We start from the raw sequence: 72,089 nt of genomic DNA, 5'->3' as shown, positions 1-72,089 counted from the left end.
AGGGGGGAGGCGCAGCCTTGCCCCCTACTCCAAGAAAAGGGGTGCGGCTAAGGAGGGGGGGAGGAGTCCATCCTCCCCAAGGCACCTCGGAGGTGCCTTCCCCCTTGAGGACTCTTCCCTCTCCAAGTTTCCTTGCGCATGGGCCTCTTGGGGCTGGTGCCCTTGGCCCATGAAGGCCAAGGCGCACCCCCTACAGCCCATGTGGCCCCCCGGGGCAGGTGGCCCCACCCGGTGGGCCCCCGGGACCCTTCCGGTGGTCCCGGTACAATACCGATGACCCCGAAACTTGTCCCGATGGCCGAAACAGGACTTCCTATATATAAATCTTTACCTCCGGACCATTCCGGAGCTCCTCGTGACGTCCGGGATCTCATCCGGGACTCCGAACAACATTCGGTAACCACATACAAGCTTCCTTTATAACCCTAGCGTCATCGAACCTTAAGTGTGTAGACCCTACGGGTTCGGGAGACATGCAGACATGACCGAGACGTTCTCCGGTCAATAACCAACAGCGGGATCTGGATACCCATGTTGGCTCCCACATGTTCCACGATGATCTCATCGGATGAACCACGATGTCAAGGACTTAATCAATCCCGTATACAATTCCCTTTGTCTAGCGGTATTTTACTTGCCCGAGATTCGATCGTCGGTATCCAATACCTTGTTAGATCTCGTTACCGGCAAGTCACTTTACTCGTTCCGTAACACATCATCCCGTGATCAACTCCTTGGTCACATTGCGCATATGATGATGTCCTACCGAGTGGGCCCAGAGATACCTCTCCGTTTACACGGAGTGACAAATCCCAGTCTCGATCCGTGCCAACCCAACAGACACTTTCGGAGATACCTGTAATGCACCTTTATAGCCACCCAGTTACGTTGTGACGTTTGGTACACCCAAAGCACTTCTACGGTATCCGGGAGTTGCACAATCTCATGGTCTAAGGAAAAGATACTTGACATTGGCAAAGCTCTAGCAAATGAACTACACGATCTTTTGTGCTAGTCTTAGGATTGGGTCTTGTCCATCACATCATTCTCCTAATGATGTGATCCCGTTATCAACGACATCCAATGTCCATAGCCAGGAAACCATGACTATCTGTTGATCACAACGAGCTAGTCAACTAGAGGCTCACTAGGGACATATTGTGGTCTATGTATTCACACGTGTATTACGATTTCCGGATAATACAGTTAAAGCATGAATAAAAGACAATTATCATGAACAAGGAAATATAATAATAATACTTTTATTATTGCCTCTAGGGCATATTTCCAACAAACCACATATCATTGGATAATTGTCGGCGTTCTGGGAACGCGGGTCCCCAACTTGCCTGCCTGTGGCCTGCGGCATGGCTCAAAGGGGGGCCCAGCGCGACCCATCTTCACCAACACAAACCCAAGACCCTCGCGAGGGGCCAAGCCTCGCGGGGCGGACGACATGGAGCTTCCTCAGGCGTGGCCTCGGCAGGCTGGCTCACGAGGAGGCGGAGAGATCAAGGCGGGGTACCTCACGAGGTACCCGTGACGCAAGCCATGACGACCGGGGGCGCCAGGCGGGTGCCAGCACGCGCAGTGTCCTCCCTTCCTCTTTGGTGGAAAGGGGGCAAGTGCAGCCGCGGAGTACCGAGGCATCAGGCAAAGGTTGCCGTTTTGGTGCAACGAGACCAAGACCAGGAGGACTATGAGACGGAGGTCACTGTGGAGCCCAAGACGGCGTCATCACTAGAGCTTTGCGCAGGCGAAGACTACTTTTGTCAGGATAGCTGATACTAGCTGTCCCCCTTCAAATTAGCCCGCCATTGTTGGCTCCCTTCCCGCTCGATATTTGGGAAGAGGACCAGGGCCTCTATAAGTAGGACCAGCCACCCACAGTGCAAAGGGGGGCTGGGTGAAGAGAGCCGAGCCGGAGGGTTGGAAGGTTAGAGAAGATCGGAAAGAGAGAGAGAGAGAAAAGGTGACTGAGCTCCACCTAGTAGTTCATCGCCCCAGCCAAGAACAGACCCTCGTGAGGCTATTCTTCCTTGTATTGTTCGTTATCATCAGCCCAAGAGGCAATCCACCACACCACACACTGGAGTAGGGTATTACACCACAACGGTGGCCCGAACCAGTATAAACCCTGTGTCTCTTGCGTTGTTCTTTCCTTAGTTCAGATCCTAGTAAGGCGGAGGGGTGCAGGAAGGTAGGAAGCGAAATCTTCGCGCGCACCCCAGTGTTCGAACCTCAAGGGTCTACCGGGACCCGAAATCCGACATTTGGCGCGCCAGGTAGGGGTGCGCCGGGATTCGTCTTCCACCACCCCGTTCTCCTCCGACCATCACGCCCATGTCTGATGCTCGTCGGGCCCGCGCTGAGCGCCGGGCCGTGCTCGCTTCCCGCGTCGCCCAGACGGCCCCTGTCGGCGGGCGTCCTCGCCGTTCCCCGTCACCTGCCGTCAACGCCGCCACCGGCCTGGCGGGGGACGAGCAGCAAGCATCGTCCCAGCATCCGTCTGTGCGGCAAGACGGCCGCACCGCGACTCCCTCGCTCACCCCAGCTGGTTCTTCGTCCCACGCGCTCCGCGCGTCCATGGAGGCTCGGGCTGCACTCATCGCGGCGAATGAGCTCCTGCGCTACCGTCCCATCGACGACGTCTATGAAGAATGGCTCGACCGCGTCACCGAGCTCGTCCGCGCCGCAGGGGGCTCTCCTACGCCGTCCGTTCCGCTGCACCGCACCCCGCCCCGCGCGGGCAGTAAAGCTCCGGTGGCGCCCTGGCCGCCTCCTCCTCAGGAAGGCGCCATGGCTCCAAGGCGCGTGGCCCCTGGGCGGAACTCGCTCCGTCAGGCGCCAGCGCAGCAAGAACAGAGCTGTCAAGAAGTCCCTCGCCCGCAGGAAGCTGCCCGGGCGCTCCCTGCTCCAGCACGTCGCAACCATGCTCCTGCTCCCGCGCGTCAAGACCCCGCGCTGCTCCCAGCTGCAGCGCGTGGGGACATGCAAGACCAAGTTCCGTGTCATCCAAGGCCTCCCGTGGCCACAGCAGGCTGCCGCGCCTTCACCGCCGAGCTACGCAACGTCGCGTGGCCCGGCAAGTTCAAGCCAGACTTGCCTCCTCGCTACGACGACACGACTGACCCTGCGGAGTTCCTCCAGCTCTATGAGCTGGGCATTGAAGCTGCCAACGGAGACGAGAAGGTCATGGCGAACTGATTCCCCATGGCACTCAAGGACGGGGCCCGCACCTAGCTCCTGAACCTGGCCCCAGGCACAATCTCCTCCTGGGAAGAGATGCGCACCCGCTTCATCGCCAACTTCCAAGGCACTTGCGACCGGCCACCCGCTCTGAGCGACATGCGCCGCATCAAGCAACAGCCAGGGGAGACCCTGCAGAAGTACATCCAGCGCTTCAACTATCCGCGCCTCAAGATTCCCAAGGTGACTGAAGAGGCCATCATCTCGGCCTTCTCCGACGGCGTGCGCGACGTCAAGATGAAGGAGGAGCTGGCGATGCATGAAGACCTGTGCACTTCCTTGGAACTGTTCAACCTGGCAACCAAGTGCGCCAGGGCCGAGGAAGGGCGTCTCTCCCTCCTCGAGCTGCCTGCCGCAGACCCAGAAGAGAAGAAGCCCAAGGCTAAGGATGTGAAGCGCAAGGGGGCTGCCGTGCTCGCGGCAGAACCAGACACCAAGCGGGGCAGAGATCAGCCTGAACCTTCCAAGGGCAGTCGGTACTGTGTGTACCACGACCTCCACACCCACAACACCAACGAATGTCAAGAGCTCCGAGCCGTGCGAGAAGGAAGGATCGGCCGTCGCCCTGACCGCAGTGACCGGGGCTACGGCCGAGGAGGAGGAAGGAACGCAGGATGCTGGGAAGACCGTGGCCCGCGCCAAGGGTGGCGCGATCAACCTCGCGAGGATCGCTGGCAAGACCCGCCTCGCGAGGGAGACTGGAGGGATCAGCCTCGCGAGGATCGCCCGCAAGGCAACGCGGGCCTCCCACCGCTGCCGCCGCAGCCAAGGAGAAACGAGGACCGCCACCAGGACGAGGGGGCTGGGGGCTTCCAGGAGCCGCGCGCGATCGCCTGCATCCTGGGCGGGGCACAAGCCCCAGCCTCTCAGCGCATCTTCAAGCAGTTCGCCCGTGAAGTGAACGCAGTCCTCCCCAGGCTCGAAGCCACGCGCCCTCTCAGGTGGTCGGCGTGCGCCATCACGTTCAGCTCAGCAGACCATCTCAAGTGTGCGGCGATAGCCGGAGTCCTCCCGATGCTTTGTTCCCCAATCATCAGCAACGTGGTGGTCACCAAGACCCTCATTGATTGCGGGGCAGGGCTCAACGTCCTGTCCATGGAAACATTCAACAACCTCCAAGTGCCCTACAGCCAGCTTCAGCCAACCAAGCCTTTCTCCGGTATCACCGACGGCTCCACGGTCCCGATTGGGCAGGTCCACCTCCCTGTCACCTTCGGGGCACGCGACAACTACCGCACCGAGCTCATCGACTTCGACGTCGCTCACATTCGCCTGCCGTACAACGCCATCCTTGGGTACACAGCGTTGGCCAAGTTCATGGCCGTAACTCACCACGGCTACAACATCCTCAAGATGCCAAGAAGCGGCGGAGCCATCACGGTGCCATGTGAAGAGAAGGACGCGGTGTGTTCCCTAGAGCGAGCCTTTCAGGCCGCCTCACTGGAAGACCTGGATCGTGGAAGCAGGAGGCCTCCCGAGACCGCCCCTAAGAAGAAGAAGACATCGTCTGACCCGACCACTCAGGGGGCAGGCCCCTCTGGGCCCGCGCCTGCCTAGGGGGAACCTCCTTCCATCGCATAGGAAAGCGTGCCCGACGCCCTCCTCAGGCAGGGCTCTGGGGCTCTCCCCTGGAGGGCCACCGACCTAGCCAGGGTCACGAGGGAGGCGCTTGGGCACCACATGGAGGCGTGTTACAAAGCACGTTTCCCTCAAGAAGGAGCAAGGCAAGGAGATCCAGACCCTCAGGAGTTCGTCAGCAAGGCCATTCAGGAGCTACAGGAGTCAAGAGTCATGAAAGGCGGCTGCCGCCTACCCGCAGTGGCTCCCCATCCAGGCGAGGATGGTGGGCTGCGCGTCTGCATCGACATACTAGGGCTCAACCGAGTCGCCTCTCTGGAGCGCCTCTGGCCTCGCGAGTGGGGCGCTGCGGAGGTCTACCCCACAGCTACGTTCGCATGCCTTACGGTTTGCCGAACGCGGCTAACACGTACCAGCGCCTCATGAGGGGCATCACGGAGGCACGAGAGGCCAGGCGTTCCGCAGCCCTGGCAGGGATGGAGATGGCCCGTGAGGAGCCGCCAGTGCCTCCGGAGCCCCTCGAGGCCCCTGGGCCTGGGGGCCCATGAGGATCGGCTCCCGCAGCCCACCGAGCCTGCTACACCAACGCTCCTTCATCCTCAACATCATCAGGTGACATCTTACGAGTTTTATTTCCAGCTGGGAGCGCCCCCCCCCCTCCCAGGGCTGCATTATTCCCAGGCCGCGTGGGTCCGTCCCTGCGGCGTGTATCCCTTTTTATTCCATGTTGTTAGCTTACCTTGTTGGGGGCGCCCCTCGGGCTGCATGATCCCCAAGCCGCTCGGGCCTGACCCAGTGATGTCCGCATTCCCAGCGTCTATTTGAACGAATCCACTCCTTCGCGGCTAATGTGTTTTACCCAATTGCCTGCTCAGCTGATGCCAACTAACGGAGCTGCTCCCAAACGGCACGACGCTTGTGCATGGGTCCGTCCCTGCAATGCCGACAAACCTGAATGGCTGAGCTCTGGCCGCGGCAGCCCCGCATAGCGTCACCTCGTCAAGCCTTCAGTGCCTCACTACCCCTCGGAAGCAACCAACGGCTGACTGTCAATTGTCATGGCAACCCCTTGTTTTTTCTATGATGGACCTGCAGGACCTCCTGAAGGGGCTGCGTCAGGCGAGGCCCTTGCGGTGTCACCTGCGCTCTCGTCTGCGCGAACCGCTTGCACGTTAAAGGGGGGCCGCCTGAGCATCGCGACTCAGGGCTCCTACTGGCTCTCCAGCCCTCACCCTCTAGCCTTGACCACGGCATCACGACCTGGCATACCAGCGACGGTTGAGACTCGCTCGATGGCCGGGACCCGAGGACATAGAGCAGAAAGGGGAGAAAAGGCGAGAGGGGAGAGACACGCGAGGACCTCGCCGAGCAACCTCGCGCCTGCCGATGCACGGACCCGGCGACACACTAGAGAGCGGCCCCTGATCCTCGAGATAAGTCATCACCCGGAAGCGCAAGCTGCCGCGGCACCATCCCCGCACCTAATGCTACCCCGTGTTAACGACGCCGCTCTCCTTCCCACCAAACAACGGCTGCTTGGGCGCCAAAGGGGACCTCTTGAGCATCGCGACTCAGCGGCTCTTACCGGACTCCGGGTCGCTCACCTCCTGGCCTTGACCATGGCATCGCGACCTGGCATACCAGCAACGGCTGAAGCCGCCTTGGGACTGGGACCTGTCGGCGAAGAGCACCAAGCCCTCATGAGGTTCGAAAGGGAGGACTGAGCTAAGACGGAATGAGCAACTCGCGCAATTCTACGACAAGGGTTATATTGACAAAACAGGATCACAGGCACCTTACAAGCCCCCACACGACGCGTTTTTAATTCCTCGCAGGGAACAGATCCTAAAGGGACACAAACTACGCGTGACCCTGCAAAAGACGCCATCATCAACAGTGGGCCGTCAAGCACCGACGCCAACCCCATCCAGATCAGAGACGGCGGCGGCCTGACGAGCCCGCCCTGCTCCAGGAGTGGCGCCGGCTCGGGGGCTCGTAGCTGTCGTCGCTCGTCTCCGGAGTCGCGAAGAGCTCGCGGGAGTCGCTGGAGCCTCCGACGCCTCCACCGCCTGAGGAGCCGTCAAGGGAGCGGTTGGCGGGCCCAGTCCTCGTCGCGGCAGTGTCCGGGCCACCTTCCCTAGGGCAGGACTCTAGCCGGCGCCCGCTCGCATCGAAGACCTTGAAGAGCATCACCGAAGCACCGTCGTAATCCAAGTGGACCGTGAAGACGCCCCTTACCCTGCAAACCCGGGCGATCTCTCTCCAGCCCCGAGTCATGAAGACCTCGCGCGGGGCAACGACCGCGACCTCTGCCTCGGTCGCGAGGGTGCTGCAGCCGGCATGCTGCAGCCAGAGCTCCAGGGGCTCCCCCTGCGGGATGATGGAGGCGAAGAAGGGAGGAAGGCGGATCCAATACTGAAGAGGAATGGCGACGTGGAGCACGAACTCTTGGGAGGAGCCCTTGGTGTGGACCCCAGGGGGGACAACCCACACCTTCGTGACCCGTCGGCGCCGACGGCGGCGCCGCCCATGGCGGTCAGCATCAGCTCCTTCGGGGCCCTCGACGTGGGCGTACAATGGCAGCGGGAACCCCGGCGGCACCCGCTCGCACCAAGGCCTCGACACCACCTGAAGGGCCCCTTCGTCCGGGCCATGGGGGACGAGCCGTTTCTTCGGCGGGAGTGGGTATGGCTCCTCTCAGGGAGCTTTTCCCTTCTCTATCATCGAGAACCGGTGGATCGAAGCCATCGCAGCAAGACGGAGCAAGGATCGAGAAGAAGGAGAAGCAAGGAGGGATGGACTGGAAGGGCGCGCGTTGTCCCGTACTTATGGCCGGCGAAGGCCAACTGCCAACCTCCACGATTACAGGTAATCATGACCCACTTTGCATGCAGGGACTTGTCCTATCCGTGCAGTTGCCGAGGCGCCATGGGGAAGTGGAGGCGCCCACGTCCAACCAACCGCCACGCGCGCCCAGGGCCGCAGGCTGTTAGGGCCCGCGGCGCTTTGCTCTTGCCCTTCCGCCTCCCTGCACGGCCAAGTTCGGGCGCGCCTTGGGCCTGGGGGCTACTGTCGGCGTTTTGGGAACGGGGGTCCCCAGACCTGCATGCGACCTGCGGCGTGGCTCAAAGGGGGGCCCAGCGCGGCCCATCTTCACCAACACAAACCCAAGACCCTCGCGAGGGGCCAAGCCTCGCGGGGCAGACGACATGGAGCTTCCTCAGGCGCGGCCTCGGCAGGCTGGCTCATGAGGAGGCGGAGAGATCAAGGCGGGGTACCTCACGAGGTGCCCGTGATGCAAGCCATGACGACCGGGGGCGCCAGACGGGTGCCAGCATGCCCAGTGTCCTCCCTTCCTCTTTGGTGCAAAGGGGGCAAGCGCAGCTGCGGAGTACCGAGGCATCAGGCAAAGGTTGCCATTTCGGTGCAACGAGACCAAGACCAGGAGGACTACGAGAAGGAGGTCTCTATGGAGCCCAAGACGGCGTCATCACCAGAGCTTTGCACAGGCGAAGACTACTTTTGTCAGGATAGCTGATACTAGTTGTCCCCCTTCAAATTAGCCCGCCATTGTTGTCTCTCTTCCCGCTCAATATTTGGGAAGAGGACTAGGGCCTCTATAAGTAGGACCAGCCACCCACAGTGCAAAGGGGGGCTGGGTGAAGAGAGCCGAGCCGGAGGGTTGGAAGGTTAGAGAAGATCGGAAAGAGAGAGAGAAAAGGTGACTGAGCTCCACCTAGTAGTTCATCGCCCCTGCCAAGAATAGACCCTCACGAGGCTGTTCTTCCTTGTATTGTTCGTTGTCATCAGCCCAAGAGGCAATCCACCACACCACACACTGGAGTAGGGTATTACACCACAACGGTGGCCCGAACCAGTATAAACCATGTGTCTCTTGCATTGTTCTTTCCTTAGTTCAGATCCTAGCAAGGCGGAGGGGTGCAGGAAGGTAGGAGGCAAAATCTCCGCGCGCACCCCAGTGTTCGAACCTCAAGGGTCTGCCAGAACCCGAAATCCGACAATAATAATATATAGTGTTGAGCACCATGTTTAAGTATAGAATTGCAGCGGGAATAGAGAGGTTATACCGCTGCATAGATGGGGAGAAAGTTGGTGTTGACGGTAGCAAGATTGTTAATGTAGATCATCGTCATGATCCTTGCCCCGGCGGCACTCTAGCACCTCCTTCTCCTTCTTTCTTGGCCTCCCCTAGATGAGAGGAGATTTTCCCCTCTAGTCCATGGCCTCCATGGCGGTGGAGGGGCGAGAGCCCCTCTGAGATTAGATCTATCTCTTTGTTCTCTTCTGTTTCGCGTTCCTATTTTCTGGCACTTCACCTTTCCTTAAATTCCCGGAGATCCTTAACTCCGATTGCGCTGAAATTTTAACACGTTTTTTCCATAAATTATCTTTCTTGCGGCGAAAGAAGGACCCCAACCGACTTACGGGGTGCCTACTAGGCACCACCGCGCGCCAAGGGGTGTGGGTCACGCCCTGGTGGGTAGTGGAGGCGGTGGGCCTCCATTTGCGTCGATTCCACCTCCCAAAAATCACATATATTCCAAAATAAATCACCGTAAATTTTTATCGTGTTTGGACTTCGTTTAATATGGATATTCTACAAAACAAAAAACATGCAACAAACAGGAACTGGCAGGCGGCACTGGATCAATATGTTAGTGTAAAAAACAATATAAAATGTTGCCAAAAGTATATAAAATTTGTATAATATTGGCATGAACAATCAAAATTATAGATATGACAGTGACATATCACTTACCATTTAATGCAGTGGCAGTTTTTGTTACGGAACTTCCTTAGTTCCTTTTAAATCATTTGTTTAAATCAGTAAGCTTAAATCAATAAGTTTGTATTCCATGGCAACACACAGGCATTCAACTTTTCCTTATCAAGGTCACTTTCTAGATATTTCAATACTAGATTTTTGGGATTCACTCTAACATTTTGTGAATATGTTTACACTTTTAATCTTGTCGTTGTGATTTCCGACCTATATATTTGGTGACATTTGTTATAGGTCCGCCTGGGAGAGTATAGTTGTGCCCAACATTTTCATAAATTTATATTTCTTTGTTGATTCCTCCCATGTATTCCCATGTATAAAAAGTGGTTTTCCTCTACAATATTTACCCTAATATATATGTTTCCTTTCACCCATATTGTTTGTGAAAATAAAGGTTTATATACATACTTGTGATTTCATTTTTGAAATTTGAATACACGGTCTGAACTACATAAAATTTCCAATTAAAATTTTGGAATTGCATTTTTTATTCATTACATACCTGTGTTTTAGTGTGAGGGGCGGAGTGAGAGTAGAGATGTACACCATGTGTTGTAGAAATGTACTTGGATAAATATGTGGTGCGTACAATGTGTTGTAGAAATATTCTTCGATAAATATGCTTTTAGATCTTGATATTTTGGTATGCTTGTAAATTTATCCATTCACATATCACCCCGAGAAACATTTTTAGTTAGGGGAAGGAAGAAAATAAGAACACACTTTGACCGCCTGTTGCAACGCACTTAGCATTCTAATAGTGCACGTAAGAGCATCTCAAACAGCCGCCCAACGCGCGACGCGCTAAAAAAGCGTTTGCAGTGCGCTCATCGCGAGTTTTTGCACGGCGAGGAGCGTTTGCTCCAGCGGCCACTGCAAAATATAGTGCGCCCGAGCCGCTACAACAGACGTGCTAAACTGCAACGCGTCCGAGCAGCCGGCGCTTGCCATATGTTGCACGTAGCGACCAAACCTCAACCAGTCTGATCTCTGTGCTCCGGTGTCATCCCTGGATCAGTAATGCTGACACCACACAGTACTCGGAGGATTTATAACAGAGTAGCAATCACACACTTATTACATCGAGTGTCTCAAAATAGAACTTACTACAATAAATATGGCTTAAGGCCATCTAATAACGATAACAGCGGAAGGCTTGGAAGATAAGTGAGTCCATCAACTCCAATGGCATCACTGAGTATAGAACCACGACCTAAAAACTCCTTAATCATCGTCTGAAAATCCTGCAACATTAACGTTGCAGCCCGAAACGGGTCAGCACATGGAATATGCTAGCAAGGTAACACATAGAGAGTAATGGAATAAACTGCTATACTACATGCATATTTGGCTGGTGGAAAGCTCTATGGTTACAGTTTTGCATAAAGCCAATTTTTCCCTACTGCAAAGGAATAAATTTATTTAACTATCATGGTAGTTGTTAAACATTGAGAATGGTTGACAGCATTCTCAATCCCATTTAATCATCAACATTAACAAAGCCCAACAAAATTAATTTAGAGTAACATGTTGAGATTCACATGATAATCCGGGTACTAGATACTCAAGATGTCCATAACCGGGGACACGGCTAATCATGATTAGTTTAATACACTCTGCAGAGGTTTGCGCACTTTTCCCTACAAGACTCGATCGCCTCCGTTTGGTTTCTCGCACTACATGGTGTTTGAGAAAACGGATGACCGAGACATAGTCTTTCAGAAGCGCTCGCACCTTACGATCGGGTAGACCGTACCACCTACATCCCCTACATCTGCTAGTCTACCACTGTAAGAGTTCGCACGACTTAGTCAACTATGCTAGAGCCCATAATAGCTTGTGGCGGCACACGGAAGTTTCTAGCATGAATAATCTCATGATCCCTTTGAGCCTGGGTGGCGGTCCAAAAGAAAACAGGCAAGTCCTGGATTACCCAGGTGCCTCAATCCACCCAGATGTGTGTTTATGTTGCCACCTTAGATAAACCATTAATTAACAATACTCACATCTGTCATGGATATCACTCACCCGATCCACGTCTACTAGCATAGCATGGCAATAAGAAAACGTAGAAGTAACTCCCAAAGGTTTGATATAACAGGTGATAGGTACTACCTCAACTACTTCCCATCCCACAATTTCATTAGATCCTAATCATGCAATGTTTGAGGATTGATCTAATGCAATAAAACTGGGTAGTAGAAAAGGTATGATCAAGTGTTACTTGCCTTGCTGATGATCCGAGAAACCTAGTGATTCGAAGTAACAGGCGGCGCACTCCGGGTATTCTATCGCACACAAACAAACAAGCATACAATAAGTACTCATCTAATGCACAGGTAAAAGTCAAATAAGAGATCTAACCAGAAAATTCAACTTAAGAACTCCGGTTTGTAAAAAGAATCAAATCGAACGAAGCAACGAAAGTCAAATGGCGAAAGAAAACAACTTCATTCTACTAATCTGGATCTAGGGCAATTTTTACAGTGGCAAAAGCTTGTTTGAGTTGGTTAAACGGATAGAGGGTTTCGAGACGAAACTCCAGGAGCTTGAATTGCCTGATTCCGATAAACAAGCGAAAAGATATACTAAAAAGAAAATCGGATCAGGAATCGCGATTAGAAAAATCGCGGATTTAATCCGAGAAAAAGAAAAAACGACGAACGTTCACTAGAACGAACGAATGGACAAACGCTCACTATTTAAATAAACTGGAAAAACCGATCTATTTAAAAAAACCGAACCTAAGAAAAAACAACGAAAAACCGACGGTTTTTTGAGGAAAAAAACGGCGGCACAGAAATCGAGGCGGCGGCGAACCTCAGGCGGCGTGCGGTGACGGCGGCGTCCGGTGGCGGCGGCGGCGGGGCTGGGGCTGGGGCTAGGGTTCGGCCTGGGGTGGGCTGGCTTATAAAGACTAGTCGGGCCGGAGTCCTAGTCGGACACGGCCCGTAGGTCAGTTCGTTTTTTTTAAATAATTACGCGTAGAAGAAAAATAAAAAGAAATACTAAACGGACTCCAAAAATCCCGAAATAAATTTTCCCGTGCTTCTAAAATCAAGCCGCACAAGGTGAACATTTATTTGGGGCCTAAATAAAATTTTGAAAAATGCACATTTTTCCTAAATTCAAATAAAATAATGAAAAACTCCGAAATAAAATCTTAGTTGATTTTATTATTAAATCCTCAATATTTCTTTATTTTGGGAAAGTCATTTTATTCCCTCTCTCATATTTTTGTAATAGAAATAATTGATGATAAAATAAATAAAATCAAATGATCCTATTCTCAAAATTTGAGAAAACTCAAATATGAAAATAACGAAATCCCCAACTCTCTCCGTGGGTCCTTGAGTTGCGTAAAATTTCTAGGATCAAAACCAAAAGCAAATAAAATATGATATGTAGTGATGATCTAATGTATAACATTCCAAATTGAAAATTTGGGATGTTACAAACCTACCCCCCTTAAGATGAATCTCGCCCTCGAGATTCGGGTTGGCTAGAAAATAGGTGAGGGTGGTCCTTGAGCAAATGTTCCTCTCGTTCCCAGGTGGCTTCGTCCTTCGTGTGGTGGCTCCACTGAACTTTGCAAAACTTGATAACCTTGCTGCGAGTGACTCGACTAGCATACTCTAGAATCTTAATTGGTTTCTCCGCATAGGTCAAACCGTTATCCAATTGAATTGTTTCCAATGGCACTATATCTCTCAAGGGTATGTCGGCCATCTCCGCATGGCACTTCTTCAACTGAGAAACGTGGAACACATCATGAACTCCTGACAATCCTTCGGGCAATTCCAATTTGTATGCCACTTCTCCCATACGCTCCAAAACTCGATATGGTCCTACAAATCGTGGCGCTAATTTTCCTTTGACCCCAAAACGCTTTGTTCCCCGAAGTGGAGATACTCGAAGATAAACTCGGTCTCCGACTTCGTAAACTGTCTCCTTGCATTTAGAATCTGCATAACTCTTCTGTCTGGACTGAGCTACCTTGAGCCTATCGCGAATCAATTTCACTTTCTGTTCAGACTCCTTAATCAAATCAGGTCCAAACAACTGGCGGTCTCCAACTTCGTCCCATGACAATGGTGTCCTGCACCTCCTTCCATACAAAGCTTCGAAAGGGGCCATCTTTAAACTGGTTCGGTAACTGTTGTTGTAAGAGAACTCTGCATATGGCAAATTGTCGTCCCAACTAGATCCGTAATCTAGCGCACAAGCTCTCAGCATGTCCTCCAAAATTTGATTAACTCTCTCGGTCTGTCCATCTGTCTGTGGATGAAAAGTTGTACTGAATTCTAGCCTAGTTCCCAAAGTTTCGTGCAACTGCTTCCAGAACTTTGAGGTAAACTGGGTTCCTCTATCTGATACGATACTCCTCGGAACTCCATGCAGACATACGATCCTGGTCATGTATATCTTTGCCAACTTAGCACTGGTGTATGTGTCTTTACTAGGATGAAATGATCTACCTTCGTCAATCGATCAACTACAACCCAAATCGAGTCATAGCCTGAACGAGTCCTGGGTAATCCCGTGATAAAATCCATACCTAACTTATCCCACTTCCATTCGGGTATCGGCAATGGTTGTAGCAACCCTGCTGGCTTCTGATGCTCTACCTTTACTCTCTGACATACATCACAAACTGCTACGTACACCGCAATATCTTTCTTCATTCCGGTCCACCAAAAAATATCCTTCAAATCCAAATACATCTTGGTATTTCCTGGGTGAATCGAATATGGTGAATCGTGTGCCTCTTGCAGTATCAACTTCCTGATCTCCGGGTCATTGGGCACGTAAACACGGTCTTCAAACCATAGGGTATCGTGCTCATCCTCACAAAATCCCTTAGCCTTTCCCTTGCTAAGTTTCTCCTTAATAGAAGCAATCTCCTTGTCAGTCCTTTGGGCTTCTCTGGTTTTATCCATCAATGTAGACTGAATCTCCAATGCTGCTACATAGCCTCTCGGAACTATTTCCAAACATAGTTCACAAAGATTTTCTGCTAACTCCCTTGGTATTTCTCCCGTCATTAGGGTGTTGACATGACTCTTATGGCTTAATGTGTCGGCTACTACATTAGCCTTTCCGGGGTGATAATGCAATTTTATATCATAATCCTTGATGAGCTCCAACCATCTCCTTTGTCTGAGGTTTAACTCTTTCTGTGTGAAGATGTATTTCAAACTCTTATGATCCGTATACACCTCGCAATGGTTTCCAATGAGAAAATGTCTCCATGTTTTCAATGCATCCACTACGGCTGCTAACTCCAAATCATGCATAGCATAATTTAACTCATGAGGTTTAAGATGTTGTGAGGCATATGAAACAACTCTCCCTTCCTGCATAAGCACTGCTCCAAGTCCTCGACGTGAAGCGTCGCAATACACCTCATAATCCTTGGTCTGGTCTGGCAAAATCAACACTGGTGAGGTAACCAAACATTTCTTCAGCTCCTGGAAACTAGCCTCACATTCCTCCGTCCATTTGAACTTGGTATCTTTCTTCAACAACTTAGTCATAGGCTTCGCAATCTTTGAGAAATTCTCAATAAATCTCCGGTAGTATCCTGCGAGTCCAAGAAAACTCCGGATCTCTCCCACGGTGGTTGGTGCTTCCCACTTGGTCACGGTATCAACTTTAGTGGGATCAACTGCTATACCTTCTCCGGATATAACGTGTCCGAGAAATCCTACTTCCTTTAGCCAAAACTCACATTTGCTGAACTTGGCATACAACTGATGTTCTCTAAGCTTTCCAAGAACCAAACGCAAATGTTCCTTATGTTCATCTTCATTCTTCGAGTAAACCAGGATATCATCAATGAACACCACGGCAAACTTATCCAAGAACTCCATAAACACTTTGTTCATCATGTTCATAAAATAAGCAGGTGCGTTAGTCAGACCAAATGATATAATGGTATACTCGTACAGCCCATACCTGGTGGTAAAAGCTGTCTTAGGAATATCTTGTTCTCGAATCTTCAACTGGTGGTATCCTGATCGCAGATCGATTTTGGAAAATACCTTAGCTCCTTGCAATCGATCAAACAGATCATTGATCATTGGTAGTGGGTACTTGTTCTTAATCGTTACTTCATTCAATCCTCGATAATCAACAACCATACTTAACGATCCATCCTTCTTCTCCACTAGGATTACTGGCGATCCCCAAGGCGAAGAACTTGGGCGAATATATCCCTTATCCAGTAACTCCTTAATCTGCTTCTTAATTTCCACCAAATCCTTTGCAGGCATCCTGTATGGTCTATTCGATATTGACCCTGTGCCTGGCAATAGCTCAATCAAAAACTCAATGTATCTATCTGGTGGCATGCCTGGCAACTCCTCTGGAAATACATCAGGGAAATCCTTCACTACTGGTACTTCCTCCTGCACAACTCCTGTTAAGCAATTTACTTGGGTCCTCTTTGGCACATGTCGGGATACATACTTGATCCTTCTCCCTTCTGGGGTGGTAAGCAAAATTGACTTACTAGCACATTCAATATTCCCTTCATACTTTGATAACCAATCCATGCCTAATATCACATCCAATCCTTGGGATTCCAATACTATTAGGTCTGAGGGAAAAACATAGTTACCAATCCTTAATGGTAACCGATCACACCATAGACTAGCCATATATTCTGCTCCAGGCGAGGTTAACATGGGTGACCTAAGGGCTTGGGTTGGCAGTTTATACTTATCCACAAATCCCCTTGATATGTATGAATGCGATGCACTAGTATCGAAAAGAATGAGTGTAGTAAACGACTTAACCAAAAACTTACCGATTACTGCATCCAGCTGCTCTTCAACCTCCTCCACGTTAATGTGGTTCACCTGTCCCCTATTGAAAGGGTTCGGCTTCTTCCCAGAGCTTCCATTGCTATTTCCATTTTGTAATTCAGGACATTCATTGGCATAATGTCCGGTCTTCGAACACTTAAAGCAAGTGACTTGGCTCAGGTCTTTCTTGGCTGGGGTTGATGGGTTGGTGCGATTCTGGCCATTGCTTCCTCCATTCCCATTACCATTCTTGGTGCCATTGTGGTTGTGCGAGCTACCTCCTCCATGAGTATGCTGAAAATGTCCTCCCGGTCTAGGGGTAAAATGTGGCTTCTGCTGAGCTCCAGAATTGTACTTCCCTTGTCCATACTTCCTCTTGCGATTCTCAATTTGCTGCTGCTTTCCTTCAATCATAAGAGCACGATCTACCAACTCCTGGTAGTTGTTGAAGGTTTCTACCATCAATTGCATGCTCAACTCATCATTCAGTCCTTCTAGAAACTTCTCCTGCTTAGCTGCATCCATAGCAACGTCATCTGGGGCATAACGTGCTAACTTACTAAAGTCCTCCACATATTGGCCAACTGTCCGTCCTCCCTGGCGCAAGTTGCAAAACTTACGCTTCTTCATGGCCATAGCTCCTGTTGAAACATGGGCAGTACGAAAAGTCTGCTGAAACGGGTCCCATGTGACAGTGTTGACAGGGAAAGTGGTTGTGAAATTCTCCCACCATGATGCGGTGGGTCCTTCAAGCTGATGGGCGGCAAACTTCACCTTCTCCGCATCCGTGCATCCTGCTGTGGTCAACTCTCTAGTTGTCTTGTGGAGCCAATCATCTGCTACTATTGGCTCGGTGCTACTGGAAAACACCGGTAGATTCAGCCTAAGAAAACGGGCTAAGTGATCAACAGGTGGTGGTGGTGGTGGTGGGTTGTTGTTGTTGTTCCCCTGATTCTGATTCTGGACTAGCAACTGCATCAATGTGTTCTGTTGCTGGATCAACTAGGTGAGCTCCGGTGGAAAGGTGAATCCGAGGTCACGTCTCGGAGGCATCTGAGGGTTTAGAAAAGATGAGAGTTAAGAATAGAGGGGTCTAAAGAGAAAACACTACCCATATGCACATGAGGCAAAAAGCAAACAATTCACTTCATTCAATCAAACAAACAAGGGCATACAATCGATCTAACTATCGCAAAAGTGCTCAGACTACTATATTTACATGGTGGACTACTACTACTGATGAGGTGGTCTACTAGAAATATTCTTCGGTTGCAGACTTCATGATATCTGCTCCAGCTTCATCAACATAGTCATCATCGCTACTACCTGGATCCGAATCAGTGTCGTCGATGATGATGTAGTCTTCCGGGCTAATCTCCTTGGGTTCTTCGTCTTCATCTACTGGTGTAGGGCCTCCCATCCCGATCTTCTTTGTTAAGTCGGCATTCTTATCCACCAATACTTCAATTTCTTCTTCATAATCTTCACGTGTAGCCTTGAGTTCTTCCTCCAGTTCCTTGATTCTTGTCCTTGCCTTCTTCAGATCTATCATGTCGGCGCACATCTGGTTCTCCTGTTGTCGAATGTGCTGGTTTAACTCCTGGATAAAAGCTGCAATTGATCTATCCTTCCTAGTACTGATCATCTCCCAGTGCTCATCTCAGCGCCCACAAATCTGGTAGATAGTATCCTTGAGATCCTTGCGGTAGACTTCTCCAATGCGTCCCATGGCGATGTGAGCTGCCATGCTCTTTCCTAGATTCCAAGTTGGTGCATCAAAAGAAAACTCTATGGGCTCAGTGACTGGCATGAACATCCTTCCTGGAACTTGAACTTGAATCATCCAGCGCTCTTCTTCAGGTAAAGTGGCGTTCTAGGTTCCGGTGAAGCTTGGTACTCCTATGTTCAGGTATCTAGTGACTTCCTTCAAGTGACGTCCAAAAGGTGTATCTTCATCCAGTTGTGTGAACTTGTTCCTTGCATCCGCCATCCTAAAAGAGTAGAAAATATGAGTCAGAAGAGAAGAGAGTGAATAGTGATCTAGGTCTTTAGCTTAGTGGTCGTCTCCTACAGTCAGCGTGTGCTCTGATACCATCTCTATAGCAACCAGACCTCAACCAGTCTGATCTCTGTGCTCCGGTGTCATCCCTGGATCAGTAATGCTGACACCACACAGTACTCGGAGGATTTATAACAGAGTAGAAATCACACACTTATTACATCGAGTGTCTCAAAAGAGAACTTATTACAATAAATATGGCTTAAGGCCATCTAATAACGATAACAGCAGAAGGCTTGGAAGATAAATGAGTCCATCAACTCCAACGGCATCACTGAGTAAAGAACCACGACCTAAAAACTCCTTAATCGTCGTCTGAAAAGCCTGCAACATTAATGTTGCAGCCTGAAACGGGTCAGCACATGGAATATGCTGGCAAGGTAACACATAGAGAGTAATGGAATGAACTGCTATACTACATGCATATTTGGTTGGTGGAAAGCTCTATGGTTACAGTTTTACGTAAAGCCAATTTTTCCCTACTTCAAAGGAATAAATTTATTTAACTATCATGGTAGTTGTTAAACATTGAGAATGGTTGACAGCATTCTCAATCCCATTTAATCATCAACATTAACAAAGCCCAACAAAATTAATTTAGAGTAACATGTTGAGATTCACATGATAATCCAGGTACTAGATACTCAAGATGTCCATAACCGGGGACACGACTAATCATGATTAGTTTAATACACTCTGCAGAGGTTTGCGCACTTTTCCCAACAAGACTCGATCGCCTCCGTTTGGTTTCTCGCACTACATGGTGTTTGAGAAAACGGATGACCGAGACATAGTCTTTCAGAAGCGCTCGCACCTTACGATCGGGTAGACCGTACCACCTACATCCCCTACATCTGCTAGTCTACCACTGTAAGAGTTCGCACGACTTAGTCAACTATGCTAGAGCCCATAATAGCTTGTGGAGGCACACGGAAGTTTCTAGCATGAATAATCTCATGATCCCTTTGAGCCTGGGTGGCGGTCCAAAAGAAAACAGGCAAGTCCTGGATTACCCAGGTGCCTCAATCCACCCAGATGTGTGTTTATGTTGCCACCTTAGATAAACCATTAATTAACAATACTCACATCTGTCATGGATATCACTCACCCAATCCACGTCTACTAGCATAGCATGGCAATAAGCAAACGTAGAAGTAACTCCCAAAGGTTTGATATAACAGGTGATAGGTACTACCTCAACTACTTCCCATCCCACAATTTAATTAGATCCTAATCATGCAATGTTTGAGGATTGATCTAATGCAATAAAACTAGGTAGTAGAAAAGGCATGATCAAGTGTTACTTGCCTTGCTGATGATCCAGGAAACCTAGTGATTCGAAGTAACAGGCGGCGCACTCCGGGTATTCTATCGCAGACAAAAAACAAGCATACAATAAGTACTCATCTAATGCACAGGTAAAAGTCAAATAAGAGATCTAACCAGAAAATTCAACTTAAGAACTCCGGTTTGCAAAAAGAATCAAATCAAACGAAGCAACGAAAGTCAAACGGCGAAAGAAAACAACTTCGTTCTACTAATCTGGATCTAGGGCAATTTTTATAGTGGCAAAAGCTTGTTTGAGTTGGTTAAACGGATAGAGGGTTTCGAGACGAAACTCCAGGCGCTTGAATCGCCTGATTCCGATAAATGAGCGAAAAGATATACTAAAAAGAAAATCGGATCAGGAATCACGATCAGAAAAATCGCGGATTTAATCCGAGAAAAAGAAAAAACGACGAACGTTCGCTAGAACGAACGAACGGATGAACGCTCACTATTTAAATAAACCAAAAAAACCGATCTATTTAAAAAAACCGAACCTAAAAAAACCGACGAAAAACCGACGGTTTTCCGAGAGAGAAAAAATGGCGGCACAGAAATCGAGGCGGTGGCGAACCTCGGGCGGCGTGCGGCGGCGGCTGGTGGCGGCGGTGGGGGGGCTGGGGCTGGGGCTAGGGTTCGGCCCAGGGTGGGCTGGCTTATAAAGGCTAGTCGGGCCGGAGTCCTAGTCGGACACGGCCCGTAGGTCGGTTCGTTTTTTTAATAATTATGCGCAGAAGAAAAATAAAAAGAAATACTAAATATACTCCAAATATCCCGAAATAAATTTTCCCGGGCTTCTAAAATCAAGCCGCACAAGGTGAACATTTATTTGGGGCCTAAATGCAATTTTGAAAAACGCACATTTTTCCTAAATTCAAAGAAAATAACGAAAAACTCCGAAATAAAATCTTATTTGATTTTATTATTAAATCCTTAATATTTCTTTATTTTGGGAAAGTCATTTTATTCCCTCTCTCATATTTTTGTAATAGAAATAATTGATGATAAAATAAATAAAATCAAATGATCCTATTCTCAAAATTTGAGAAAACTCAAATATGAAAATAACGAAATCCCCAACTCTCTCCGTGGGTCCTTGAGTTGCGTAGAATTTCTAGGATCAAAACCAAAAGCAAATAAAATATGATATGCAGTGATGATCTAATGTATAACATTCCAAATTGAAAATTTGGGATGTTACATTGCATTTTAAAGACGATGATGATATTTCAAACATCAAAACAAGACATGGCATAGTTTAAAATCACCCAAACAAGTTCATGACATAAAAGTTCACATTCATGCCCACAACATCATCCAACGAAGTTCAAAATCCGAACCAAGTTCATGACATAAAAGTTCACACAAATGAATGTCTCATCAACAATCATGCATCATCCGCCGGCTCAACAAGTGAGCTTGCCGGCGCTTCGATCGCCGCCGCGTCCGTCGCACGCCCTACAAGCTTCTTCCTCGACGGTCTAGAGGAGCCGTCCGCCGCCTTGTTCTTCTTCGCGGATACCTTACTAAGGGAGTCCTGGATTAGGGGGTCTCCGGACAGCCGGACTATATCCTTTGGCCGGACTGTTGGACTATCAAGATACAAGATTGAAGACTTTGTCACGTGTCCGGATGGGACTCTTCTTGGCGTGGAAGGCAAGCTTGGAAATACAGATAGATCTCCTCCCTTGTAACTGACTCTGTGTAACCCTAGCCCCCTCCGGTGTCTATATAAACCGGAGGGTTTAGTCCGTAGGACAACAACAATCATACCATAGGCTAGCTTCTAGGGTTTAGCCTCTACGATCTCGTGGTAGATCAACTCTTGTAATACTCATATCATCAACATCAATCAAGCAGGACGCAGGGTATTACCTCCATCAAGAGGGCCCGAACCTGGGTAAACATCATGTCCCCTGCCTCCTATTACCATCCGCCTTAGACGCACAGTTCGGGACCCCCTACCCAAGATCCGCCGGTTTTGACACCGACATTGGTGCTTTCATTGAGAGTTCCACTATGTGGCCATCATAAGGAGGGATGGCTCATCTTGTTGTCAAGGACAACATCACGTCTGGGGGAGCCCTGTCTGTAGGCCAAACTCTCCGACTAGGCGGTTTTGTCATGACCGCCCGCTCGGTCGCGGCGCCGATGATGACTTCTCGGGTCATCGAAAATAGCCTCCACATCGGCTCAGAATTCACCAAGCAGATGGATCCAATGGAGCTCTCCTCTTTGAACGAGCTCTTGGATCGCATCGCCGCTTTGGGAGTCGCTATGGACTATGATTGGATTGGGCTTAAACCCGACCAAAGGGAGATTAACTCTCCGTCAGTCACCCGTCAGATAGCGGTGGTGGAGGAGCAATGCGGCGATTATTCCTCTATCCTGAGGACGAACTATGTCCGGATTTCCGAGCCGGATACCCGTCCACGAGAGGACATCGCCCTAGCCCTGAACCTAGAATCAGGCAACATCCTGCGGGGCAACATCCCGGAGCCCGAACTTCCAAGATCGGAAACTCCGCTGCCCCTGGGTCTCAGATTGGGTCAAGGTCTGGACTTAAATCCACCCACCCACCCAGATATAAACGATCTTTCCCACATTAAGCAAGAGCCCCAAGAGACAGTACATCACTATTGGGCCAGATTCCTCCTTGTAATGAACAATGTCAAGGACTGTCGCGAGGAAGATGCAATTTCGTTCTTTTGCAACAATTTCACGGACAGGGGAATCCTCAACGCCATAAGTCACCATGACATAGCACACTTCGCTGACTTGGCGGCCATAGTACGGAACTACTGTGCGATGGAAAGCGCCCGGAAAACCCAAACAAAATTTCGGGATAATTCGGCTCTGATAAAACCCCCAGTCCAAACTAAAAGGGTGCACTCTCATAAGTCGCCCGATTCAATTACAAAGAAGCAAAAGCCCACTACAGGGCATGGAACCGTATTGGAGGGATGGCTTAATGGGCCCTGCAAAATTCATAGTACACCGGATACCATACCAACACACAGCCTTAGAGCATGTTGGGTACTCCGGCAGGTGGCCAAGAGCGGTGAGGATCTCCTCATTCAAAACACCGCAGAGCACCATCCCGTGGATAACAATACAGTATTGACAGTCTTTGAGACCTTCGCCTCAAATAATAGGCGTAAGCGAGCACTCCGCAGTCTTGCCGAAGTCTGCCACGTGGCAGCAATAAATCCATGAAGCGACACGGCTATCACCTTCAATGCTAGTGACGAACCTAAATTCCGAACAGCCCGAGCACCAGCCGCCTTGGTCCTCAGTCCAATTGTGGACGACTTTTGGCTTACTAAAGTACTCATGGACGGCGGCAGCGGATTAAACCTCATTTATGAGGAGACTCTTCAAAAAATGGAAATAGACAGAAACCGTATTGAGGAAAGCAGCACGACCTTCCGAGGAATTATCCCCAGTCGTGAGGCACGTTGCGCTGGGAAAATCACACTAGATGTGGTATTCGTCAATCCGGAGAATTACAGGTCCGAAGAAATCACATTCCAAGTGGCCCCGTTCAGTAGCGGATACCACGCCCTTCTAGGGAGGGAGGCGTTCACGATCTTCCAAGCCATACCCCATTACGGGTACATGAAGCTCAAAATGCCCGGGCCCAATGGAATTATCACTCTAGCTAGTGATCCAGACATAGCACTCCACGCCGAAAACAAAACAGCCGCACTGGCCCTCGAGGCATTATCCGAAGCCCTTGCGACGGAGTAATTAACTGTGCTGCACTCCAAAGTGGACAGGGACGACATGATACTCGACAAAAGATCCAAGTCCACCTCTTTTAAACCAGCGGATGAAATAGTCAAATTCCAAGTCCATCCAATGGACCCCACAAAAACAGCATCCATCGGGGCACAGTTAAACCCTGCTGTAGACGCCGCACTACGGGAGTTCCTACACGAGAATTGGGACATATTCGCCTGGCATCCTTCAGACATGCCAGGAATCCCACGCAGGTTGGCCGAGCATAGCCTTAACATTCTAAAAGGATTCAAGCCGGTTAAGCAGACTCTTCAGCGTTTCTCTAAACCTAAGCGACAAGCCATGGGAGAGGAGCTAGCCAAGTTATTGGAGGCCGGATTCATTAAAGAAATAAAACACCCGGACTGGCTAGCAAACTTGGTGATGGTACCAAAGAAGGACAAATCCTGGCACCTATGCGTTGACTTCAAGGACCTTAATAAGGCTTGCCCAAAGGATCCCTTCCCCCTCCCTCGCATCGATCAAATCATCGACGCTACCGAAGGACACAACTCATTGTGCTTCCTCGATTCATACTCCGGTTACCACCAAATTAAGATGGCGGAGTCCGATCAAGCCGCAACAGCATTTATCACTCCATACGACCCCTTCTGTTTTAACACAATGCCCTTCGGGCTCAAAAACGCAGGCGCAACGTATCAGAGCATGATTCAGACATGCCTGGAAAAGCAGATCGACAGAACAGTGGAGGCATACGTAGATGATGTGGTCGTTAAAACCAGATACGTCGACTCCTTAATAGACGATTTGAGGCTCATGTTCGACAATCTCCGAACATATGACATTAAGCTCAATCCGGAAAAATGCGTTTTCGGCGTGCCCGCCGGAAAGCTCCTGGGCTTCATCGTCTCCAGTAGAGGAATTGAAGCAAATCCGGCTAAAATCCGAGCTCTGTCACAGTTGGCTATCCCAACTGACCTCAAGAAAATCCAGAAGTTAACTGGATGTGTGGCAGCCTTAAGCCAATTTATCTCCCGATTAGGAGAAAAGGCACCCCCCTTTATCGCCTTCTTCAGCGCACCTAACACTTTGAGTGGACGGACGCAGCCACGGCCGAATTGGAAGAAATAAAAGCCATCCTGGCCACCAACCCAATCTTGGCCGCGCCAAATGTCGGCGAACCAATGCTGTTTTATATAGCGGCAACTCACCAAGTTGTAAGCACAGTGCTCGTCGTCGAACGAGAGACGGGCGGACATAAATTCCCACTTCAAAAGCCGATATATTATGTATCCACTGTCCTCACTCCATGCAAATCACGGTACCCACATTATCGAAAGATAGCATACGCGGTGTTTATGGCATCCCGGAAGTTACGACACTACTTCCAAGAGTGTTCAATTACGGTGGCCTCTGAAGTACCACTCAATGACATAATAAACAACCGCGATGCCACGGGCCGGATTGCCAAATGAGCTATCAAGCTCCTCCCATTCGACATAACATATAGTCCATGGTGAGCCATTAAGTCGCAAGTACTGGTCGATTTCATCGCCGAGTGGACAGAAGCCGAACTCCCTAAAGAGTACGGCGCGTACTCCAATTGGATCATGCAGTTTGACAGCTCTAAAATGTTGGCTGGTCTGGGGGCTGGCATCGTCCTGACGTCCCCCACCGGAGATACAGTCCAATACGTACTCCAAATACTATACACAGACTCCAACAACGCAGCCGAATATGAGGCCCTATTACATGGTCTCCAGATGGCAGTTTCCATGGGCATTCAACGCTTGGAGGTGCGCGGGGATTCGGACCTCGCAATATCTCAAATAAATGGAGACTTCGATGCCAAGGATCCGAAAATGGCGGCATATCGCAACGCCATCCTCAAAAAGTCAGGTCGGTTCGCGGGGCTTGAATTCCACCATGTGGCTCGGGAAAACAATCAGGCGACGGATATCCTCGCCCGTATCGGCGCTAAGCGCGACCCTATCCCACCTAACATCTTCCTGGAAAAGTTGTTTAAGCCATCCGTGGTATGGGAAGGGGACACCGGTAACAATAATCCGGACCCGGCCACAACACCAGATACCGAACACTCTGACACAATCGGAGGCTCTGTCACCGAAATAACACCTTCAGTCCACGTGATAATGGTCGTCATCGCCCCGTGGATAGAACCATTCCTGGCCTACCTAACCAGGCAGGAACTACCCGAGGACCAAAATGAGACACACTGCATAGTACGGCGATCTAAGGCCTACAAGGTCCACGAGGGAGAGCTTTATAATAAAAGCACTACCGGAGTCCTTCAAAGGTGCATCTCCGAAGAGGAAGGGCGGAAACTTTTGGCAGAAATCCATGCTGGACTCGGCGGCCACCACGCCGCAGCCCGGGCCCTTGTAAGCAAGGACTTTCGTACAAGTTTCTATTGGCCGACGGCTCGAGCAGATGCACAGGATCTGGTCCAACGTTGCATCGGTTGCTAGCTTTTTGCAAACCAAATCCATATGCCGCCTACCGCTGTCCAAACAATCCCCATTACTTGGCCCTTTGCGGTCTGGGGGATTGATATGGTCGGACCCCTTAAAGGGGAACCCATAAGAAAAAATACTTACTAGTCACGGTGGATAAATTCACCAAATGGATAGAAGCCAAACCCATTAAAATGGCTGAATCTGGACCGGTGATAGACTTCATATCTGGGGTTGTACACCGTTACGGCATCCCCCACAGCATCATCACTGACAATGGCACGAACTTTACGGCCGACGAGGTAAAACTTTGTTGCAGCAACATGGGCATCAAACTCGATTATGCTTCTGTCTATCACCCACAAACTAACGGTCAAGTCAAACGAGCAAATGGTCTTATCATGAGCGGCATCAAACCCAGATTAGTGTGGTCCTTAAAGGAATCAAACACGCACTGGGTAGAGGAGCTTGACTCCGTACTATGGGGGCTGTGGACCACGCCGAATCGCACTACCGGATACACACCGTTTTTATGGTGTATGGCGCAGAGGTGGTTCTGCCTTGCAACATAATTCATGACTCACCTCGAGTGCGCATGTACGAAGAAAAAGAGGCCGAGCTCGATCGGCAGGACATTTTGGACGCCCTGGAGGAGGAGTGCGATGTTGCAAAAGCCCGTTTCGCATTCTATCAGCAACAGGCTCGAAGGTATCAAAGCAGAGAAGTATGGGCCAAAACCTATAACGTTGGTGAACTAGTTCTACGCCTGCCGGAGAAGAAAAAGAACAAGCTCAAGCCCAAATGGGAAGGTCCCTTCATTATTGACCAGGTTCTGACCGGTGGAGCGTACCGTCTGCGGGATGCATCGGACAATCGACTTGAGCCAAACCCATGGAATGCGGCCAGACTTCAAAGATTCTACGCCTAAGTGTCGGACTCTATGTTCATCTCCTTACCCCCGTCAATTTTTTGCATATCCATTATTTGTCTTTTCTCTCTTCTTTTTTCCTCTTCTCAAGGCCTTAAAAGGCTAACTTGTGTCTTCACTACACAATCTTGACGCGCTAACCGCGCTCATTATACCTAGGGTCTTCTTATACAGAAGCTTAATATAACTATTCTTCTGGGCTTTATGCCCCACACATGTGTTATTCTTCTGCATGTACCTTTTTCGCCATTATATGCATCAATGACTTAAGTTTTGGCCAAGCTGGGTTGCTTGGCTCTTGTATTTATGCCCTACATCCCCGTTAATTCGGCTAGGGCATAAGAGGAGCACCTCTGCGATTGTTACTGCTGGGTCAGCCGGATGTGTACCTCAGACTAGGTGAAGCCGAAAACTAGCGTTCTTAAGGGAATATTCGGTCAGTGAACAAAAGATGACTTTTATTTATTTTGATACATGCCCCTAGATTTTTATAGCCTGCGTCGCTTTTCGCAGTTCGGACATGCACATTAGGGCATGCATACCCAGGGAAAGGAACCCTTAACGGAACTATTCTCCCTGGAAGATGTTTCTTACTATCCATGTGATATAACATAGCTAGTTGGGTACTTGTTTGTTCAAGCACTTATGACCCCTACGCCTGGTTTCCACGCATACCCCGGTTTTTACATAACCGAGTGGTATTCGGATACACTCCGGACTATGGGGTCCAGAGGTCGAAGCGAAAAGGTCCACCATGACAAATGATTTACAATCCGGCTAGAGACATTATATATGTCATTTCAAGTACATAGTCATTAAGACTGACTAAATTCGTCTTCTATACAATCCAACAGACTGTCTAGCCTACAATTCTGTTGGGAATACTTTGCGGCTAATTCTACTTGGTCATACACTAAACTGACAGGGATCTCTTTCCCATCGGGCCCCACAGGTGTAAGTGCATCTAATGCCACCCCTAGTTGGTTTTGGAGTATTGACGACAAACCTAGTTGAGGGACTAATGTGTTTGTGAGAATTGCAGGATAACACAGGTAGAAGTCCCTCATTGATTCGGTTTTCCTACCAGAGATGACCCCTAAAAATTTATGAAGACATTGAAGTCAAAGGTGGTATATGAAGACATTCACATTGAAGACTATGACAAGAGAAGACATCGCATGAAGCCTATGGAGCTCGAAGACTTAGATCTTTCGTAGTTCTTTTTCTTCTTTGTAGAGTCATAGGAACCACTGTACTGTTAAGTGGGGTCCAAGAGAACCATTCAGAATGACTGAAGTGATGCTTAAACAAAACCTATGTCTTCGAGTGAAGACTATGAGAGCAAATCTTGTCCAGAGTCGGACAAGTCAGCTTTGCTTGTAGCCCAAGTAAAGTTGCCGTGTGAGTTTGAAATCTAACCGTTGCAACACGTGTCAGTTCCTTAGTGACCCATGGTCATTTCAGACAAATCAGGTCGGGTTGCCTAGTGGCTATAAATAGCCCACCTCCTACAACCATAAACGGTTGGCTGCTTAGAGTTAGTGTACGGCTTTTGTCGTTTGAGAGCAACCCACCTCGAAGCATTTGAGAGAGAATTCCTTGCGAGGATAAAGCCCTAACCGCCCAGAGCCAAAGAGAATTAGGCATCACTTAAGTCTTCTTGTCTGTGTGATCTGAAGACTTATTACACTTGAGGACTGTGCATCCTCCAGCCAGTAGGCGTCGCGTTCTGAGCATCCAAGAGACATTGTGGATCACCGGTGAACGAAGTCTATGAAGGTTTGGGAGTCTACCTTGAAGACTTACCAGAGTGATTGGGCAAGGTCTATGTGACCTTAGCTCAAGGGGAATACGGTGAGGACTGGGTGTCCTGAGCTGCGTGTTTAGGACTGGGTGTCTGGGACTGGGTGTCCTCAGGTTTAAATACCTAGCCGCCCTAACCAGACGTACAGTTGTCACAGCAACTGGAACTGGTCCAACACATCATTGTCTTCAACAAGTCACTGGTTTCATCCTTCCCTTCTCTTTACGTACTGTTACTCCTTGTGAAGACTTTGTATGATTGCACTATCTTTTATCTTCACTGAGTAACTGCGTGTTCTGTTTGGCTTCATAATTTCTTCCTACCTGATCCTTACTACATTGCTGCTCTTAGTCATTGTGCTTTCACTCTATTGAATACTTGACTATGGATTTCCTAGTGTAGTCTACCTTTCGCTGCAGGGTAATAGGTTTATTTCTATCGTTTGTCTTCATAACTTCCACGTTTTGAAGACTTTCATAAAAATCGCCTATTCACCCCCCTCTAGTCGATATAACGCACTTTCAATTGGTATCAGAGCAAGGTACTCCCTTGTTCTGTGTGATTCGGTTTAACCACCTGGAGTTTTAGCTATGTCGACTGCAGGGATAATCAAAGTCTCCGCTGCGTGCCCCGTCTTCGATGGAACTGAATATCCCTACTGGAAGAATAAGATGCGCATGCATCTTGAAGCCATTGACGTCGACCTATGGTATGTCGTCAAGAACGGCATTCCCAAGGCTGGAGAAGGTGTCACTACTGCTGACGTCAAGAAGTTCGTTCAACTAGACTCTACTGCCAAGAATATCATCTGCGGTCATCTGACCAAAGGACAGTATGTCCGCGTGAGTGCTTTGGAAACATCTAAGCTAGTCTGGGACTGGCTCTCCAAGGCCAACGAAGGCGTCTCAACCCAGAGAGATCAGAGAATCAGTGTCCTTCGCAACCTCTTCAACCGCTTCAAGAGAAATGACAATGAGAATGTCCAGCTCACATTTGATCGACTCACTGACATCACGAATGAGCTTCAAGCCCTTGGCGCTACTGAGATCACCAAGCATGAAGTCGTCAAGACACTACTGAGATCACTTGACAGTTCGTTTGACACCCTAGCCCTGATGATTCAAGAACGTCCTGATTTCAAGACACTCGAGCCGTCTGACATACTTGAGAGGCTCAACACACATGAGTTTCAGCTTTCTGAGAAAAGAGATATCTACGGTCCAAACTATGGGCGAACTCGTGCCTTGAAGGCAAAAGTTGTCTCCTCATCTGAAGAAGAATCTGACAGCAGTTCTAATGATCCTGAAGACATTGGAAGGGAACTTGCTATGCTTGTGAAGAAGTTCCAAAAATTCACCAAGAAGAAAGGCTTCAGAAAGTCTTCCCGATCAAGCTCAAGGAATGATGAAGCTTCTGCTCATGACTACAAGAAGAAAACATGTCACAAGTGCAAGAAACCTGGCCACTTCATCTCTGAGTGTCCGCAGCGGGACAATGAGAATAAAAAGAAGAAGAAGAGCAAGGAATATGACTCTAATGACAAGAAGAAGAAGAAATACTCAAAGTCTTCTTCCAAGTCTTCTTCAAAGTCTTCATCACACAAGAAGAGCTCATCTGGCAAGGCACGTGCGTTTGTTGGCAAGGAAATGGATTCAGAGGAGGAATCCGCTTCTGAGGAGGCGGAGGTGGAGTCTGAGGAGGAGTCCGATTCTGGCGTCGCAAGTCTGGCTACAGCATACGTTGCCAAGTCCATCTTCAACACTGAAGACAATGACTTCATCACCGACACCGATGCAAATGACAAGGACTACTCCGCTCCTACCTACTGCTTCATGGCACGCGGTGCCAAGGTAAACACACGCACTACTCACTATCAAACATCTAGTGACGATGACTCTGATTGTGGTTCAAAACCCAGCTACAAAACACTTGCTAAAATTGCAACTGAACAACAGAAAGCCATGGAACATATTCAAAAACTGTTAGACAAAAGCGATGATCTGTTAGGCGCTGAAATGACTCGATCTGAGTCCTTAATTGAAGACATAAAAAATCTTCACGTTAAGTATGAGGAACTTGAAAGTCGTCATGAAACGCTCTCAACAACTCATGAAAAGCTTTCCTATGATTATCTTCAAAGGAAGCAAGATCTTGAGAAATTGAGAGCGGCTCATGAAGATCTTCAAAAGGAAAATGAGTCACTTCACGCCAAACAGATCAGTTCCGCTCAGGAAGGATTTGAACCACCATGTCTTAAATGCATTGAGCGTGATAATGCTACTACTGTTGCTGAATGTTCTACTGCTGCTACTGTTGCAATATCTTCAACTGTTGATGTGGGAACTAACCCCTCTGCTGAGGATTCCACTGCTATTGCTGATGAGAATGCTAGGTTGAAGACATTGCTTGAAATAGGGATGTACAAAAGTCTTAAAGGGCATCAGACACTATGTGATGTCCTCAAAAAGCAGATCTCGAACCGAAACCCGAGGAAAGAGGGTGTTGGGTTCGTAAGGAAAATGAATGTGATGGCTCTTACTGGAAACCTGAGCAGTACCCCAAAACCACATGGGTTGCTGCAAAGGAATCTTCAGCAGATATATCCAATCTATCTGGCTTCTCTTGTGCAAACCCCATTGTCATTGATGAATCCTTTGATGCAAACTATAAACTGTTTAAGAATCAGAATGGTGAAGTGTTTGCCGGGTGCATTGGTACTAACTGCAGGAATGGACCGCCTATGAAGAAGATCTGGGTTCTGAAAAAGTGCCTGGAGAATCTTCCTATGAATGTCATCATGACACCACACGTGAAGAAGACAAACCTCGGACCACAGGCTTCATACGGTCCAAAGGCTTCATACAGACAGAGGACTCACTTGAGTCGCACTAACGCAAATGTTTTGCAGGGAAACCATACTCAGGCCTATGAATATGAGCGCGGTTCATCAAACCGCCATGTTCATAAGACCAAGAACTATTCTGCGTATTCTTATGAGTACTATTGTCCGCATGCAAGACTTTCTGCTAGGGCTCCAAAGCTAAAATTCTCAGACGCTGCACTTAGACTTATTGCTTCTAAGCCACCCTTGAAGATGTGGGTGGCTAAGAAAGCTTAACTCTCTTTTGCAGGGAAAGGTCTCCAGCAGAAAACCAAAATCGTCTGACGCTATTGCTGGGGACCTTAAACATCTTGTAGGGTGCAAGATCAAATGCCCGAATGGTCTTACTATGTAGTTCGTTCCTGAATCGCTTGCTACTCTCCCTATCAGTCCTAATCTGGATCTAAGCTTTCATAACCCACTGGTTCATCAAATGTTTTTGCTTCACAATTCTCTTAGTGAAGCCTATCCCCCTAACTGCACTGTAGGGTATGACACCAGCGTCTTCAGAATGGATTATTGATAGTGGGTGTACCAATCACATGACTGGCAAAAGAAGCCTTCTTATGGACTCAACCTTACGTCCATCCGACAAGAGTCACATCACATTTGCTGACACTGGTAAAAGTAAGGTATTGGGTCTAGGTAGAGTTGCAATCTCAAAGGATCAACACATGGATAAAGTCATGCTTGTTGAATCCCTTGGCTTCAACTTAATGTCTGTCTCAATGCTTTGCGATTTGAACATGATCGTAATATTTGGAAAATATCGCTGCCTTGTTCTAATGGAATCTGACAAGTCTCTAGTGTTTGAAGGGTATCGGAAAGATGACTTGTACATGGTAGATTTCTCAGTAGGACCACAACTTGTAATATGTCTTCTAGCAAAGGCTTCAGAATGCTGGCTCTGGCATCGGAGGCTAGGGCATGCCAGCATGAGGAACCTCCACACCCTTGGAAAGAAGAAGCGTGTCATAGGCATCGAGGGTGTCAAGTTCAAGAAAGATCACTTATGCGGTGCCTGTGAAGCAGGGAAGATGACGAGGGCCAAACATCCCTCGAAGACAATCATGACAACCACTCGACCCTTCGAACTGCTCCATATGGATCTTTTCGGTCCCACTCATTACTCAACTCTTACTACTACTACTGCTTGCCTCTATGGCTTTGTTATTGTTGATGATTATTCTAGATATACTTGGGTGCACATAATCCTCTACAAGACTGAAGTGCAGGATGTCTTCAGACGCTTCGCCAATCGAGCTATGAACAATTATGGCGCCAAGATAAAGCACATCAGAAGTGACAATGGCACTGAATTCAAGAACACTGGCCTTGATACATATCTTGATACCTTGGGCATCACACATGAATTCTCAGCCCCGTACACGCCATAGCAGAATGGCGTCGTCGAACGCAAGAACAGAACACTCATTGAGATGGCCAGAATGATGCTAGATGAATACAAGACCCCAAGAAAATTCTGGCCTGAAGCCATTGATACTGCATGCCATACAATCAATCGTGTTTATCTTCACAAGCTTCTGAACAAGACATCTTATGAGCTCCTTACTGGCAAGAAGCCAAATGTCAGTTACTTCAGAGTATTTGGTGCCAGGTGCTGGATCAAGGATCCACATCACACTTCAAAATTTGCACCAAAAGCACATGAGGGTTTTATGCTTGGATATGGAAAGGATTCGCACTCCTACAGAGTCTTCAATCTCTTTCTCTATAAAGTGGTTGAAACAGTGGATGTGCGATTTGATGAGACTAACGGTTAACAAAGAGAGCACCTGCCAAATATGCTAGATGAAGTTTCATACAGCGAATCAATCAAGCTAATGGGAACTGGAGAAATCATACCCTCTGAAGCTCAACCTGAAGAGGAACTTATCATCTCCGCACCTGATCAACCTGAAGACAATGCTCAGTCTGAAGACAATCCCACTAACAATGACAATGATCAGCAAGAGCAAAATCTTCGCCCTGTACATCCTCGTGTTGCCAATGAAGTGCAGATTGAGAGAATAATTGATAGCATCAATGCACCTGGTCCGCTTACTCGCTCAAGGGCGACTCAGCTGGCAAATTTCTGTGGGCACTTCACATTCGTCTCAATAACAGAACCCAAGAAAGTTGAAGAAGCCTTCATGGAACCTAAATGGATTCAAGCTATGCAAGAAGAGCTTCAACAGTTTGAGCTGAATAATGTATGGGAACCGGTTAAGCGTCCTGATCCTCGGAAGCACAACATAATTGGCACCAAATGGATATACCGCAACAAGCAAGATGAGCATGGTCAAGTTGTCAGAAACAAAGCTCGCCTCGTTGCTCAAGGATATACTCAAGTGGAAGGCATTGACTTCGATGAAACATTTTCTCCTGTGGCTCGACTTGAAGCCATACGCATACTGCTGGCCTATGCAAATCATCATAACATACTTCTATATCAAATGGATGTGAAGAGTGCTTTTATCAATGGCAAGATTGAAGAAGAAGTGTATGTTGCACAACCGCCTGGCTTTGAAGATCCAAAACATCCTGACATGGTATACAAGCTCAACAAGGCACTGTATGGCCTCAAACAAGCCCCTCGGGCTTGGTATGACACACTCAAATACTTCCTGAAGAGCAAAGGCTTCATACCTGGTTCCCTCGACCCCACTCTCTTCACGAAGACATATGATGGTGAACTGTTTGTGTGCCAAATATATGTGGATGACATTATCTTCGGCTGCACCAATCAGAAGTACAGTGAAGAGTTTGGATATATGATGCAAGAGCAATATCAGATGTCCATGATGGGAGAGCTGAAGTTCTTCCTCGGTCTCCAAATACGACAGCAACGCAATGGCATCTTCATATCTCAAGAGAAGTATCTCAAAGATTGCCTGAAAAGTTTGGTATGCAAGACTGCAAAGGCTTCACGACGCCAATGCCAGCCAAACATCATCTGGATCCTGACGACAATGTTAAAGAGTTCAATCAAAAGGTATACCGCTCCATGATTGGTTCTTTACTTTACCTATGTGCATCTAGGCCAGATATTATGCTTAGTGTTTGCAGGTGTGCTCGATTCCAAGCGGCACCAAAGGAGTCGCATCACTTAGCTATGAAACGAATTCTTTGATATTTGGCTCACACCCCAACTCTAGGATTATGGTATCCAAAGGGCTCAGAGTTTGATCTGGTTGGATTCTCGGATGCTGATTATGCTGGTGACAAGGTGGATCGTAAGTCTACATCAGGCACATGTCATTTTCTGGGACGATCACTTGTATGTTGGTCTTTAAAGAAGCAGAACTGTGTATCTCTCTCCACTGCTGAATCTGAATACATTGCTGCTGGATCTTGCTGCGCTCAGCTTCTGTGGATGAAGCAAACCCTCAAGGACTATGGCATTCATCTGAAGCAAGTGCCACTCTACTGCGACAACGAAAGCGCCATCAAGATTGCCAACAACCAAGTTCAGCACTCGAAGACAAAGCACATTGAAATTCATCATCACTTTCTCAGAGATCATGTTGTGAAGGAAGATATTGATATCATACATGTCAACACTGAAGAGCAATTGGCAGATATCTTCACCAAGCCCTTGGATGAGAAGAGATTTTGCAAGTTACGGTGTGAGCTAAATATCTTGGAATCCTCAAATGTCCTGTGATTAGGCACACATCCTAACACTTATGCATATTGATGACTTAGATGTGCAACACACGAAGAAAAGTATATCTTCAATCAATGAAGACATACATTCTAAGTGTGAATATATTAATGTGGAATTTGACTTTGGAGCGCCACGATAATTGTGCGCCATGTCTGGGTCTAATACTTCCTATACGGTGGGTAACGCCACCACCAAACTTTCTGTTTGAAGTGCTTCACTCATGGTGTTACATTAGCTATGTCTTCACATTTGGTTTGGCTTCAATCTCAAAATGTCTTCATGATTATCTTCACTATGTTGATTATATATATACATATACTAGTGTTATGTCCTCTACAGCATTCACTTATAGCTAGGTCTTCTTGTTGAATCTTTTGAACTAAGTGAATGTGATCGGACCCTAACCTCTCTATGCTTTCTATCTCAAACTCTATCTCTCCAAATCATATGCATTCCATTGAAACTGTCGAATGTCTTCTATGCGTCCTTGTCAGCAGAAGATACAGAGACAACCATTAAGTCCGTTTTCAATGCTCATTTCTTCACCTGAAACCTGGAGAAGTGGGAACGACCACCCGACAATCCAGGCATGCATGGGATGTGGAACAACCCCCGATATGCTGCATGACGGCCACGTGCCCATCAGATGTGAATCGCCAGGGGCACCTGTGTAATAACGCAGTGCCGCCCCTGTACCTATAAATACATGCCTCACCATAGTCATTATCTCTTCTTCCACTCTCGCATGAACCCTAGCGCCACCGCTAGCACTCGACGACACCGGCGATGAAGCGCTTCGCTGCCGCAACCTCTCCGATGCCGTCTTCTGTTGGGGAACGTTGCAGAAAACAAAAAAAATTCCTATGTTTTCTCCAAGATCCATCTATGAGTTCATCTAGCAACGAGTGATCGGATGCATCTACATACCTTTGTAGATCGCGAGCGGAAGCGTTCAAAGAACGGGGATGAGGGAGTCGTACTCGTCGTGATCCAAATCACCGGAGATCCTAGCGCTGAACGGACGGCACCTCCGTGTTCAACACACGTACGGTCAGCGTGATGTCTCCTCCTTCTTGATCCAGCAAGGGGGAAGGAGAGGTTGACGAAGATCCAGCAGCACGACGGCGTGGTGGTGGATGCAGCAGTCACCGCAGCAGGGCTTCGCCATTCTTCTGCGAGAGGGAGAGGTGTAGCAGGGGAGAGGGAGGCGCCAAGACTTCAGGGTGCGGCTTCCCTCCCTTCCCCCCCCCTTTTATATAGGCCCCCTAGGGGGGTGCACTGGCCCTAGGAGATGGGATCTCCTAGGGGGCGGCGGCCAAGGGGGAGGAGTGCCCCCCAAGGCAAGTGGAGGTGCCCCCTCCCCTAGGGTTCCCAACCCTAGGCGCATGGGGGGCCCAAGGGGGGGAGCACCAGCCCACTATGGGCTGGTTCCCTCCCCACTTCAGCCCATGGGGCCCTCCGGGATGGGTGGCCCCACCCGGTGGACCCCCGGGACCCTTCCGGTGGTCCCGGTACAATACTGTTGACCCCCGAAACTCTCCCGATGGCCGAAACTGCACTTCCAATATATAATTCTTCACCTCTGGACCATTCCGGAACTCCTCGTGACGTCCGGGATCTCATCCGGGACTCCGAACAACTTTCGGATTACTGCATACTCATATCCATACAACCCTAGCGTCACCGAACCTTAAGTGTGTAGACCCTACGGGTTCGGGAGACATGTAGACATGACCGAGACTGCTCTCCGGTCAATAACCAACAGCGGGATCTGGATACCCATGTTGGCTCCCACATGCTCCTCGATGATCTCATCGGATGAACCACGATGTCGAGGATTCAAGCAACCCCGTATACAATTCCCTTTGTCAATCGGTACGTTACTTGCCCGAGACTCGATCGTGGTATCCCAATACCTTGTTCAGTCTCGTTACCGGCAAGTCACTTTACTCGTACCTTAATGCATGATCCCGTGACCAGACACTTTGTCACTTTGAGCTCATTATGATGATGCATTACCGAGTGGGCCCAGAGATACCTCTCCGTCATATGGAGTGACAAATCCCAGTCTTGATCCGTGTCAACCCAACAGATACTTTCGGAGATACCCGTAGTATACCTTTATAGTCACCCAGTTACGTTGTGACGTTTGGTACACCCAAAGCACTCCTATGGTATCTGGGAGTTGCACGATCTCATGGTCTAAGGAAAAGATACTTGACATTGGAAAAACTCTAGCAAACGAACTATACGATCTTGTGCTATGTTTAGGATTGGGTCTTGTCCATCACATCATTCTCCTAATGATGTGATCCCGTTATCAATGACATCCAATGTCCATAGTCAGGAAACCATGACTATCTGTTGATCAACGAGCTAGTCAACTAGAGGCTTACTAGGGACATGTTTGGTGTCTATGTATTCACACATGTATTACGATTTTCGGATAACACAATTATAGCATGAATAAAATACAATTATCATGAACAAGGAAATATAATAATAATCCTTTTATTATTGCCTCTAGGGCATATTTCCAACATCTTCACGCCGACCGCGGACATTATCCTCTCCACCGTCACCGTAGGTGTCCTCCGTCGCCAAGTTAGGGCACGGAAGATCGAACTGCTCGGCCTCCTCTTCCACTCCGTCTAGCAGTTCTTCGTGTGGTAAATAAAACCTCCTTTTTACGGCCCCCTTTGATCCTATAGCTTTATCACTTTCTACCACAAGCAGTTTCTATTCACACAAGTTGGATCTCTTCCATACTACATCTCATAACATGCCTAGTATATTCACTTGTGCTTCACAAAGTAGTTAGATTCCTCACTTGTACTGATCCGTGGATTCGTACAAATCTGGAACCAACTCCTTATCTATGAGTGAATGTCTTCGCACGATGAGGTCAATGTCTTCTAAACTGATTTATCTTCAAAATCTTCTGAGAATGCATATGACCTCTTCCCCTTCCCTCGCACCTTAATGCTGTCACAGGTACATGTCCGTGGGAGAATCCTTTGGTTCTCATAGTCTGCATTCATTTGCAGAATTCTTACAGCATCACATAAATTCTCCTGAAGCCAGTTCCTGTTTGTCCAGCAAGCGAAAACCTTTGAAGCCTCTGAACGTATTGAAGCCTTTCAGATTAAGGTTCATGGCTTCAGAAAAATCAGCAAGGAAGGGTGGCAGAAAGCGTCGAGGGGAAACATCAGGAGATCTGCCCGATGACCTCTCAGAACTGTATAAGACAGATCCTGAAGAGAATTACAATCAGCGCAAGACGCGAATCCAATGGATTCGACGCTATTGGGCAGAACAGTGGTTCAAGTACAGATTTGTGACCAAGGAATATGCTGAAAAGAATGCCATCAAGCGACCATGGGGAGACATCCTCTACAAAAATCTTCAACCCAGGACCAGAGATCAAGCCATTGAACAAGGCTTCTATCCCTGCATGGTCCGTGGACCACAACCTGCGGATGCTGACCCATCGTCCCTGCTATGGTGTCGTGATGACATTCTGTTCAAGTGCAACTTCCAGTTTGCCCAGAAGTCAGCAAAGCAGAACAAGAAGACATTGGGACTAGACTTCAACCCTGGTCCTTCTGCTCCAAGGGCTGATGGCACACGTGATGCAGAACCCAATGTCGTTGGTCCTTTCTACAACCTTGAAGGTCTCATCACCCATATCTTGGTTCAAGGGACAGCCGTGGATGAGCCTGCAGATGACGCTGAATCTAATGAAGCACCTGCAGCGCCAAAGCCAAAGAAGCAGCCAAAAGCTTCAAAGCCTTCCTCTGCTCCAAAACTCTCACGGGCGAAGCCACTGGCAACTGCACCTCCTGAAAACAGTGTGCAGTCTGAAGATTTGTCACGCATCTCCAAGCCCCAGAAGGTCAAGATGCCTCTGCCACACACCAGCCAAGAGCTAACAGTTGCTGCCATTCTGCGCAATGATGTCATTGATCTGTCAAGTGATGAAGATCTTGCAAATGACGCTCTTGAGCAACTCATCAAGAGCAAAGAAGAACCAGAAATCTTCAATGATCTACCTCTCTTTGATGTAACAATCATCCACACCTTCATTGATGAATGGTTTGACATGCCAAACATCAGCTTCGAAGATCTGCAACTACCCATTGGCCTCAGTGTCGCCTTCCATGGTGCCATTGCTTCAGAGTTAGCTATCGCCCAGCGCATTGTTGAACTGAAGCAAAAGATTGACTATGAAAAGGCTCAGTTCAAGAAGCATATGGCCAAGCTCAGCGTGCAAGAGGTGAAGAACTTCCAGATTATGCTGCACGAGCTCAAGGAAGCCTTTCTCAAGAAACGTGCAGAAGCTTAGGGTTCTCGTGAGCGCATGAAGGTTCTGGCTGACAGATGTGTGCAAGCCTACAATGAGGCTGAGAAGCGCAAGGCCCTTGGGCGTCCTGGCATCGACCCCAGGATGGCCGCAAAGAAGATGAAGAAGCCCGCTACGGCTGAACCTGACGCACCAAGGCAGGAAGCAGATCCCATTGTCTTCCCAACTAGAATGACTGGCTCGAAGCCAAAAAGCCAGCCAACCGCTTCAGAGCTCAAGAAGACGAGGACTGCTGAGGCTGAATCCAGGAAGAGGAAACATCTTGAAGCCTCTCCTATTGCCCCCTCCAAGAAGAAGAGGAAGACCAAGAAAGAACGGGCTACTCCCACAGAGCCTTTGATTGTTGAACCCATTTCCATGGTTCGTCCTGACACTGAACGCCAACTGACAATCCATGAGCCTGCTTTCACAAAGGCTCATGAAGCTGAAGAATTTCCAGCAGCTGATCCCATCGCTGCTGAAGACATTGGTCACCATGACCATGTAGAAGATGGTGCAGTCCTTCCTCAGCTCGAGCACAGCGAACTCATCAGCATTGGTCGTCCTCTGACGCCAATCACTCAGGATGCTTCATGGGCTGATCACCCACAAGAGGAAGAAGACTTTGAGGCCCAGCCAACTCCAACTACGCAGGCGTCGCCTGCGTTGCACAGGCTTAGCAAAGGACCTAGGCCTCCAGTCTCTGCGTCTGAAGCTGAAACTGCTGAAGACGTTTCGGCTGCATCAGCCGATGAAGAAGAAGTCCCACAAGCTGCTACTCCCCTGTCCCACCAAGAAGCAGTTCTCGAGGAGAACGTGATTGTGATCGACCCTCCAGCTCGTCAAGTGGAGGTTGAAAATCTTGAGGCTGCCACCACCACCACCAATGAAGCTGTCATGGCTGAAGCTAATGTGGAGCCCTCCCCAACAAAAGCATCAGAAGTCAGTGAAGCCACTGATCCCACTACTTCTGTTCCTGCACCTGCTGCCGGTCCCCAGTTCGACTATCATGTTGAGCACAGGCCTCAGGTACAGAAGCCAATCCCAAGATTGACCAGGTTCCCAGGTCCTGCATCAGCACCTGGATCCTTCAATATCAATGGCTTTAGAGTAGACAACACATTCTTCAATAGCTCTAGGAACCCCTACTCAAGGGAAAGAATATCATCTGATCGGTTCTGGAGCTATCCGTAGCGAAGCTATTACTCATGCATTCTATACAATCAAGGCCGCATCTTCCCACACAAGCGTCTTGACATTGAAGCTATAGCTGGTCTGCCCTGTCTGGAAGAAGCTCTGGATTGCTTCAAAGAAGTTGGATTGCTACCATTCGTCACTGACCAAGAGCATTGGAATGAAGAGTTGCTGCTCCAATTCTATGCCACACTTCACATCCGTGGGTATAACAGAGATCCGAAGACTTGGGTCCTGGAGTGGATGATAGGAAACGTTCATCACGAAGCCAAAGCCTTTGACATCATTGAGCTCACTAGTCTGCCCACTCCCGGCGATCTCTACGAATCTGGCTGTCAACTTCACAGTGAAGCTGTGGAGAGCATCTTTCAGAAGCCTGAACCTAACATGAGTCAGATGCTCAGTATGATGAAGCCATTACCCCAAGATGCTGCATATCCCAAAGAGTTCTTTGTTGAAGACCTAGAGTATCTGCCAAGGACTATTTATCACATCATAAGGCGAACTCCCTGGCCCATCAAAGGGCACTCTCCACATGCCAAGCTTGAAGGTGCAATGAAGACTTCGGTCTTCTATATTCTTCATGGAAAATGCTTCAATGCACAGGACTTCTTCATTCGCCAACTTGCTGCATCAGGCTCTGATCTGTTTGGCTTGAAGTTCTACACCCCATGGATCATGCGGCTGATCAAACTTCACTCCACTATCTTATATCAGCCATCTGCTCGCAATCATCGGATTTTTCTGCCTGATGTGGATATGTCTATTGAAGCCATCTATCCTGAGCCTGCCAAGGAACCTCTAAGTCTTCAGAATGCAGAGCATCAGAGTTTTTCTCAGAACATTAAAGGAGTTGAAGCAGTCGCTCGTGTGTATCCTTTGGCTGGCACTACACGTGCACCGCATCCTGCTCTCACTGAAGCCACTGACAGTACAACTGCTCCATGACCCAAGAAGCGCACTCGTGTTCTCAATGACCGAGAGCTTCTTGTGGCTCTTCATCAGAAACAGGATAGGCATCATGACTGGCCGAAGCGTCAAATGCAAAGCCTCTTGGTGGATGTTAATCGCATTCGCAATCTTGCCACCAAGAATGCTTTTGTTGCCCATGAAACCTCTCGCCGCACATGGAAAGGGCTGACACTGATGTGTTCTGAAGATGATCTTCAAGAGGATGGCTTCTCTGAGCGCTTCAAGTTTGACTCCACACCTCCTCGAAGGGCAGTGCTGCGACGAACTCCATCTCTTGAAGACTCTGAGTTCTCTTCCTCTGTTGCAACTGTGAATGCCAGAGTGATCGAGGATGAAGACGATGCTACTTCACCGCCACCTCCAGCACGCTTCGACTCTGCTCCAAGCTCTTCTGCACCGCCAAACACCACCAACGACCCTGCTGCTTCACCTACTCTTCATGGGAACGAGTAGATGCTCTATGTCTTCAAACCTTTTTGGTCCTTACTGACAAAAGGGGGAGAAGCATATGAGTTTGATAGTCTTCAAGCGGGTCCATATGGGCGGGTGCTTTATATTTTGCTTCGTGTTTACAACTCTCGTTTTGATACATTTGGTTCTTTGAGTTGTAACACTTAAAACTCGATGGTCGTCTGCTACTTATTTGCCACCTTGTGATGCGATGATAAATTCCGCATGTGCGATGATAAATTCCGCACTTAGATCATTTTACAGACGTCCATTTTCCATTATGCATGTCATTATCTTCACATACCCTTTACATGCATAGTGGATTGTCATCATAAGTTGAAGAGGATCTCCACAAGCACAACCTGCCATGTGCATTTGCATTCCAAAAGCAAACTACTTATATGCACATCTTCAGGGGGAGCACTTGCAACTTATGAAGACAATTCCTTATCCTTTACAATTTCACATGTTATATTCCCCGTTGAAAACTTCAACTAGTTTGTCATCAATCACCAAAAAGGGGGAGATTGTAAGTGCATCTAGTGCCACCCCTAGTTGGTTTTGGAGTATTGACGACAAACCTAGTTGAGGGACTAATGTGTTTGTGAGAATTGCAGGATAACACAGGTAGAAGTCCCTCATTGATTCGGTTTTCCTACCAGAGATGACCCCTAAAAATGTATGAAGTCATTGAAGTCAAAGGTGGTATATGAAGACATTCACATTGAAGACTATGACAAGAGAAGACATCGCAGGAAGCCTATGGAGCTCGATGACTTAGATCTTTCGTAGTTCTTTTTCTTCTTTGTTGAGTCATAGGAACCACCGTACTGTTAAGTGGGGTCCAAGAGAACCATTCAGAATGACTGAAGTGATGCTTAAACAAAACCTATGTCTTCGAGTGAAGACTATGAGAGCGAATCTTGTCCAGAGTCGGACAAGTCAGCTTTGCTTGTAGCCCAAGTAAAGTTGTCGTGTGAGTTTGAAATCTGACCGTTGGAACACGTGTCAGTTCCTTAGTGACCCAGGGTCATTTCGGACAAATCAGGTCGGGTTGCCTAGTGGCTATAAATAGCCCACCCCCTACAACCATAAACGGTTGGCTGCTCAGAGTTAGTGTACGGCTTTTGTCGTTTGAGAGCAACCCACCTCGAAGCATTTGAGAGAGAATTCCTTGCGAGGATAAAGCCCTAACCACCCAGAGCCAAAGAGAATTAGGCATCACTTAAGTCTTCTTGTCTGTGTGATCTGAAGACTTATTACACTTGAGGACTGTGCATCCTCCAGCCGGTTAGGCGTCGCGTTCTGAGCATCCAAGAGACATTGTGGATCGCCGGTGAACGAAGTCTGTGAAGGTTTGGGAGTCTACCTTGAAGACTTACCAGAGTGATTGGGCGAGGTCTGTGTGACCTTAGCTCAAGGGGAATACGGTGAGGATTGGGTGTCCTGAGTTGCGTGTTCAGGACTGGGTGTCCGGGACTGTGTGTCCTCAGGTTTAAATACCTAGCCACCCTAACGAGACGTACAGTTGTCACAGCAACTGGAACTGGTCCAACACATCATTGTCTTCAACAAGTCACTGGTTTCATCCTTCCCTTCTCCTTACGTACTGTTACTCCTTGTGAAGACTTTGTATGATTGCACTATCTTTTATCTTCATTGAGTAACTGCTTGTTCTGTTTGGCTTCATAATTTCTTCCTACCTGATCCTTACTACATTGCTGCTCTTAGTCATTGTGCTTTCACTCTATTGAATACTTGACTATGGCTTGCCTAGTGTAGTCTACCTTTCGCTGCAGGGTAATAGGTTTATTTCTATCGTTTGTCTTCATAACTTCCACGTTTTGAAGACTTTCATAAAAATCGCCTATTCACCCCCCCCCTCTAGTCGATATAACGCACTTTCAATAGGTCCGACCTCGGCCATGTGGTTTGGGTCAGCTTTGGTATATCGCGTCTTCACCATGGCCCAGGCTTCCCTTACACCTTGTCGGCAAGCTGATATCTTCCATAATCAGAAGCGCCGCCGCGCTCCCTTGAGATTCTCTATAAGCTCCCCCATGCCTCCTGGCGGGGAGGCGGATGGCCACAAGGCTCGGGCAATACCCTGCATCACCTGCCGAACTTGTTCGTGCAGTTCTGAGAGCTCTAGTAGAAGATCACCCGCAGACCCGGGCATCTCCTCCTTGGGACGACCCGTCAGCATACCTGCAGACATAACTCTGTTAGTCGGCTTCTTCGCCGAACTCTTTCAAAAGTTTGCTCAAGCACTTACTGAAAATGCCGTGTCGAAGCCGCTTATTCTCCTTCCCGGAGTCCGCAAGATGGGCTCAGACATCTTTCAGTTCCACGCCCAACTGGATATTGGCGCCCTAGAGATTATTTTTCTCCTGCCTGACCCGCATAAGCACGCACTCGCCAACATTTAGCTGTCGGTTAGCATGTTGCGCATTCTCCGGCACGGCCTCCGGATTCACAACCTCTCCGGATTCTCCGGCCTCTTGAGCTTGCGTTGGTTTTTCCCCGAAGAGGAAGGGATGATGCAGCAGAGTAGCGTAAGTATTTCCCTCAGTTCTTGAGAACCAAGGTATCAATCCAGTAGGAGGCCACGCTCAAGTCCCTCGTACCTGCACAAAACGATAGCTACTCGCAACCAACGCGATTAGGGGTTGTTAATCCCTTCACGGTCACTTACAAGAGTGAGATCTGATAGATATAATATTTTTGGTATTTTTGGTATAAATATGCAAAGTAAAAAGTAAAAGCAAAGTAAAAAAGCAAAGCAAGATTAAAGTGATGGAGATTGATATGATGAGAATAGACCCCAGGGCCATAGGTTTCACTAGTGGCTTCTCTCAAGAGCATAAGTATTCTACGGTGGGTGAACAAATTACTGTTGAGCAATTGACAGAATTGAGCATAGTTATGAGAATATCTAGGCATGATCATGTATATAGGCATCACGTCCGTGACAAGTAGACCGAAACGATTCTGCATCTACTACTATTACTCCACTTATCGGCCGCTATCCAGCACGCGTCTAGAGTATTAAGTTAAAAACAGAGTAACGCCTTAAGCAAGATGACATGATGTAGAGAGATAAATTCATGCAATATGAAATAAACCCCATCTTGTTATCCTCGATGGCAATGATACAATACGTGCCTTGCTGCCCCTTCTGTCACTGGGTAAGGACACCGCAAGATCGAACCCAAAGCTAGGAACTTCTCCCATGGCAAGAACTACCAATCTAGTTGGCCAAACCAAACGGATAATTCGAAGAGACTTGCAAAGATAACCAATCATACATAAAAGAATTCAGAGAAGATTCAAATATTATTCATAGATAGACTTGATCATAAACCCACAATTCATCGGTCTCAACAAACACACCGCAAAAAGAAGATTACATCGAATGGATCTCCACAAGAGAGGGGGAGAACTTTGTATTGAGATTCAAAGAGAGAGAAGAAGCCATCTAGCTACTAACTATGGACCCGAAGGTCTGAGGTAAACTACTCACACTTCATCGGAGAGGCTATGATGATGTAGAAGCCCTCCGTGATGACGGCCCTCTTCCGGCGAAGCTCCGGAACAGGCCCCAAGATGGGATCTCGTGGATACAGAAAGTTGCGGCGGTGGAATTAGGTTTTTGGCTCCTGTTCTGATTGTTTGGGGGTACGTGTGTATATATAGGAGGAAGAAGTACGCCAGAGGAGCACCGAGGGGCCCACGAGGCAGGGGGGCGCACCCTAGGGGGGGCGCCCCCCACCCTCGTGACCACCTCTTTTGTTCCTTGGAGCAGGGTCCAAGTCTCCTGGATCACATTCGGTGAGAAAATCATGTTCCCGAAGATTTTATTTCGTTTGGACTCCATTTGATATTCCGTTTCTTCGAAACACTGAAATAGGCAAAAAAACAGCAATTCTGGGCTGGGCCTCCGGTTAATAGGTTAGTCCCAAAAATAATATAAAAGTGGAAAATAAAGCCCAATATAGTCCAAAACAATAGATAATATAGCATGGAGCAATCAAAAATTATAGATACGTTGGAGACGTATCATGCATCCCCAAGCTTAATTCCTGCTCGTCCTCGAGTAGGTAAATGATAAAAAGAGAATTTTTGATGCGGAGTGCTACTTGGCATAATTTCAATGGAAATCTTCTTAATTGTGGTATGAATATTCATATTCGAAAGATTCAAGACAAAAGTTTATATTGACTTAAATGATCAAAGCAAAGTATTACGCGCATGCTCCTAGGGGGTAGATTGGTAGGAAAAGACCATCGCTCGTCCCCGACCGCCACTCATAAGGAAGACAATCAATAAATAAATCATGCTCCGACTTCATCACATGACGGTTCACCATACTTGCATGCTACGAGAATCACAAACTTTAACACAAGTATTCTTTAAATTCACAACTACCCAACTAGCATGACTTTAATATTATCACCTCCATATCTCAAAACAATTATCATGTTTCAATCTTTTCTTAGTATTCAACACACTCAAAAGAAAGTTTCACAAATCTTGAATACCAAGAATATTATTATTAAGCAAATTACCATGCTATTAAGAGACTCTCAAAATAATTTAAGTGAATCATGAGAGATCAATAGTTTCTTTAAAACAAATCCACCACCGTGCTCTAAAAGATCTAAGTGAAGCACGTAGAGCAAAATTATAACGCTCAAAAGATATAAGTGAAGCACATAGAGTATTCTATCAAATTTTAATTCATGTATGGCTCTCTCAAAAGGTGTGTACAGCAAGGATGATTGTGGCATACTAAGACACAAATAAACAAATAATACAAGACGCTCCAAGCAAAACACATATCATGTTGGTGAATAAAAATATAGCTCCAAATAAATTACCGATGGAAGTGGACGAAAGTGGGGATGCCTTCCGGGGCATCCCCAAGCTTTGAATTTTTGGTGTCCTTGGATTATATTGGGGGTGCCATGGGCATCCCCAAGCTTAGGATCTTGCCACTCCTTGTTCCATGATCCATCAAAAGAATTCACCCAAAACTTGAAAACTTCACAACACAAAACTCAAAATAGAAAACTCATGAGCTCCGTTAGCGAAAGAAAACAAAAGACCACTTCAAGATACTGTAATGAACTCATTCTTTATTTATATTGGTGTTAAACCTACTGTATTCCAACTTCTCTATGGATTATAAACTATTTTACTAGCCATAGATTCATCAAAATAAGCAAACAACACACGAAAAACAGAATCTGTCAAAAACAGAACAGTCTGTAGTAATCTGTAGCTAGCGCAAGATCTGGAATCCCAAAAATCTAAAATAAATTTCTGGACGTGAGGAATTTATCTATTAATCATCTGCAAAAAGAATTAACTAAATATCAGTCTTTAAATAAAAATGGCAGCAGTTCTCGTGAGCGCTAAAGTTTCTGTTTTTTACAGCAAGTTCAACAAGACTTTTCCCAAGTCTTCCCAACGGTTCTACTTGGCACAAACACTAATTAAACAAGAAAACACAACCAAAACAGAGGCTAAATAATTTATCTATTACTAAGCAGGAGCAAAAAGTAAGGAATAAAAATAAAATTGGGTTGCCTCCCAACAAGCGCTATCGTTTAACGCCCCTAGCTAGGCATAAAAGCGAGGATAGATCTAGGTTGTGCCGTAGTAATAAGATAGATGGGTGAAGCTCATTTCATATTCTCTACGTTCAGCAGCAAGTTTTATTTGAGGCAAGCAAAAGTAATCAAAAGGGCTAAATTTAATAGGACAGAAGTCCCCAAGATCAATTTTAGGAGGTATAGGTTCCTTTTTCGGCCCTTCGTATTGTACAACCAATTCATCATTATAAGCATTCTTTATGGAAGAAAAAGCGGTTCCCAAGTTTGTAATGATACCCTCAAGTTTATCAATTCTAGTAGAATCTAAGTTTATCTTCTCATTAACTACGGGTTCATTTTCCTTAATAATTTTCAGAGTCATTCCTACCTTAGATCCATATTGAGTAATTTGATTGTGGATCTTTTTATCTAGATTTTCAATTAATTCAATAGTAGCAACTTTATTTTCAATAATTTCAAGTCTTTGCATAACATGCTCCAAAGTTAACATGGTTCCATTAACCAAAAGAGGTGGTGAGCCAAATAAATTTAGCATAGCATTATAGGAATCAAAAGTATGGCTACCCAAGAAGTTCCCTCCGGTAATGGTATCGAGGATATATCTATACCAAGGATTAACACCTACATAAAAATTGCGGAGAAGAACTAAGGTAGATTGCTTCCAGGTAGATCTATTTTGAGCATTGCAAATTCTATACCAATCATCTTTTAGATTTTCTCCCTCCCTTTGTTTAAAATTTAGAACTTCACTCTCGAGAGACAACGGAGAAGATATGAGACTAGCCATGGCGACAAGCAAACAAACTAGCACACAAGCAAACAAGAGGCAAGCAGAAAGGAGAGCCAAATAGAGAGGGAGGATAGAGAGAGAGAGAGGGCAAATAAAACGGCAAGGGTGAAGTGGGGAAGAGGAAAACGAGAGGCAAATGGCAAATAATGTAATGCGAGAGATAGGGATTGTGATGGGTACTTGGTATGTTGACTTTTTGCGTAGACTCCCCGGCAACGGCGCCAAAAATCCTTCTTGCTACGTCTTGAGCTTGCGTTGGTTTTTCCCCGAAGAGGAAGGGATGATGCAGCCGAGTAGCGTAAGTATTTCCCTTAGTTTTTGAGAACCAAGGTATCAATCCAGTAGGAGGCCACGCTCAAGTCCCTCGTACCTGCATAAAACAATAGCTACTCGCAACCAATGCGATTAGGGGTTGTCAATCCCTTCACGGTCAATTATGAGAGTGAGATCTGATAGATATAATATTTTTGGAATTTTGGTATAAAGATGCAAAGTAAAAAGTAAAAGCAAAGTAAAAAAGCAAAGCAAGATTAAAGTGATGGAGATTGATATGATGAGAATAGACCCGGGTGCCATAGGTTTTACTAGTGGCTTCTCTCAAGAGCATAAGTATTCTACGATGGGTGAACAAATTACTGTTGAGCAATTGACAGAATTGAGCATAGTTATGAGAATATCTAGGCATGATCATGTATATAGGCATCACGTCCGTGACAAGTAGACCGAAACGATTCTGCATCTACTACTATTACTCCACTCATCGACCGCTATCCAGCACGCATCTAGAGTATTAAGTTAAAAACAGAGTAACGCCTTAAGCAAGATGACATGATGTAGAGAGATAAATTCATGCAATATGAAATAAACCCCATCTTGTTATCCTCGATGGCAACGATACAATACGTGCGTTGCTGCCCCTTCTGTCACTGGGTAAGGACACCGCAAGATCGAACCCAAAGCTAAGCACTTCTCCCATGGCAAGAACTACCAATCTAGTTGGCCAAACCAAACGGATAATTCGAAGAGACTTGCAAAGATAACCAATCATACATAAAAGAATTTAGAGAAGATTTAAATATTATTCATAGATAGACTTGATCATAAACCCACAATTCATCGGTCTCAACAAACACGCCGCAAAAAGAAGATTACATCGAACAGATCTCCACAAGAGAGGGGGATAACTTTGTATTGAGATTCAAAGAGAGAGAAGAAGCCATCTAGCTACTAACTATGGACCCGAAGGTCTGAGGTAAACTACTCACACTTCATCGGAGAGGCTATGATGATGTAGAAGCCCTCCGTGATGACGGCCCTCTTCCGGCGAAGCTCCGGAACAGGCCCCAAGATGGGATCTCGTGGATACAGAAAGTTGCGGCGGTGGAATTAGGTTTTTGTCTCCTGTTCTAATTGTTTGGGGGTACGTGTGTATATATAGGAGGAAGAAGTACGCCAGAGGAGCACCGAGGGGCCCACGAGGCAGGGGGGCGCACCCTAGGGGGGGCGCCCCCCACCCTCGTGACCACCTCTTTTGTTCCTTGGAGCAGGGTCCAAGTCTCCTGGATCACATTCGGTGAGAAAATCATGTTCCCGAAGATTTTATTTCGTTTGGACTCCGTTTGATATTCCGTTTCTTCAAAACACTGAAATAGGCAAAAAAACAGCAATTCTGGGCTGGGTGAAATTATGCAACTGGAGGCCATAAAACTCCAGGAGCCCACGGAGGAACGGATGGATTGGAAATCCAAGTCCCCTTAGTAAATAAGGGACAAGGCATACCCGCTCCCCCTTGGAGGGATTGGGGAAGCTCTCCGCTTGCTCCCTACCATTGTAAGTGGCGAGCCCGGCTCGAACGGGGATCATATACGCTGGAGGGAGAAATCCCTGGGTCTGTAACCCTACTAATTGGTTGTGCGAGATAGAACACTTCTCCCAATCACCAGGCTTAGGGCTACGGGAGCGAGAGGAGGAGCCGCGACGATCGGCCATGTTGGAATGGATTTTTCCGAGCGTGCTCCAATGGATTCTCGCTGTGGGAGGATGGTGTGGTTTGGATCTAAGAATCCTCGTCTCTTTAAATAGAGAGTTTACTTACATGGCTAGGGTGGCAAATGTAAAAATGCCCTGGCTCCTCACCTTCGCTCGACACGTGGAGGATAGCCCTTATTGGGCGCAGAAGCCAAGAAGCGCAAACATTTATGGGGAGCCGGACACTACTCAGCAGATATTCAGAGTTTGGAGAAGAACCCGCCTTGCAATGCCGAAGACAATTTGCGCGCCGGACTCATCGTCATTGAAGCCTGGTTCGGGGGCTACTGAGGGAGTCCTGGATTAGGGAGTCTCCGGACAGCCGGACTATATCCTTTGGCCGGACTGTTGGACTATGAAGATACAAGATTGAAGACTTCGTCACGTGTCCGGATGGGACTCTTCTTGGCGTGGAAGGCAAGCTTGGCAATACGGATATGTAGATCTCCTCCCTTGTAACTGACTCTGTGTAACCCTAGCCCCCTCCGGTGTCTATATAAATCGGAGGGTTTAGTCCGTAGGACAACAACAAAAATACCATAGGCTAGCTTCTAGGGTTTAGCCTCTACGATCTCGTGGTAGATCAACTCTTGTAATACTCATATCATCAATATTAATCAAGTAGGACGTAGGGTATTACCTCCATCAAGAGGGCCTGAACCTGGGTAAACATCGTGTCCCCTGCCTCCTGTTACCATCCGCCTTAGACGCACAGTTCGGGACCCCCTACCCGAGATCCGCCGGTTTTGACACTGACACTTACCCTTCTTCGCCCACGCCACATTGGAAGCTTCGAGAGGGGGGCACGTGGCTTCACGATGGGCACCGGCACGACGCCACCCACCGCCGAGGTCATCTGTGGCGGCATGAAAAGGCCGCGCGCGATGCCGGTGCTTGGAGGAGCACCAGCGGAGGCGAAGCGAAAGCTCCCCGTGCTAGGGTTTGCGGCGGCGGTGGCGGAGGGGTAGAGCATTTGTGGTCGATTTCTCAAAATTTAGCCCCTAAAAGACCTTCTCAAATCGAATCTCTAAAACTTAACTCCCTGAAAGTTATTAACACAGATTCATACTTTTTGGTCATGGAGTTAAGCTTCACTACTAAACTACTTCATTAAACGACATTTTAGGAAAATAGTTCATCAATTACTCATTAGGAGAACTAATCCAATCATGATGACAACAAAATTACACACTTCAATAAAAGCACACTTCCTTGAGTGCTCCGACAAGTCTAATCAATAGTTTTTCCATTTCCCTATGTTCATTGCCAACACTTTTGCCCTTCTCCGTTGATTTATCAGGCATGCACACTTGTTTATTCTCTACCTCCTCATGAAGAAACATGGGCATTGTTTCCTTTGCAATCTCATCTCTAGCAACTAGTGCACCAACATCCAATGGACATCTCTTGTCAATAGATCAATATATTCTTCTCAAAATTGCTTCAAACCAAAGGAAAATTGCACAATATTGCACTCACTTTGTCCATTTCACACTTGTAGAAGACCCTTCTGAGGTGTTCTACAGTCTTGGAGACCTGGCGCAGCACCAGCCGCCAGCAGTCGTCACACTTGATGAGCGGCAGAGGCGGGCCGACGAGTTATTGGGCGACAACCGAGCCTGGCTGACCGGCGGACGAGGATCTGCTGACAGTCGAAGGAGAGGCGATATGCGTGTGTAGAGAGGAAGAAGACATCCCGCGAGGAGCTCCTAAGACGAAGCAGAGTGCTTTGGGTGGTTGCGCAGTTTTGTTCCAGACGAAACACGACGGCGCCTAGTTGTGTCCAATCCGGCGACGGGCATAAATGTGTTGATTCCGGCGTCCACAATGACCGATAACCGAATCGAAGTGGGGCCAAGGGGCGGCGGGTGCTACGTGACACCAACATTGGTGTGTGGTGGCCGACGGAGGCAAGGAGGACGGCGCGAGCATGGATGCGAGCAAGCAGGAAGAACGACGAGCACTAAGGAAGATCCTAGATTTTTTTTCTTCCTAAGAAGTAGCCGGCTTAGCTGACGCGCCGTTTGTAACTTTTTAGGAGTTAATGATAAGGGTTTGACAAGGTCGAGTTTTACTCCTCGTAAGAACTTATTTGAGGAGTTAAACACTTTTGAGGATCGTACGAATGGCTCTGGATGCAGTTAAGGGCATGTCCAACGCCGACCCTCAAAATGCCCGCAACCGTCCGGACGTGTTTTGCCATCCAATGCAGTACATCATTAGTCTGTTCAGCGGTTTGGATGTGCTTTTTCCCAGAAACCGGGGACAAAGGAAGGGGGGTTGCGGGTGTCTAGACCGCTACCACGACTGCCTCTGACTAACCTGGCCCACCCCAAAACCCTCTCCCTTGCTCACGCTTTTTCTCGCCATAGCCTCCCGCGAATAGGAGGAGTTCTTAGGCATTGCAGCTCCCTAGGTTGCCGGCGAACTGGGCCGATACAGGTTGGCTTGCCCGCCAACCCTTTGGATGCGGCACCACACCATCACCATCGTCATCACCATCCCCTCCTCGCTCGTCCAAGCTGGACAACGTCGTCTCCTGACAAAGCCGTCGCGAGCCATGCCGGCAACGCGTCAGAAAGGTGGGGAAAGAAGCCATGTCGATAGAGGCCGACACATCAGATGCCACCGCGGACATCGAGAAAAAGTAGATCATGGGAGTCCGTCGCCGCTTGGGTCCCAGGAAGGCCACCGCGTCACCGGGTTACACAAGTGGTTTCTTGCCCGGTGAGTGGGGGCGTAGACCACGGCGACCGTCTTCCCCGCCCCAAAACCAACTCTGGTCCGTGCTTCACGGAGGCGAATGGAGGCTATTCTTCACCTCTCGCTGAAGCATATCCTTTCAGGGCTCCCGACACTTCGATGAGCAGTCCGCCGGGCATGGGGAAATGTGTCGTGGGAATGGAGATCCACCGCGGGCGGCCGTAGACTAGTTTTACCGTAATACGGTATAGTTTAGTGAAAAAATGCCGGAAATGTAATGTTTTCGTCCGGTTTGAATGAAAATCATCCGGTTTGCATGTAATTCGTCCGGTTTATTTAAACCTGACTTGAAATGTATGCGGCTAACATCGAATGGCTGGCCTCTGCATCCGTGTGCGGAGACATATGCGGTGTTTGATTTGCCTGTGAGCTTGCCAAACCAAAACAGAGCAGTCGCCTCCCTCATCCTCATCCTGCCATACATGTCGTCGTGCATCACGTGGCCATGCCAACAAATTCTCCATTACCAATTCACCGTGCTTCAATCTTCAATACACTTTTCATTGTTTTGTTCAGTACACTGACATGGTCCGCGTGAAGCTGCTTGCACATCGTCCTCACTTCTCGTCACAGCCCCCGGCTCCCCGCCAAAGCACCTGCAGTTGGCTCACTCACACTCACATTCCACTTGAGTGGCTCCGAGTCAGCTACTAGTGCCTCCCCTGTCCTTGTCTTTCGCTGTGCACCTTCTTCCCCAAGTCCGGTGACCACCGTCCTCTGCAAGCCTCTCACCGGCAGTGACCGTGAGCATTCTCGCCGGGCCCGTATTTCCCCTGTTGCCGACAGCCTTCTGAACTCCGATCAGGTAAGTTCCCTCCGCGCTCACAGTCTCGCTCTGGCGGAAGCTTTGCCGCCGCCGTGGGAGAGAGAGCCGGTGACAGAGTCCAGTTCCTTTCACCATCCGCAGAGCGCCACCGCCTAGAGCCCACAGCCCATTATTTCCTTATTACTAGAACAATTACCAGTCTTCCCTTTATTTCCCCAATTTGGTTCATTCTGGGCGGGGTAGTAATTTCCCAAAGTTGGATCCCGCGCATAGCCTCTTCCCCTAAAATTTCCGCGCCCTTTTCACTCTCTTCCCACCAAAATTCCCCCGCCAAAACTCCCTCCCATCAAAATTTCTGGTTCCGCTCGCCAAAATTCCCCGCCGTTCTCGCGCCCGCAAGGAGAGGTGGATCCGCGGATGCATATCCACCGCTCTTCCGTCCAGCAATCAACGGTGATGAAGATGCATCACGCGGATCGACCTCTCCTTCGGCGGACGGGACCTCCTATAAATTCCCCACTCCCCCTTCCCCTCCTCTTGCAACTCCCTAACCATGGTATCCTTCAATCCCAAGAGCGCAGCTGAGTTAGAAGAACTGATCAAGGCTCACGGCGAGAAGAGTGATGTCACGTTGGGTCGCCCGTTCGAGTCGGCAAGTTCTCCCCGACCGGCCGCCACCACCGTCGCCGTACTCGGCGTCGCCACAAGCTTCCTCGGATCGTGCCCGCCAAGATCGCGGGCGACCTCGTCGACACCGGCAACGTCCTGCAGCGGTTCCCTCTTCTACAAGTGCAACATCTGGGCAGATCGGTCGCCGCAGCCGGGATGGGTTGCTTCGCCAGAAGGAGGACATGTCCGTGCTCCATGCCCAACTCCTGAAGGTGGAGGAGGACTCGGTGATGTGTGGGTCAGTGAGTTCAAGCCTGATGAGCTGTAGAATACCGCTAGGAGGCATCGTATAATTTAAGCATGTGTTGCGTGAACCGTGTCCAGTATCTAGGACGTACTATGATATACGTGTAATTTATTTTATATATCCAAGTACTATTCATCAGTGGAATATATGAAATATAAAGTTACTAGCTAGATCGTGTGGCTTTGGAAGTTGCTATTTCCTCTGTCAGTATTGTATCATTCAATATAAATCTTCACTGCTTAAGTTACAATGCTACCCTTCTTTCAAAAGTTCTTGTGATGAAATAGTCTTCAATTCCAAGCTGTTTTGCCGATTAGCCGAGCACGTTCGCCTCTGTGCACTGATGCCGAATATCTTTTTTTTTTTGCGGGTCTGATGCCGAATATCAAGTTCGAGAAGCAACCCTTTAATGTGCTGCGCTCACAATAGTATCCGTCCAAGGCAACAATGAGATGCTAAGAACTCATTGACAAGGCGTCAGGGAGGGTGAACTAGTGTGAGTACAAATAACTGCAACTAAAACACACACACATTATTGAGGAGCAGAATGAATGCGCAGTCGCACTAGGATCGGCCACACCATTTGCGAGATAAAATACTTTCACGCTCTGCAATCTAGTACAACGTGCACATTAAATGCCAAGGTCCTCATTAATTCACATAGGAAAAGTGGAGGGATTTTTTTCCTTCAATGGCACTATTCATCCATTTTATTCAAAGGATTGAGCCAACTTTTTTTTTTTCATATTTTCAATTGTTTACAAAATCCCGCAATTCAATGAAGACGTAAAGGTAATGCACTACAAAATAAAGTTACTTAGTGCTAAAGTGCTTATCTTTATCTTTACCTACTAATAAAGCGGCTACCGCTTCTGGTCGTCCGTCATTAAAATTACCCTCTAAGTTAGTAAAAATTACCCACCTATGCCACCCGTAAGTAGAAAAACGATTCGTTTTTTTCTTTCTTAACCCGCCACCGATAGAGCTTGGTTCATGTAAGGAAATTCCCTTACAAAACAAAACCGAACAAACCAGCCTACTGGCCTAGGTGCTTCTCCATAATCCAGGAGACCTTGGTTCGAAACTTGGTCATCCCTATTTTTGCACCCTTTTTTTCGCGAATTTCAATTGCCGTAGTATAGAGCTACCTCGCCAAGTGTCGCTTAACAGTGTGTCTACACAGTACAATACGGCCAAAATATTCTCTTTTAACTTTTTTTTGCAGATTCAAGTATTTTTTAAAATATTCATATCTTTCAAACTCCAACTTTAAATTTAGCATGCTAAATATGAAAATCGCCCAGAAAATTTTGTACATTCTAAATATAATGTTATCTTCCATGTTAATTATTTTTAAAATTATTTTTATGTTGCACCCTTAATTAGTACTTTCATTTTTCTATTAAAGACATGGATGTTTCTTACTCCTTTTTTGTATATGTTGCTTATTACCAGATTTTCATCCATCATTTGGTTCGTCCATTTGCACATAAAATAAAAAATGTTCACAATTTTAAAAAATGTTTGCAAGTATAAAATGTTCATGAATTCAAAAAATATTCTTGATTTTGGAAAATGTTAAAAACTTTGAAAAAGTGTTCACAATTTTAAAAATGTTCATGATTTCAAATATGTGCACGAGTTTTAAAAAATGATCTTGATTTTAAAAATTGTTCATGGTTCCACGAAATTGAGAGTGATAGTGTATCTCGATGATGCAACAAAGCGTGGCCATGGCCATTGAAGATTATGAAAAAAAATCTCCCGTTGCAACGCACGGGCTTTTTTTGCTAGTATGATAAAATATAGTTTGCAATCAATGAGGCCGTAATGCACTAAAAAAACAGTTGCAGTGCTAAATGGCATATATTGACAAATCTAGTCTTCTTCGGCGCAAAATCCGTTGATGTTGTCCACCTTCTTCTTCCTCGGTGCATCTACTCCTTTCCTCCGATGTCACCTTTCACTAATCTTCTCTTTCATGTGATCTGGATTCTTCCCTTCACTCGCTTGACCGTCTTCTTTCTCAGTTCATTTTATGTTTGTCCAATTATCTTCATCTTCCCGTTTTGTCCAATCGCAAATTCATGCCATGCTTTTTTGCATTGCAAATTCATCGATGCTTTACTCAATGTCCTTATCATGGTACGACACATTATGCCATCTTGGAATATTCCTCGTTGCTTAAAAAAACATTATAGATGCCTCTATGATTTCATTCTCTCAACCGCAATGATTCTTCTCCCATTTGATTTTATTCCTACTCCTAACCTTGAAGATCTTGTTTCATGAAGTTACGTTCTATGAAACTTGCCTTTCATTTCTTTTCTATCTTACGCTTTAACTTCTAAGTTATGTCCTCCAAAACTTGCATTACATAAACATATGTACGTACCGAGTTTCGCTCTCTGAAACTTACCGGACAACACGGTCTCTGCCCGTTTCGGTATTCCGTACTTAATAAACTTATATTTTTTTCATGCCCACATTGTGCACTTCGTTACTTCGAGTTACGAGACATTTATTTCTGTGGAGCCAATTCCACTTGCTCCTTAGAAGCATGAACTTCTTCATCACTCTTGTCTTCCGCTCATGGTCTTGGTTTCTAGGGTCATCCTTTGGATTTACTCTCTAGTCATTGGTACTGGATGGTGTTGCTGCCCCTTCGATGCCATAAGAATTCCTTACCGAGGGAAAAAGTATCGGAACTACTTTACCCGCCCTTATTAGCAACCTTATCTGTGGGGAGTGAGCGTAGCTCAACTGGTTGTGGGAGTGGGTGTACAACCCAACACATGGGTTCAAATCCTCGTGGAGGCGAATTTAGGTTCCTATTTATTCTTCAGGACCAGTATAGAGGCCGGAGAAATGAAATTCTCCCCCAACTTAAAGGGGGGCATGACACGTCTACTCATGAGGCTACTGAGGAAAAACTGACCCCGCATCGCCCACGTCCAGGGCGACATGGGGGCGACCGACACAACTCCCTCCGCTCCTCCCATCCCCATTCCCCGGCCGCGTTGCCGTCGGAGGACGCCAACGGGTGAAGCCCGCATGGCAGACGACGGCTGTCGGTGTCAAAACCGGCGGATCTCGGGTAAGGGGTCCCGAACTGTGCGTCTAGGCTGGATGGTAACAGGAGGCAGGGGACACAATGTTTTACCCAGGTTCGGGCCCTCTTGATGGAGGTAAAACCCTACGTCCTGCTTGATTAATATTGATGATATGGGTAGTACAAGAGTAGATCTACCACGAGATCAGAGAGGCTAAACCCTAGAAGCTAGCCTATGGTATGGTTGTTGTTCGTCCTATGGACTAAAACCCTTCGGTTTATATAGACACCGGAGAGGGCTAGGGTTACACAGAGTCGGTTACAATGGGAGGAGATCTACATATCTGTATTGCCAAGCTTGCCTTCCACGCCAAGGAAAGTCCCATCCGAACACGGGACGAAGTCTTCAATCTTGTATCTTCATAGTCCAAGAGTCCGGTCAAAGGTTATAGTCCGGCTATCCGGACACCCCCTAATCCAGGACTCCCTCAGTAGCCCCTGAACTAGGCTTCAATGACGACGAGTCCGGCGCGCAGATTGTCTACGACATTGCAAGGCGGGTTCCTCCTCTGAATACTTCATAGAAGATTTTGAACACAAGGATAGTGTACGGCTCTGCAAAATAAGTTCCACATACTGTCGTAGAGAGAATAATATTTACACAAATCTAATCTGTTGACACGTTTTGGCAACATGACATTATGCCATGGCCCGGTGCTTATTCGAACCATTTTTCTTCAACCAGCTCCACACATAACGCGAGGTGGTTTCTTGACACGTCTTGTAGCAGAGATCGTGTTCCCCCAATTACGGGATTCTCATTAATACGGTCATGGGTAACCCAACCGTGTCTAGGACTCCTAGATTATAGGCAAGTCCAAACGGCCACGGTGAGGACGCTTGATATTCACCCTCTTTATAAAGGGACAACGTTTTCGCTTTTTCCCTCTCATGCTCAATCGAATCCTTCCCCCATCTCGAGTTCTAACACCCAAAGCCCAGGTCAGGTGCTTCGGACCTTCAATCATGTCCGGATCTAGCCTTCAAGGCCGGTGGATGCCCTCCTCCGTTACGGAAGAGGATATCAAGAAGTTGAGGGAGGCCAGATACCTGACCGCCGAGGTTTCGCATCGGCTGCCTGCCCGAGGGCAGGTCGTCCCTACTCCTGAACCCAACGAGAACGTTGTGTTCATCTCCCACTTCCTCTGAGGTCTAGGCCTCACTCTGGATCCCTTCGTTAGGGGTTTGATGTTCTATTACGGGCTAGATTTCCAGGATCTAGCCCCGGACTCCTTTCTCCACATCTCGGCATTTATTGTCGTGTGTGAGGCCTTCCTCCGCATTACCCCTCACTTCGGCCTGTGGCTCAAGACCTTTGACGCGAAGCCGAACATGGTCGAGGGGCAGTATGCAGCGTGCGGAGGCGCATTAATAAGCAAGATAGCAGGAGCTCCGTGGCCAAAAGGTTCCTTTCTAGAGGTGTCCGGATTATGGCAACGGGAGTGGTTTTACATCACAACTCCCAGAAGTGCCAAGTGGGTGGCTGCCCCCACTTTCCGCTCGGGCCCTCCACCACAACCGATGTCATGGATTAGTAGAGGACTGAGCTGGGGTCTAGCCAAGGACGTGCCAATACTGCAGAGCCGCATTCAGGATCTCTTCGAAGGAGATTTCAATCTGGTTATGGTGGTGCAAGTCATGTTGGTTCGTCGAGTCCAGCCTTGCAAGCGCCGGCCCCTCCGCATGTGGGAGTTCAACCCAGAAGGGCCGCGCACTATCCAGAATTTCCTCGGCCTGACACACAAGGAGATGTACAAATCATTCTTCAGACCCCAAATAGAGTGTCCGGATACTACCGAGGACGTGGGCTTGAGCAGCAACCGTACCGCCGACCAGGTAAGTAATCCTTTAGCCGAACACACCATCTTTCATTTACCATGACGTCATTCTGAGAAATCGCTCTTTGACCAGGATTGGCTAACAAGGGCGAAGATGATTCAGTGTTCGGCCCCCCTTCCTGAGGGTTTGGAGAATCCGATACCGGAAAAGATGCTCGAGCTAGCACCTTGCCCGGAGCCCTCAAAGGAAGATAAAGGGGGGAATAATGAGGTCAAAAGCAGGCCCCCATCGCTACCAATTCCAACCGAGGGAGTGAGCGCCTCCATGAAGGAGGATAACCAAGGGGAAGAATCTGACCTTCTCTTGCTTGGGGAAAGGAAGAGGACTGCCTCTGAAGATTCGGAAACCGAGGCTTCCAAACGGGAGAAGAAGTCTCCACCAAAGGGTCCTGCCTTGGAGGGTGCTTTTGCCGCACAAAGTCCGCGCGAGGATCAGCCCTCCAACGAGCTGTAAGTAATCAAAAAGTACTTTAATAGTGGAGATATGCTACCTTACCTCTGAGGAAAATAACCGAAGCGTTTATCTTGAAGTTCGAATCTTAGCCCTTCTCAGCAGAGCTCGTCTTCGGGGGATCTTCTTCCGGAGATGATGGAGAGCAAAACGCCTCCTCCGGACTCCCCCGCTCAAGAAGCAGGCGACCTTGAAGTGTCCTCGCGGAGGGCCTCTCCGGATCCGGTGAGGCCAGAAGATAATCCTATAGTCACCCAATGTCCCCAGCGTCTGACTCTTGAAGAGAGCAAACAAAAGAATCCGACACCGTCTGGTATGCGGTCGGACATACTGAGGGAGCTGTTGGAGCGAGCGGCCATCTCAGAAGAACATTGTATGTTGATGGGTACAGTGATGGAAATGATTTCGTCTGCCGAAAGCGGATTGCATGACACATTTATGAGTCTACTGACGGGCTTTGAGGTACGTGAAATGATATACTTTTTGATAGTACCGCACATTTTTAGGTGTGCCCTGTGTAGATAGTAGCCCCTGAGACTCTGGTCGTCGTCGGGAACGGCGGCGAACAGAGGATCGTAGTCCCAGGTAATAACCATACCACTTTATGTGCAGGTGATGGGAGCTCCGGTGGCTGGCCGGACTAATGAGTTTGTCGAGCTAAAGCGGCAACTCGATGCGGCAGATGCCGACATCGAGCTTGTTAACAAGCGGCTTGACGAGGCACAGGGTAAGTAATGTTTTCTGGTGAATGTCACATAGTAAGAGCAGCGTAACGCCAGTATCTTTAATATGTTGTGACTGCTGATGGAGCTGCCACCGTGGAGACCCTTCGGGCGGAACTTGCCCGAGCCAAGGAACAAGCAAGAATTAGTAATGTGGCCGCTTTAAAGGCGGCCGAAGAGTTAAGAGCTGAAAAGGCTGCACATTGCGAGAGCAAAGATAAAATGGCCAAGATGGTTGTAAAGTTAAAAGACACTACCGACCGCTGCCGGCTCCTTGAAGAAGAAAACCGAGCGAAGGCGACGGACATTGAAAAGGCCACGGTGGCGACCAAAGACACCCGCTCTGCTATGAGGGCAAAGAAGAAAGAGCTGCGTGAAGCCGGGGATATTGCGGCTGGGAAGCCCTTTTTGCCGCGGAGGAAGTTCGGAATCCGCGGTATGCCCCTCTAGATCTGCTGTGCAGTTCGGCAGACGCATATATGGACTTGGCGGCGAGCGCTGTCGATGCGGCCGAATACTTCCGAGATCAAACAGATCATGAAGTGGACAAGCTGTTCTAGTCGCAGTTTAACATTCCAGAGCGTCCGCTTCCATTGACTGATCAGCTAGCCGAATGGGCCGAACTCAACAGGTTGTCCGGACTCGCCATGAGGTCCGTCGTAGATCATCCGTGGCCGGAAAAACCAAAGCCGAACAACTATTTCAGCTCAGTGCAACAGTTCCTTGGAGTGGTGCCGCACATTAATGCGATGAAGAGGTCGGCGTGTATAGAGGGCTCGCGGATGGCCCTTGCCCGTGTCAAAGCATACTGGGCGGAGATGGATGCCACCACTGTTGCGGCGCAGGGTTCGGCCATAGGCCGAGTGGCTGCCGAGCACTATTTCGAAGAAGTTCTCAAGGGCGCTCGTTTGATAGAGGCCCAGTGCTTGAAGAATATTATGTTTGAGTGACATGTATTCCCATTGTAAACACAATGTTTTTATGAAATTTATTAAGGCTGTATTTATACTTTTGCCCGAAAGTAATATGATGCCTCCTGTGCGGCCGTTTATGTATACATGTGTATAACCTGAAAGATTGCAGTCGTCGGCTTCAGCCCCCACGCATATAATGCGGGGGTGTTCGTAGAAAACGCGTATTCACACTTAATCCAACGTCTTGATCCTAATAAGGAGGTGATGGCGCAGGGAACTAGGCAACCAGACTATAATGCTTTAACACTTTCACTTAGCCATAGGAGTTTGAAAGTGGGGCTACATGGTGGCTCCACACTCTCCCGAATTCGGGGTGCGTACATGCCTGGCCGGGAAACGGCCCTTCATTAAGGCGGAGGAATTCTAACATTCCGATAGGTCATCGAGTGGTTGACCAGCCTCACGCTATATCATGATAGTCAGTTTTCGGCTTTCTCTACTGAGGTGCTCGTCCGGATGAACCGCGGCACAGTCGCAGTAGTTCTCCTGGTGCCACCTTAGCCGATAGAGTGGAACGTAAGGCAGCAAAACACAGGAGCCAGGCAAACCCAACATTTGACCAAAGACAATGATTCAGAGCTGATGCATATAAGGCCGAACTCGCGACACCGAACACTCCCTAAGGTATTCGGTCTTTATGGTATAAACCGGGCCTAAATAGTGCCCTTTGTAAGAAGCCCCTTGTGTCCAGGTACGTGCATTATTTTGACGTGGCCACATGCCAAGACGTCAGCATCCTTCTCAATTGTGCTGAGAATTCGAGGGATGTGTATCAACAAGAGACAGTAAAAAAGGTTTACGCAGGGTCTTAATCTAAAAAGAATCATTGGAGCAGGTCCTTGCTGCATGTCTGCGCCTGTGTCTCCGTTGTGCCGTATCCTGGACGAGTGTAGCATGATGGTCATCTGTAAAAGAGAGGAACTTAGGTAAAAAAGTTGTCGTGCAAAAAGGTGGTTTTTTAAATAAACCATGTATAATTAAAAATGAGTAAAAAATTGCCACTTGTCTGCGCGCGTTGAGCCCCTTGTATTTGTAATAGGGGTGTGGCCCTCAATCCGGTATGAATTACATATAGCTGCGTCGGACTCGTCTAACCATGTCCGTGGTCTTGATGACCTATCGAATGCTTTTGTTTGTGAGGCCGTTTTTAGTGTGCGGCTGCTAAGGCAATCGCATTCTTTTCGGCACACAAAGACCGCTCAATATTTCCGTTCACTGTAATGATGCCACGTGGACCGGGCATCTTGAGCGTGAGGGAAGCGTAATGCTGTATTGCATTAAAGCGAGCAAAAGCTTCGCGTCCAAGTTGTGCTTGATAACCACTTTGGAAGGGAGCAATGTGGAAGGTTAAATGTTCGCTACGGAAGTTATCGGGGAAGCCGAATATAACTTTTAGTAGCAGGGAGCCCGTGCAGTGAGCCCTTGGGCCTGGCGTTACTCCTTTAAAGGTAGTGTTGCTATGGCGGATTTTCGTTGGGTCTATCCCCATTTCGCGGATTGTATCCTGGTATATCAGGTTTAAACTGATGCCACCGTCCATCAGGACTCGTGTAAAGTGGTATCCGTTAATTATTGGGTCTAATACCAGGGCAGCCCATCCGGCACGCCGGATACTTGCTGAGTAATCACGATGGTCGAAAGTGATCGTTTGAGACGACTAGTGGTAGGACTTCGCTGTGATAGGCCCTTGGGCATGTCTCTTTGGGAGTGCCGCTTTGTTTCCCTTGATCACGTGTAACACATTGACTATTTTGACTTCTAGTGGAAACTTCTTTTGTTCCCTATTGTCTTGCTTGAGAGGCTCATCCTCGACTTCGCTTGGTGTATCCTCCCCCTTGTGTACGGGGTTGAGCTTGCCAGACTGCTTGAAGACCCAACATTCTCTGTGGGTATGATTAGCGGGTTTACCACGGGTGCTATGGATCTGACATACTTGGTCTAGAATTTTGTTTAGGCTGGACAGTTCGTCTCTGGCGCCTTTAGAGGGCGGCTTTTGCTGACTTGGCCGAGAGCTTTTGAATCTGGCGTTTACTGCCGTGCTCTTCGTGCTGTCTTCTTTATTCCGGCATTTGTTATTGTTGTTGCGCCGTGATTTCCCGTTTCCATCTCTAGCTTCGGATGTACTGGGGTCGCTGGTGCTCCATCTGGCTAGCCAGCTATCCTCACCCGCGCAAAAGCGGGTCATGAGGCTTGTTAGTGCTGCGATTGTTCTCGGCCTTTCTTGGCCGAGGTGTCTGGCAAGCCATTCGTCACGGACGCTATGCTTAAAAGCTGCCAAGGCTTCGGCGTCCGGACAATCGACTATTTGGTTCTTTTTAGTAAGAAACCTGTTCCGAAGCTTTCGAGCTGACTCTCCGGGCTGTTGAGTTATATGACTCAAATCGTCCGCGTCCGGAGGTTGGACATAAGTCCCTTGAAAATTTTCCCGAAAAGCGTCTTCGAGCTCTTCCCAGCTTCCAATGGAGTTTTCGGGGAGGCTTTTAAGCCAGTGCCGAGCTGGCCCTTTGAGTTTGAGGGGGTAAGTATTTAATGGCGTGGAGATCGTCTCCTCGAGCCATATGGATGTGGAGGATATAGTCCTCAATCCAGACCCCAGGGTCTGTTGTTCCGCCGTCTGCCTCTATGTTTACGGGTTTGAATCCCTTTGGAAATTCATGGTCCAGCACCTCATCGGTGAAACATAGGGGGTGTGCGGCGCCCCTGTATCTGGGCGTGCCGTGGTGTTCGGATGTTTGATGTATTGCATCGTGTGCTGGAGTGCGCTTGCACGGTCCATAGATGGATCTAGTTGCTCCGTCCTTTTGATGCGAGCAGTTGTGTGGACCGCGTATTGGCTTCTATGCGGCGTTGCTTGCCGCTCCATGTTGGCCGTGAGGTCATCTATCTAGCCGGGTAGCCATTTTAATTTTTGGTTGCGGGGGATCTAAGGCCTCCTCATTGAATTCAGGTAGCAACTTCCGCTTCGGGTAGCTCTTGGTGAGGCGATTATCGCCATACTTCGCTGATGTGTTGAGTACTTTACTCCATCTGATTTGGAGTGTGTCTTGCACCGCCTTGAGCCTTTGCTTCTGCCTTTTTAGACTCCTCGCAGTGGCAACAAGCCTTTGATGGGCATTTTGTTGCTCCGGGCCTCTGTCCAGTGTTATGTCCTCCGGACTATTATCCTTGACAGAGTTGGTTTGTTCGGTTTGATTCTCCGCGTTACCGTGGTCCGGCAGTGGCTCGCCCTACTCTAACGCTGGGTCTATATGATCATTATTTCTGTCAAGGAGGGATTTGGGGCGGCGCTTACGCCGCCGCTTTGACTGCTTCTCGAGGGGACAACCCTTCGTTGCGTCCTTCCGTTCCTCGTCGTCGTTTTCCTTTGGTGTGTCCACCATGTATACGTCATGTGATGAGGTGGACGTACAGTGCCCTATGGGCAGTGGTTCCTCTTTGTCTCTCGCATCATCGTCCATACCATCGATGTTTTCGGAGTCGAAGTCGAGCATGTCGGTTAAGTCATCGACAGTGGCTACTAAGTGGGTGGTGGGTGGGTCGCGAATTTCTTCGTCGTCCGCATCCTAGTCCTGCCGGACATAGTTCGGACAGGATCCTCCTGATAAGGAGAGAGACCTTAACGAGTTCAGTATGTCGCCAAAGGGTGAGTGCTGAAAAATACCCACGGACGTAAATTCCATGATCGGCGCCCAATCAGATTCGATAGGAACGGGCGTAGGCGGTTCGGAGTCCGTGGCCGGAGAAGGATCCGACAGTTTAACAACACGGCTCTCGTGCAAGGTAAGGTCGATGTTCGGCTCGATCGCCGCTGAGGGTAAGGCCTCCGTGGCGGGGTCCATGCACCCGTCTGCGGAAGGCGCAACTGGCTTCGAATTGAGGGTCGGAGCGGCTGCCGGTGCGATCTCCTTAACACTGTCCGATGGGAGAGCTAAGTCATACTCATCGTGACCGCGTGGCACACAAGGCAGAGGCTCGAATCCGTCGAAGATCAAATCTCCACGGATATCGGTCGTGTAATTTAAGCTTCCAAACCTGACCTGGTGGCCAGGGGCGTAACTTTCAATCTGCTCCAGATGGCCAAGCGAATTGGCCCGCAGTGCAAAGCCGCCGAACACGAAGGTCTGTCCGGGGAGAAAAGTCTCACCCTGGACTACATCGCTATTTATGATAGTAGGAGCCATCAAGCCTAATGGCGACGACACAGAGGAACTCTCAATGAAAGCACCAATGTCGGTGTCAAAACCGGCGGATCTCGGGTAGGGGGTCCCGAACTGTGCGTCTAGGCCGGATGATAACAGGAGGCAGGGGACACAATGTTTTACCCAGGTTCGGGCCCTCTTGATGGAGGTAAAACCCTACGTCCTGCTTGATTAATATTGATGATATGTGTAGTATAAGAGTAGATCTACCACGAGATCAGAGAGGCTAAACCCTAGAAGCTAGCCTATGGTATGATTGTTGTTCGTCCTATGGACTAAAACCCTCTGGTTTATATAGACACCGGAGAGGGCTAGGGTTACACAGAGTCGGTTACAATGGGAGGAGATCTACATATTCGTATTGCCAAGCTTGCCTTCCACGCCAAGGAAAGTCCCATCCGGACACGGGACGAAGTCTTCAATCTTGTGTCTTCATAGTCCAAGAGTCCGACCAAAGGTTATAGTCCGGCTATCCGGACACCCCCTGATCCAGGACTCCCTCAGCGGCGGCAAGGAGCTTCCTCGTATCTGCTTTGATATTGGGGCGGTAGATCCTGGTGGCGCGACGTCTTGGGCAATGTTGGCGGCGGATCTGCTTACAGTGGCGCTCGGATGGCGGCCAACAGTGCGGCGACTCGGTGCACTGGTTATGCGGGGCCAGCCACTCTCCTGTGATGCCTTCGGTGGCCGTCCCAATGTGGCCGTCGAGCGGCTACAAGGTCAGCGATTGAATCTGATGTCTGGCAGCCACAGTCTGGTGTCGGCCATGGTTGACCCGGACATGGTTTCCGAATTCAGATCTGAATGGTCCGGTGGGTGTGATCCAGATCCGATCGACCCGGATGGTGGTGGCTGCAGATTGTGCTGCAGTGACCTACTGTGGCTCCACCACGAGTATGATCAAGGAAAGATCTACAGGAGGGTTCATCTCTTCAGATCCGCTGATGGACTTCGACAATGAGATGCAAACTATGGACAAAGACTTGACGAGAGGGATGGTTGTGCAGCGGCGGTGATCACTCATCGCATGTAGCTACCGATATCGTGAAAAAGTGGTGCTGCCAACACGAGTGACTTCGATGGTGTGCTACGGGCACCCAGTCTCGAGATCCGGGGTGAAATCCTAGGTCTACCCAAGTTGGTTATGCCTAGCAATGGCGACATTGTTTTGCGTCGTTACCTTGTTGAAAGCATAACCTAGATTCTCACTTAGTGGTTGGATCCGGTGAGGGCGATGTCTGAATGTCACTCCCTTCCTGAAGTTGTTGCTGTTGAAAAACTTCGTCGTCCGCGTGGTTTCATGAAATAGTTGGTGTGGATATGGTCATTTCTATAGTTTGTCGATCACAGATTTGATTGCTTTGGGATTTTTTTCATGTTCTCGCCTACACAGAGTTTCGGTCTTATATGACTTTGCTAGTTGTCGGCGTGTTTTTGTGTGTGTTGGTGTTGGCTGTGTGCATCCTAGCTATGAAGAGGCCGGGTGTGTGACCATAGTGTTTGTATCCTCTTGATGCTTTATTTTGGGACAATAAAATCCACCCTTTATTGAAAAATTAGCAACCTTATCTTAAAATTTGACGCAACTTCACAACTCCAACTGTCGCACCCACGACAACTATGATCGGTGTTCGTCTTGTGTTGTTGTCCCCACTCGACCTAGGTGACAAAACCCTAATGGAACTGAATGCAACACATGAATCTCCTTCAAATCAGGGTCCTATGCTTCTTTTGTGCTAAATCAACTCTTCATATCTGTAGTGTGCAATCCTTCATAAAACTCAGTTCACATGTCGCTAGTAATCCCTCCACCGAAATGATGTTGCATGCATTTTTCTTTGGTCTGATTCTAGGATTTTCATTTGTAGTGCCCAAAGTGCAAGGACACAACTGGTTTGTGTGGCCTCGCCTACCAAATCCTTCAATCTCATTCTACTATTGGACTTCAAATATCACACGACATGTTCGTACAACCCCCTTTGTCTCGCTCGTATGGTTAGGGTATTTGAACTAGTTGTCAACTAATTTTTCTTATGTGATGCAATTGATGTGAAATTTAACATTTGATGATTGCTTCGAAACTGCATAATTCTACTTTAGGACAAAATTGAAATATTGCTTGCTTTCCGAACATATTTTTCCTACATTTTAGTGTTGGTACCATGCACATCATTGACGTCAAACAAAAAATTCTTCCTATATAAGGCAAATTATTGTTGTACTATTCTTTCAAACACGCTCATATTTGCATGACAACATAAAGACATAGATTGTTCCTACATTTCCATTCACAAGATGATACTATTTCCATGGAAATAAAGCTCATATTTGGATACCAAATTATCTCTTAGTATCAACGTAACACATTTATTGGATACCAAATAAATCATGTTTTTATATTTCTGTTCTTTCAACAATAGTTTATCTCCTAATAGTTAGATAAAAATAATTGTGTCTTACTATTTGTTTTCTTTCAATAAGATATTATCTTCCCCAAATTAGGTTTTGGTATTATTTCTGGTTGTACATTCCTTACTTTCCTAGATTAGCGGTACTAAAAAAGTTGGGCTTTGCCATAAATGAAAACATCAGTATTGAGGCCACATTGTAGAAAGGTCATGGATTTACATTCCAAGTTTGTCTGAATAACTAAGAAAAGGTCGCGCCTATATTGATGGGGACAATTGGAGAGATTTTACCGCTCACAGGGGCGGACCTAGAACAAAATGAAGGAAATATGCCCTAGAGGCAATAAGAAAGTTGTTATTTTATATTTCCTTATATCATGATAAATGTTTATTGTTCATGCTAGAATTGTATTAACCTAAAACTTGATACATGTGTGGATACCTAGAGAAAACACCGTGTCCCTAGTAAGCCTCTACTAGACTAGCTCGTTAATCTAAGATGGTTAAGTTTCCTAAACATAGACATTTGTTGTCATTTGATGAACGGGATCACATCATTAGGAGAATGATGTGATGGAAAAGACCCATCCGTTAGCTTAGCATAATGATTGTTAAGTTTCATTGCTATTGCTTTCTTCATGACTTATACATATTCCTTTGACTACGAGATTATGCAACTCCTGGATCCCGGAGGAATACCTTGTGTGCTATCAAACGTCACAACGTAACTGGGTGATTATAAAGATGCTCTATAGGTATCTCCAAAGGTGTTTGTTGGGTTGGCATAGATCAAGATTAGGATTTGTCACTCTGAGTATCGGAGAGGTATCTCTGGGCCCTCTTGGTAATGCACATCATGATAAGCCCTGCAAGCAATGTGACTAATGAGTTAGTTGTAGGAAGATGCATTACAGAACGAGTAAAGAGACTTGCCGGTAATAAGATTGAACTAGGTATGAAGATACCGATGATAGAATCTCGGGCAAGTAACATACCGATGACAAAGGGAATAACGTATGTTGTCATTACGGTTTGACTGATAAAGATCTTTGTAGAATATGTAGGAACCAATATGAGCATCCAGGTTTCGCTGTTGGTTATTGAACAGCGAAGTGTCTCGGTCATGTCTACATAGTTCTCGAACCCGTAGGGTCCGCACGCTTAATGTTTGATGATGATTTTGTATTATATGAGTTATGTGATTTGGTGACCAAATGTTGTTCGGAGTTATGGATGAGATCACGGACATGAAGAGGAGTCTCGAAATGGTCGAGAGGCAAAGATTCATATATAGGACGATAGTATTCGAACACCGGAAGTGTTCTGGGGGTACCGGGTACGTATCAGGTCACCAGAAGGGGTTCCGGGCAACCCCCGGCAAGCTATATGGGCCTAATGGGCCAAGAGGGGAAACACACCAGCCACTAAGGAGCTGGTGTGCCCCCCATATGGGCTGGCCAAATTGGAGAAAGAAAGGGGAAGAAGGAAAGGAAAAAGGGAATAGGATTCTCCCTTCCCCCTCTTCCTTTCCTACTCCGAATAGGAATGGGAAAGGGGGGAGGCCCAATTGGGAGGACCCCAAGTAGGATTCCTCCTACTTGGGGTGCCCCCTTGGCTGCCTCTCCTCCCCTCCAACCTATATAAATATATATGGGGGGCACTGCTAGAACACACAATAAACATTGTTAGCCGTGTGCGGCGCCCCCCCTCCACGGTTTACGCCTCCGGTCATATTCACGTAGTGCTTAGGCGAAGTCCTGCGTGGATCACTTAACCATCACCGTCACCACGCCGTCGTGCTGTCGGAACTCTCCCTCGACACTTTGCTGGATCAAAAGTTCGGGGGGCATCATCGAGCTGAACGTGTGCAGAACTCGGAGGTGTCGTACGTTCGGTGCTTGATTGGTCAGAACGAGAAGAAGTTCGACTACATCAACCTCGTTGTCAAACGCTTCCGGTTTCGGTCTACGAGGGTACGTGGACACACTCTCTCCCTCTAGTTGCTATACATCTCCTAGATAGGTCTTGCATGAGCGTAGGAATTGTACGCAAGTGTCACTCCAAGGCTTATGGTGGACAGCACGCTGGAGATAGAATTGCACATAAGGTATTGCAATCTAGTTTTTATTGGCCTACTCTTTTCAAAGATGCCCATAAGTTTGTCTTGTCTTGTGATGAATGTCAAAGAATTGGTAATATTAGTAGACGTCAAGAAATGCCTATGAACTATTCACTTATTATTGAACCATTTGATGTTTGGGGCTTTGATTATATGGGACCGTTTCCTGCCTCTAATGGGTATACACATATTTTAGTTGCTGTTGATTACATTACTAAGTGGTTAGAAGCTATTCCAACTAGTAGTGTTGATCATAACATCTCTATTAATATGCTTAAAGAAGTTATTTTTCCGAGGTTTGGAGTCCCTAGATACTTAATGACTGATGGTGGTTCACATTTTATTCATGGTGCTTTTCATAAAATGCTTGCTAAGTATGATGTTAATCATAGAATTGCATCTCCATACCACCCACAGTCTAGTGGTCAAGTAGAACTTAGTAATAGAGAGATAAAATTAATTTTGCAAAAGACTGTTAATAGATCTAGAAAGAGTTGGTCCAAGAAACTTGATGATGCATTATGGGCCTATAGAACTGCATATAAAAATTCTATGGGTATGTCTCTGTATAAAATGGTTTATGGAAAAGCATGTCACTTACCTCTTGAACTAGAACATAAGGCATATTGGGCCATTAAAGAGCTCAATTATGATTTCAAACTTGCCAGTGAGAAGAGACTATTTGACATTAGCTCATTTGATGAGTGGAGAACCCAGGCCTATGAGAATGCCAAACTGTTTAAAGAAAAAGTTAAAAGATGGCATGACAAAAGGATACAAAAGCATGAGGGATTCCCGCTGTAGGGTGTTGCGATACGTTCATGATTTGCTTATAGTGGGTTACTTGAGTAACAGAAGCATAAACCCGAGTAAGGGGGTTGTTGCGTATGGGATAAAGGGGACTTGATGCTTTAATGCTATGGTTGGGTTTTACCTTAATGATCTTTAGTAGTTGCGGATGCTTGCTAGAGTTCCAACCATAAGTGCATATGATCCAAGAAGAGAAAGTATGTTAGCGTATGCTTCTCCCTCATATGAAATTGCAATGACGACTATCGGTCTTGTTAACAATTGCCTAGGACAATTCCGCACACCGATCCACCA

The sequence above is a fragment of the Triticum dicoccoides genome, chromosome 3A (assembly GCF_002162155.2).
Source record: "Triticum dicoccoides isolate Atlit2015 ecotype Zavitan chromosome 3A, WEW_v2.0, whole genome shotgun sequence".
In the NCBI taxonomy this organism is placed as follows: Eukaryota; Viridiplantae; Streptophyta; class Magnoliopsida; order Poales; family Poaceae; genus Triticum; species Triticum dicoccoides.
The sequence above is the reverse complement of the archived record's forward strand: the minus strand, read 5'-3'. Positions refer to the sequence as shown.